General features: G+C 41.3%; 1 protein-coding gene across 1 annotated transcript; it reads right to left on the bottom strand.

The window, feature by feature from the left end:
- Positions 1-34163: 34163 nt before the first annotated feature.
- On the bottom strand, positions 34164-37423 carry LOC134209166 (uncharacterized). The gene is made up of 2 exons (XM_062685150.1): positions 37181-37423; positions 34164-34838 (listed from the first exon to the last, which is right to left on the bottom strand). The coding sequence occupies exons 1-2, from the start codon at positions 37421-37423 to the stop codon at positions 34164-34166; spliced, it is 918 nt and encodes a 305-aa protein (XP_062541134.1).
- Positions 37424-72089: the final 34666 nt, after the last annotated feature.

Below are 72089 nucleotides of genomic sequence, written 5' to 3'. Positions count from 1 at the left end.
ATATTTTAATTTTGTTTGATTGTTTTTATTTAATTTTAATTTTTGCCATCAAATGATTAGGAGCTTATTTTCAGCATCACATAACGCAAGAGAGGGTAAAACTCTGCGTTGCATAGAACAGTTTAGGAGGTCCCAGATTTGGTACATTGTTGCACTGTCGTGTGGAGCATGGTTGTCCCGTGTCGTTTATGGCGATGCATTCCCGCATCTATGGCGATGTCGTTCCCGCATCTATGACGCCTTTGCTTGAACAAATCATTTTATGGAATGGCTGGACATGTTAATAATTCATTCTAGTTCTCAAATATGTTGGTAGATACTTCTGGAGGCTGTCCAGGCGGTGGAAGGAACATTGCCTATGAGTGGCAGTAGCATAGGTTATCAGTACTCGTAATATACTTAATTCGTTGGGCACACTTGGAACACAATTTCAACTCATGTTCGATCAAAAGTGTAAAATTTAATTTATTAATTTCAATTCAGTTTAATTATTTTAATCTTTTTACGTCAAATGGTTAGGTATTTGTTCCCCCACCCCTCCTGCTCCCTCCTTTTCTATTGTATGTTTCCAAACTTAAACCAACGTGATCATGCTAATCCCAAACTGCACGTACCTCTATCATATCAATCTACATAGCTGTTTCGACAATCATCAGAAAACGGATTTCAATCATTTCCCTTCTACCATAAGTATAAATCATCTGAAAAGCACAGAGAGCAGACATGGATGCTCGAACAAGACTTCGTTAAAAACGTGTGTAAAAATTTGAATCGCACCTCAGCGCTGCCAACGCAGGCTGCCCGACATAAAAACTCAATCTCACTAAGTGATGGCATTGGCATACACTACAAAAACAATGTAGTGCTGCCACCTTGGAGCGATTCGGAATGAACACTAGCGCTAAAAATAAAATGCAGCAAATTTTAACCATATTTATCAGCACACTAGCACAGCGCAACGGAGGCATAACGACATACTTCAAAATGACCAGTACAAACTTTTACACAAGCACACGAATGAAGATGAACGTCTGTTTTCTGTGTGAAAAGTTTCTAAGCTATAACAAACTCTATCGTTGCGATCCCGAACTGTCTGAACATCTATTATGTACATAAACACAACCGTTTCTATCTCTACAAACAATTCTCTAACAAATAGGTTCCATAGCAGTCGCTAGAGCCGGAAGCGGTCAACAAGCCGCTCCACATTCTCCTCCTCTATCTTCTATTCTCTCACAAGTTTACTACCCTGAAACTGAACTGTTTCGGATCCCAACATATTCTAAGGAAGTCAGTCCACATTAAGACCCTGAAAATCTCTATAATCATCGTCTTGAAAAATGACTTTCCATGATTTCGATTATCGATTCATTCATATTCTCTTAATCAATTCCACGGAAACGACCATATATCTGAGAATTCCTTGCGGATTTTCGACATATAGCCCGCATTGGACTAGTGCTAGTTCCTGAAGAAGGCATACACAATATTTAAAGCCTTCGTCTCAAATAATGAAAAGCATCAGTGGAATAAATGCATTTTCCACCAACCTCGGCATTCCGGAATCTCTCCGCTATCTTCAGACCGATATGAAATTTCATCTGAGGTAAAACCTAGAAAACATTTACCATCCAATGGTTTCATTTTTATCAAAGGTGAATTATTTTACGAAAAGTTATGCTGATTTGAATTTCGACAATTTTCTTCTTATCTCAACCTTTATATCTAACCCCTGTAAAATCTTATTTTCTTAAGTTTTCACCGATAGAATATTTTGATCGAATGATTTCTTGAATTGGGAAAACCCTGGGAAAACAGATCAAAGGTTCATCTTGGTTTCATGATATTGTCATTCCTGGTATGCGTGACCCGGTCATAAGATTCGCACATGCTTTTCAAAAAAACGATAAAACATCTGTCAAAAACAATTCAATGGCTGTCAAAAGAAATTTTGTTGTGTGAGCAGCGTTATTCGGAAAATAATCAACTTTCAATTTTAATTTGAGTTCAATTTGGAAATGAGGAGTAGCCTATGGTAGTTACAGATGTAGGGCATCGTCCAATACGAATTACGCTTTATAATCTTCGCTTCTCAATTCACAATAAACTTTTGCTTCCCTTTCTTGCTTTTCACTTCTTGCAAATCTTTTCTCATTTTTGGCGTCTCGCATCTCACTTCTTAATTCTCACATATCCCTACTTCTCACTACTTCTACTTCTCACTTCTTGTATCAGGTATCAGAACGTCGGCTCAGGAGGCACGTTCCCCTCAATTTGGGAGATTTGTGCCATCGCCTTCACTGGCCTTTCTCATCATTTATCTGACGGAAAAGGAAGTGAAAAGGGGAAAGGAAGAGGAAGTGAAGTTGGAAAGGAGAATGGAACCATTTATAGGAAAGCCAATTATGTAGACTCACACGCATTCAGCTAGGGACTAAAGAGAGGTGTCACAAAAACACAGAGGAAGTAACAATGGACGAACATCAAAGACGAAACACAGAGTGCGCTGTGAAAAACGCATAATGCGAATCCATATAAGTGGCAATTTGTTGAAAACTAAGTAAAACACATATTCATAACCCCATTCTTATTGAACCTCACGTTGAGATTGAACAAGAGTAGCCGAACCCGAACGTCAAGAACGAAACACAGAGTACACTGTGAAAAACGCATAATGCGAGTCCATATAGGTAACATACACAAAGTACATTGTAAAAAAAAACGCATAATGCGAATCCATAAAGGTGACAATTTGTTAAAAAAAAAACTAAGTAAAAAAAAATACATTTTCATAACACCACCCTTATTTGATCTCAAGTTGAGATTAATCAAGAGTAGCTGAAGCCAAACATCAAAGACGAAACACATAATACACTTTGAAAAACGCATAATACGAATCCATATAGGTGAAAGACACAAAGTACATTGTAAAAAAAATACATAATGCGAATCCATATAGGTGAAAGTTTGTTGAAAAACTAAGTAAAACACATATTCATAACCCCACCCTTATTCAACCTCAAGTTGAGATTGAACAAGAGTAGCCGAAGCCAAACGTCAAGGACGAGACACAGAGTACACTGTGAAAAAACGCATAATGCGAATCCATATAGGTGACAAACACAAAGTACATTGTAAAAAAAAAATGCATAATGCGAAACCATATAGGTGACAGTTTGTTGAAAACTAATTGAAACACATATTCATAACCCTACTTATATTTAACCTCACGATGAGGTTGAATAAGAGTAGCCGATTATCTCGGAGAGGTAAATAGTCAACTACGCCATAGCTCCGGTTAGCGCAGCGAGGGCTAAAATACTGTGAAGGGGGCCCTGGTGCTTCACAGGCTCCGTTTGCGGTTAGGTTCTTATTAGACCCCCTAACCATTCATTCGTAGGCACGGTAAGCATAAAGCCGCATCACACCGAAAATTAGGGGTCACCTGTATGGTGGACTTTTACCACTGGAACATGCAATCCGTAATGTTATTCTTAGCCAGATAACCAGCTGCCGACACCACACGGCTATCTAGGCTGTTCGTGGAGAGAAGTTGACATTGACTTTACGTCAACTCTCAATGTGGCCGAACAGCAGCTCACTACTTCTACTTCTCACTTCTTGTATCACTTCTCGTATCTCATTCTACACTTCTCGTTTCTCATTCTTCACTTCTCCCTTCTCACTTAACGATTTTTACTTATCAATTCACCAATTTCAATATTTGCTTAGTGTAGGTTGTTGAATCATTGTAATACCATCTCTGTTCTAACCTTTCATATTTCATTTTTGAAGTATGATATTCCACTTATTGTTTCTCATTTTTTATTTCTGACTTCTCATTTCTTGCTCATTCAGGGTTTCTTTATTTTCATATTTAACATCTACCTTCTTACATCATATTTCGCATTCCTTACTGCTCGTGTCTCGCTTCTTACTTTTCTAATCTTATTCTTACTTCTAGTAAGATTATTATTTTTATTTTTTTGAGAAAACGTTTTTATCTAGTGGGAACACCATAAGGAAACGAGTGTTTAAATTTTGTCAGATAAGAGAATCCACATTCTCATTTATTTTCAAAAAATTATAGGTGTTGATCATTTTTATTTCTAGAAATACTAAACTACACAAATATATATCTTCATTTTATAAGATTCAATTGATTCCAACATTCTTTTTTGTTTGGCCGGATAGAACCCGTTAGCTAGCTAGGCATGACACCCTCCATTATTGGGAATGTGTAACGTGAATAATTGCAGATACGAAAACGGAGTATGCGTACAAACAACCGAAACCAATTTGAAGATCGGCGTTTCGTTGGGCACACGCGCTTTTTTACATCATGCCTTCCGTCGTTCAAATAAGCATTCCAATCATAGGTAGGTAGGTACATCTTTGCCGCTAGCCATTAGTGTAAAAAGCAGAGAATTGTTTCCATTGCAGGGCCCATTCTGAAAGAGGCCTACATCCTCCAGATGGGGCCGGCCGACGAATCAAGGAACCAATGAAATTAGGCCTGACATCCCACAGTTTTTTTATTTCGTTTCAATGCTTTCTATGCCTATTATTGAATGATGTTGTTGGTGCGTGTCTCCATATAGGTAGAGATGTCGTAAAATCCCGATTAATCGATTAGTAACTAATCGATTACTCTCGATTCCTGTCGATTATTGAATCGATTGATCGTTGGATAATAATCGATTCAAAATTAATCGATTATTACAACGATGAATCGATTAATCGAAGTAATCAATTAATTTGCGACATCCTTATGATGTCGTAAAATCCTGATTAATCGATTAGTAACAAATCGATTACTCTCGATCTCTCTCGATTATTGAATCGATTAATCGTTAGGTAATAATCGATTCAAAATTAATCGATTATTACAACGATTAATCGATTATTCGAAGTAATCGATTAATTTATGACATCTCTACATATAGGTGATTGTTCAGAAAAGTGATGATGATTAAAGTTCACTGCGAAATCTCGCCATTAAAAACATTCCAAAAATACATTCGATCCAATAACGAACTCCAATAGTTCGAAAACATCTGCAAATGCACGAACCGGATCAAATAATTCAGTCAAACAAATGTAAAGTGTCATTCAACTTTTTAGTCAGACACTTCACACCGTGTGCATTGCTTGTCTAAATCTTCAACAGAATAATTTTCAATTCTCATTCCAGAGTAAAAGGTGCAAAGAACTCAACCAACCGAACGAAATTCAAACAATCACTTTTCCCTTCCCATCAACAGATCTAATTAATGAAAATGGATACATGCGGCTCGAACCTCGGCTAAAAGGGAAACGGAAGAAGAGAGTTCCCCATTGCCGCGACCGCCGCTGCCCATCCATGGTTCGAAATAGAACGCCCAAAACGCTCCAACTCTTCGGGCTGATAACTGTAAAGCAGTGAAATTCAGCCACTCCAGAAAGGCAGGCAAATGATAAACGAAGCTCGTCGAGTCGCGCGAGCGCGCGCGCGCTTTGGCTAAAGACAATTCCCCAAGAGTCACCAAACCAACCAACCAACTAACCAACGAACCAATAAAATTCATCAGCGTCATCGTCGTCGTCACAATTCAGCCGCAGCAGCGATAGCAATGGCACTGATTAAACGGTACATTTATACAATTTAGCGAGCTCCATTCCGTTCGTCGCTTCGTCGTCGTTGACGTCGCGCTGCTGCTGTCTTCCCGGTCGGGGAACTCCATCCAGATATACGAACCAACATCAACATATCGACACTGGCACTGGCACTACTAAGCAGGCAGTAAGCAACCATCATCGTCGCCGGACTGGGGTTCGTTGAACTTGTGGCTGATTTACCTCGTTTTATTTTCTTCCCCCTTCACCACCCAATCCCGGTGAGTTGGTCGCTTCCCGTGTGTTGGCATGTCTTTTTTTTTTTCAAAATATGTACGGCATCGTTTTGTCATATTTTTGCGGTCGGAGCCGGTTGGCGATTGGCTGGGAGGTAGAAAGATGTTCGTCACCTCCTCCTAATGAGGAGAAGGTGTGACGCGTGGTTTCGTCAAAGTTTATGACCCATCAGGCCTCCGTCCGATGGAAATTGATTTATTGTATTGGTTTGGGTTGATTTTCTGTGCCACATCAGATATGATGGAAATTGATTGATGGATATCTGAACATTGTGGCAATGGGCATGTTATCTTCAAGTGTGCCATAGAAAATACAGTGGAATAATTGAAATAAAACTAGAAAAAATGGGACAAACGTACTAAAAAGTACAGGTTCTCTAGATTTTGTAAAACAATATATGTTATGTGTGTATGACATGTTAATACAAAACTTTTAATTCCTCTTAATGACCAAAGCTCTATTAATTATTTCTCTTCTTGTTGAGGAATGTACTGTTAACGTTTTCAAACTAGTTGTACACGGAAAAATATGAATTAAAAACCCTGATTGATCCTCCTAGCGGTGTTTGTGCCTTTCTCGTAATTTAGATATACTAAAAAAGATTTAGTGAGAATTTCTTAGCGTGTTTTTTTGTATATAAATCGTATTTTGGCCATAACATTTGATCCCATAGTACGATCTGGCCAATCTCAATAGGAAGCAATGGGACAGGATTCCCCGTCGAATGCAACTTATTGCAAACAAATTGGATCAAGATAAGTGCCTAAAAGATGAGTGAGTTTTATTTTGCGCCCACACATACATATACGCACACACATACAGCCAGACATCATCTCAATTCGTCGAGCTGAGTCGATTGGTATATAACACTAAGGGTCTCAGGGCCTTCTATCACAAAATCGTCTTGGAAATGAATATATAGCCTTTTCGTTACGCCTTAGTGTACGAGAAAGGCATAAAATGCTTAAAACGGCTCTCTTTTAGACACTTAGAAAAAATATTCTTTATCTGAAAACAATGCAATGCTTAAGAACTACAATTGATTGGTCCAGAATTAGGTCTTTCTAAATTTTAAACATAGTGCATACACTAAATAACAGTCGCCCGGAAGAGCACGCAATTCTTTTTATAGACGAATTTAAGTAAAAATAAGAAGAAGACACACGACGGTGTTAACTTTGACAGATCTTACAGCGCAGCATAGGAGGATCATTTTAAAAATACTTATAATAAATTCTAGACAAAATGTAATTAAAATCTCGAGATTGAGGGTTTTGTTCGAGCAGCTTCTCGAGGTTGTTAATGACCAACGGATTGAGAATCTCTCAACGGATGAGGAACCGCAGCGATAATTCCGCAAGTACTTCCAGGCTCATCCTAAGAGTCAAATTAATACAACCTAACGCGATACGATGAAGAACATGTGATTAGCGAGGCGCAAGAAAAATTGGAGCAGAACGATATGCGGAGGTTCTATGAGTCTGTCAATGGCGTGTGGAGAAAAACAGCGCCATCTCTCCTCATGTGCAACGACCAACAAGGGAATTTGCTGACAGATAAAGCTGAAGTGGCTGCCGGGTGGAAGCAACACTTCGAGACTTTGTGGAATAGTGGAAGTGACGGTGCATCGGTGAGCAGAATAAATATTAGCGACGATGGACAAGCTGTGGAGTCGTCTACACTAGATGAGGATAAAAAAGCTCACTTGTCATAAGACGAGTTTGTACAATCCCATTTTATTCTATCACTTAATTGTACCTTGACAGATACGTATTTCGACCTCAACAGTAAGGTCGTCTTCAGTGTCTCGTACTTGACTCGACTTAGTCGAGTCAAGGTACAATTAAGTGGTAGAATTAAATGGGATTGTACAAACTCGTCTTATGACATGTGAAGACATTCCACTAAAAAGCTCAAAATAATTTTCTTAATTCAGTTCAATCAAAGGTAATTGCCTATTTCCGGGGATTAAACCACCCGACTTGAACGTTAATTTACAATGTTCTGAAAATTCATATGTGAACATGTACGTTACGTGGAATGTGTTGATTTGGAAAATGTATTGGAGGTAACCACTTTCCCTTCGATGGGACTCGAACCCATGACCCTACAGTACGCTAGACTGGTGCTTTATAATTTTCTTAATTAATTAAAAAAGCTGTTAAAGAGCTTAAAAACAATAAGGCTGCGGGGAAGGACCAGCTCCCGGCTGAACTTCTCAAACATGGCAGTGAGCAGCTTTATGAAGTTCTGCACCATGTTATGTCGAAAATATGGGAAGACGAGGAAATGCCTGCTAACTGGTTGGACGGCCTCATTTGCCCTCTCTTTAGGAAAGGGCACAGACTGGCGCGCCAATTACCGAGGAATAACCCTCCTTAATTCGTCGTACAACATTATGTCCCGTATTCTGTTCAACAGATTGAGACCGCTTGAAGAGTCCTTCGTCGGCGAATACCAAGCAGGTTTTCGTGAGGGCCGATCAACGACGGATCAAATGTTTACCCTGAGACCAATCCTTGATAAATTCCGGGAGTACAACTTGCAGACACATAATCTGTTTATTGATTTCAAGGCGGCGTACGATTCAGTGAAACGGAATGAATTATGGTAAATTAAGCTTGAACATGGTTTTCCGGCGAAACTGATATGGCTGATTCGTATAACGTTGGACGGATCGAAATAAAGTGTAAGGGTTGCGGATGAAATATCGACGTCATTTGTTCAATATAGCGCTCGAGCGATTAGGAGAGCTGGAGTGCAAAGAAGCGGTACCATTATTACAAAATCGCATATGCTTCTGAGATTTGCGGACGATATCGATATTATCGGAATTGATCGCCGTGCCGTGGAAGAGGCTTTTGTGCCTTTTATGAGGAAGACAGCGAGGATTGGACTCACGATCAATACCAGCAAAACGAAGTACATGGTCGCTGGCAATCAACGTGGGTTCATTAGTGGTGGTGGTAGCGAAATGGTGCTGGATGGTGAAAAGTTCGAAGTGGTAGAAGAATTTGTGTATCTTGGAACACTAGTGACGTGCGATAATGATGTTACCCGCGAGGTGAAAAGGCGTATTGCAGCTGCAAATAGGGTTTATTACGGACTTCGTAACCAGCTAAGTCCCGTAGTCTGCAAATGAAAACAAAACTCGCGCAGTATACTACTCTGATTCTTCCGGTGGCTTTATACGGCCATGAAACATGGACGTTAAAGGAGGCTGATCGGAGAGCTTTCGAAGTGTTTGAGCGTAAGGTGCTGCGGACAATACTCGGCGGTAAACAGGAGAACGGTATCTGGCGGCGTCGCATGAATCACGAATTGTACCAGGTGTATAAAGGGGTGGATATTATTAAGCTTATACAACACGGCAGACTAAGGTGGGCTGGTCACGTTGTTCGTATGCCGGAAGAACGTCAAGCGAAGATAATATTTAGTAAAGAACCCGGAAGAGGCCACAGGCTTCGTGGAAGGCCGCGTACACGATGTCTTTATGCAGTTTGGCCAAAATGAGATTTTTTTATGAGTTCAGTGCGTGTTGGCTCTTGTTTAGGACGGCAGAACGATCGCGCGATTTGCCGAAATTTTGTGTTTTGCATTGCGCGGTCGAAAGTTAATTAGTTCAGTGCGTGTTGGCTCTTGTTTCGGACGGCAGAACGATCGCGCGATTTGCCGAAATTTTGTGTTTTGTTTTGTTTTTCCTTAGGACGGTTCGTAAGTAAATTGATGAATATATTTTATTATTTTTACAGCATATACTGTTATTGACAAACGCTCTATATTGTCGAATAGAGCTCTCTATTATTCACCTTTCCCACTAACACAAATTTTCCTTCCCGAGACATCTATGAAGGTAGTACGGGTTCCCTGCATCTTCACTAGTAGATGTTGAACTAACATTCCTTCCCTTCCTTCCGTGATTGTAAGGACGTGGCCAGGTATACAACTGCTACTGTATAGGAAAAGGTACTAATCCCAAGTACCAATTTGCGACAATATACAGTAGATTGCTCAATTGAGCATTGTATAGCCACCCACGATTTGTACAATCACATATGCTATGCTATGCTAAAATGAGATTTTTATTTATTAATATATTATGATTCCTCTTCCAAAAATACGTATTCTGGCAAAAAATAAGAAAATTTTTTTTTTTTCAGGAGTGTATGATTTTTTTTTCGTTTGTTTGAGAAACTACATATGTCCACGCACTTTGAAGAGCAATGCGTACAGTTTTTGCACTGGAAGTGCCCCAGGGTGTTGAGTTTTGCCATAAACTATTGATTTGTATCGAAGAAATCGAAAGGTTCGTTGCCAATTTGTTCAAAAACAGTTTTTTGTTGTTTTATCCTTATTATTACCCCTTATTATATCCAGGGAGAGAGGTCCCAGGGTGCTCTAAGCATCACTTATTCACAGCATTCGTACTAACTTGGCATCCGTAATATGGTCTTGGTTGATCAGCTTGCTGCTACTCTGTGGCTTGCATCGAAATGTTTTTTTTTGTAACGTGTTTTTCAGGTTAACAACCTATGAAAGAACGTATAACTGTTCGATCAATATAATTTTCAATACAGATGCATAAAAATATTTGTCTTTTCGCATTATCGACGAGATCTGGTTGAAAAATAATTTCAATGACCTGAAAACTCCAAAAACCTTAAAAATTATTTATAAATGGAACAATCATCATTAGTATGGATATAGTTTTAGAATCAGACAATTTTAGGTACGGTATATCTTGGGGTTTGATCTGGATACTAATGTCAAAGACAACATTGTTCCAAAAAGTAAAAAAAAAATGATTGCATTGGTTAAAACGGGAGTTCGGGATAATTTTTAATGTTTTTTGGGGCTTGTCGCTATTAATTTGAAATTGTTCTAATTTTTTAAATCCATCCTTTTTTAAATCCATATCGGAACGGTCTATAGCTTTTTGTAGAGGTTTAACAGAGCCCACCGCCAAACCCCATCACGTCCTAGGCAGGCCCCCTAACTCGCAGAGGAAATGGGGTCGTAAAGCCCTAGGACATAGTCCCTGCTGCCCGCAGTTACGGTGTTGGAAAGAAGTCCGCACTGAGGGTGCCCGACTACCGGTGGATCTGGACAGGTTCTTCATTCTGAAAACTCATATGTGAATATGTACATTATGTGGAAGAAATTGATTTGAAAAATGTTTTGGAGGTAACCACTTTCCCTTCGATGGGACTCGAACCCACGACCCTCAATACTGCACTCACTGCACCGTGGATGATTTTTTCGTCCAACAAAATCCTCAAACGCCGGGGTCGGTCCAAAGGGGTCCGGTTGGGGTATAGCGTCTGGTCCTAAGGTGCATCGACTGTCTGGATCAGGCAACGATTTAAGGGTTGTAGCAGTGTGTGTGTGTGTGTGTTTTTTATATCTTTATTAAGGAGACTTTCAGCCCAAGGCTGGCTCGTCTCGTTAAGTGTGTGTTGTTTTTTTGCACGTTCGAGGCAACAGGGGGTGGGTGCTTGCGTATGTATTAAAACGTGGTTAATGTTTGGCATAAAGACCGCCACTCTTCTTGCTAACCGTACGCTGGGTTTTTGGGGTATTTCTGGGGCCTCTAGTGTCTTGTGAAGTGTTCGTAAGACTCCATTTCGGATTGTGGGAAGCTCTAGAGCCAACGCTGACGTTAGAGGTGGTAGTTCTGGCGATGTTTAGGTCTCTGTTAGATCTTAGGTTCCGGGGAATAGAAGACCGAATTGCAAATTTCTAACAGTTTTGGATCTACGTTTTCCTCTTTGTTGTGTATTACACGTCAAATTTTCAAAGTAAACCACTCAATGTACTTGTCGAAAAAGTTCAGGGTGAATTTTTGGGTAGAACCGGTTTCGAGAGCTTTATTATGAGCTTCAACTAGAATATGAATTAACAGGTAAGTACAAAGATTTGTTGAAGTATTTATCACTTACAATTCGGTGGACCACTATTCACTAGTTCACCCTAAGGTACTGTTCTGGTTTTCGCGCTGTGGATCTAGGGTAATTATGTAAGTATTTTGATATCATCACTTTTATATATATATTCTTCTTACTGTTTCTTTTCAGGATTCTCTTTACTTTCAGATGGATAGACGAACTCGAAATGCGGAATTCACGGACCCTATACTACATAGTAATTACGGAATTACAAGCAAGAATTCAATGGACACGAGTTTAACTAACCTCAATATTGTAGTGATACTTGAACACCGATGATTTGTCGAAACCTCACTTTATCGCTAAATATATAGCTCACTTCAGAGAAACAAACTAGAAATTATCTTATTATAATAACTGAAGATTATTTATTCTGCACTTTTGGAACGCACGATAATGATTCCTCACTCTATTACGACTGTCGCTAAGGTAATGTACGACCGGAAGTATTACATGACACATTGCCATGACATCTGGGTATGTTGACGCGACGCCTTGACAGCTATCAGGCAGCGCTTCAGGGATGTCGGTGGATAGGGTTGCCTGCTTGCCATCTATTGCGCCAACAGTACTTGATAACTACTCAATTATTGCCAGAGACAACAATGCTCACTACTTGCTGAATGTTTTGGAAAATGTTTCTGCGGATGTAGATTATCGTCGGAGGGCACGATATACTGCCGTAGCGAACTCTGAAACATCTAGGACTGATGCCCATTTGGATTTCAACACCCATTTCGACTATTTCTGTGAAAAGGCGGCTAATCGGATCAGTGCGCTAGCTAGGATCATGCCGGACAGCGTATGTCGTCTAATGGCCATCCGAGTTGCGAGTGCGTACATAACCATTTCGTAGGAAGCAGCTTTTGTTATCGCCTGGATGATCCTAATCTGCATAACACTAGCAGAGGATATCAAGTGTTACAAACGTAGAGGTAGAGGAGACTCCAGAGCACGTGGTAACGTGGTATTCAATTGTCCGAGGTTTGCACACAAGGTTTAACGTCTAATATACGAGAGCATTTATTATTTTGGTTCTTTTAATTAAGATGCGTGTTTAGTTCTGAACTAAATCATAAAAATGAATCGTCAAATCGCATTTTATTTCTTTGTTTTAGAAGCTTTTGGGAAGCGTTTTGGGAAGCTTCATCCTGCAGATGATAAGACGTGATCAATGAATGGCCTGCATTTCTTTTAATCATAAACTTGATATCCCACAATTACACGACAAAAATTAATTTTCATGTACGCGTTTGCAACATGCATTTAAACGTAACATTTAATTCAACTTGCTGCGCCATCTAATAGAATTCATTTGAATTAAGATTTTTATGTATATTTCAATTTTGAAATTCTATTTTACAGGATTTGATAACCGTACTCGTTGAAATAACAAAACAAAAATGCTCAAAACCCCTTAACAGCATAGTTCACCTTCACAGCTTTTAGATTTACATCGATGATATTTTGCTATATTTAAAGTTTGAAAACATTTTTTTTTTTCGAGCCGGCCCCATAGCATAATTTCCCAATCAGACTAGTCAAAACCATTCACACTCAACATTTCGCAAAAGAATTCTATTCCGAAGCAAGGTTCAATGACCATGACGTGGAGGTCGCACCACTCGTGGGCTACTGGCCTTCGCCTTGGTGGAATCCAATTCGGATCGAAATTAATTAATCACCCCTGCTGCCGACAAAACAGAAGAAAATCGCCGAAAGTGAACTCTTCTAGGACCCACCGGAGCGCATCGAAAGGAGGTGGGTAGCAATTTTCAAAAAATCGAAAAAATAAATCCCGCCAAACAATCGCATCAGCAGCAGCGCAACTCGCCTCCAACATCGCATCGATCGGTGAGTTGCGGTGGAACCGAAATCAAGTTCGTGGCTTAGTTGAAGTTTCTTGTTCCACTTTGGCTACCGCGCTTCGCGCTTCGAAGAGAGGCCGTGGCGCGGAGGATGCTTCCATCGTTGCTCCAGGGCTAGACCATTTCGCGGCATTCGCGCTCATCGTTCAGCGTGGTAAGAGTCTAGCCTTCCGCATTGCTGCTGCTTACGTCTCGAATGTGGATCATCGCTGGTCAACGGGAGTCATTGAACTCTTCCCGTTTCGGGTGTTTTTTGTGTTTTTCTTTGCCGTCGTTTCTGGTCCGGAGTTTTGCAATTTCGGATTTGGAACCATTAGACTTTGAGGTATGGGTCCGAGATTTTAATGGTCGTTTTGTTTTTTATTCTGTTTGTCGATTTTGTTGAGATGACGGAACATTTATTAATTGCCTATCCAGTGGAAGTCATTGGTCATCCCGGAAGCATCTTTCGTGGTTTGTTGACTTTTACATGGGAATCGGCCGGTCTCATGATGATTTTACTAGCAGTGACCACGCAGCAGAGCGATGATGACGAGTTCATCGACACCTATCTGTTTCAGGCCCAGCAGAATGTAACGCGCAATCATTTCGAAAGTATGACGTGTGGAAGGTTTTCTCTCACAACTCGCAGACCGTCCTCCAAGTCCATATGCACTAAGTCGACCAGTGGAGCAGTGCAACAATGAGGGAGAGGAAAATCTCGCCGCTCTGTCGTCTCGCTTCCCATCGTCCGTTTTCGGCGTAGTTGCACATTGGTTTTTATTTTGTACACATAGCAGCATTATAATTCAAAAGGGGTTCCTAACTATTGCAGTGGGTATTGAGATAATCAAATAATCATGAGCTTGTAATATTTTGTTTTTAAGCTTTCTATAGAATTGAAGTGAGAAAATTGTACGGATCTCATTAGCCGGTTTACTCAATCCTGTAATAAATTATGCATCGGATATGTTCTTATCGAGAACAACACTGCGACCAGTATTTGGATCAAATGTAATATTTATCAGTGTTAGTGGTAGTTGCAGTAGTTCAAACAGTTCTTACGAGGATGAAACTTCCAAAAATCAAGGCCTGAATGCAATGAAGTGGTGAGGTATTGAGATATGTACGTACATCTTCTTCTTCTCATTGGCATTACATCCCCACACTGGGACAGAGCCGCCTCGCAGCTTAGTGTTCATTAAGCACTTAGATGTTATTAACTGCAAGGTTTGTAAGCCAGGTTACCATTTTTGCATTCGTATATCATGAGGCTAGCACGATGATACTTTTAAGCCCAGGGAAGTCGAGACAATTTCCAATCCGAAAATTGCCTAGACCGGCACCGGGAATCGAACCCAGCCACCATCAGCATGTTCTTGCTTTGTAGCCGCGCGTCTTACCGCACGGCTAAGGAGGGCAGTATAGTAGTCCATACATATTTGAATCATAGGAAAAAATCGATTGTTTTGTGATATATGGAGGTATCAATAGTTGTTACTTTTGAATAAAAAGCCTTCTATAAAAAGTTCGGTTTTGGAGCAGTTCTATAGCCTTTCCGTATACTTAGTATACGAGAAAGACAAAAAAGATGAAAAACTCACAATTTCATTGGTCTGGCATTTTGTTATTTGGCAATATTCGGTAATGTGCAGTGTAATCTGACTGATAGCCAAGCGGGAGCCACATGCTCTTCCAACACCTTATGCCATTTGATGGTTCACTGCATGTGGCTATCGACACATTGCCCGATTGCTTTGATTGCTAATAATGTGACTGTCAGGTATGGTTCGCATTGAGCCTACTTCGATGGTTTCAAAGTAATTTAGTATTTGTTTTGTATAGTAAATGGCAAGTGCTATTTCGCTGCCACACAGGTAATATTTCAGCACATAGCTGCTAGATATACATCCATATTTTGTAATCCCGAAATAAAATCTTGCGCAAATTTGCGCCATTTGAAAATCGGTACCGAGCTGACAATATGTAGTCCCTAACCCCGAATCCCAAGGTGTCAGGCGACCCGTGCTGAGGGGATGAATGGCCTGGGGGTGGAAACAATTAGCCAGGTAGTTAACGGAGCCTGTAATGCTGGGTAGACACTCTTCGTGTTGCATTACGGAGTAAGATCTACCACACTGTGCTCTAGTTCTTACTATGCTTGTTAATACTTATGAGGGATGGTCGGAAGGGTATGGAACGACTATAATTAGCCCAGGTTTTGCGCCTTTTGGATGGAGTCAATGGAGTAAATTGTAAAAACGTAACTCAATCTTAGGCTGGTTTTCGAAGCCGACGACATCAATCTCCAAGCTCCAGAGCGCTGATTAATTAGGAAAGAAGCGGATACGAATTTGGTGGATCTACTGAACCCTCTGACTGATTAGAGCTCTGTGTAAAGGTGAGATTCGGAAATGCCAAACGCAATGAAATCAGATCTCTATACAAAAACGAATTCGGAACTCATAAGAAGAAGCAAAAATATGTTTGAACTTCAGTACCGATGCATGGTCAAAATCAGTATTATACCACTTATTGTTGAGCCGAAACTGATTGAGGGGCGCGCCTTTGAAAGTTGGTATAAGCCATTTTTCGAAGGATATAAATAGCAGTACCTTAATCTAAAGAGGCCTTACATTAAGCTTGAAATATATATGAATAAAAAATGACTACTTCATTTCTTCTCAATAGAAATGGAGCAGAAAGACATGCACTAAACAAATGACACGGGTATACTACAAAAGTTCAATGAAATGGACGCAGTGGTTCATCTCGAACAAAACAAACATACTCTGTTGACGACACGTATATTGTTAGGCGATTCCCTGGGCCTGATGGCCATCCGGCTTAATGACCCAGTATCCTAACGTTCATTACTTAAGCCTACCCTGCGGTCATATCATCCTTTCGGCCTAACGACATTTTCGGTAGTATGACTTTTTCGGCCAAACGACTTTCGGCCACATGGATTTCGGCTTCCAGCTTAGTGGCCTTCGACCAAATGGCCCTCCTCCCGCCACTGAAAATTTCCAATACGGAAAAAAAACCTTCTTCTTCACAACATGATGGTCCTGGAAAAGGACCGATGAAGTGCGCCATTACAACCACTATCAGTATGTGAGAAAATTTCGCATTAGTACTATTCCCACCGACGACGAGATTTCTGCAGCAACCACCGCCGACGGCCATCATTGTTGGGTGAATTTCGAAATCTTGATGATGTTGCTGACGACGGCCGCACGATTATTTACAGAAAACCGAATTTGCAGCAACCGGCAATCAACCAAGAGAACATCATTGATGTTGTCTGGGACCGCTGTCTGCGAAATCTCTAACAAAATGGCTCGTGCGCACGCGAAAGCTGCCTTGTATCTAATGAAGTATGTTCATTAGCTCCACCCCTTCGTTATTGGTAATGAGTGCAGATTCGGTTGGTTGCTGTTAGTAACTGTAAATGATAAGAAAATTATTTTGAGCTTTTTAGTGGAATGTTTTCACCTGTCATAAGACGAGTTTATACAATCCCATTGAATTCCACCACTTAATTGTATCTTGACAGATACGTATTTCGACCTCAACAGTAAGGCCGTCTTCAGTGTCTCGTACTTGACTCGACTTGAAGAAAATCAAGGGAACAAATGCAACATTAGACTTCGAAATCTACAGGAAGCCCACCAACACCATGAGAGTCATCCCATACACATCAAATCATTCGTATCAGCACAAAATGGCAGCTTTTCATCACAGGATCCACAGGATGCAGACGATTCCCTTGAGCGAAGAAGGAAAAACGAAGGAGCTACAACACATCTTGGAAACAGCGAGGATCAATGGATACAAGGAAAGAACAATACAAGCAATCATCAACAAGAAGCAAAAGAAACCTACGGAAAAACAGACTGACAACACTAACACCGATCGATGAACCGCTGAAGAGGGTATCGGTCCCCTATGATCGACACATCACCCACCAGCTACGCCATCGACTGAGGAAATTCAGCATCGATTTAGTATTCTCCAGCAGAAGCAATCAACTGAAGACACTGTTGGGCTCCACAAAGGATAGAGTAGAAATGTTAAATAAGGCCAGGGTTTATCAAATTAATTGTTCACAGGGTGATAAAGTATATGTAGGTCAAACAAAAAGATCGTTAGATGTAGAACATATTGCAGAAGTAAGTAAGGCTAAGAGGGAAACTGATAAGGGATTAAATTATGAGTTTAGGTCTAAGGTAGCTGAACATGTATATCAGGAAAATCATTCAATTACATCACACATTAAAATTTGAGGAAATGTCTCTTCTCCGTGGAAACTTGATGTTGTTGAGAGCTTGGAAATCTATCGACAGCTACAAACGTGGTTGTTGAATAATGATCAAGGAAATGGTAGCTCCTGGCTCTTCAAGTTTATACCCTAAGCATTAAGCGCATCAAGCGAGTAGAAATAAGAACCGTAGTAAGATAAGTACCTAGATAAATTATTATACCTACGCATAGTATAAATAGTATAGGCTGCGATAATTTTCTTCAAGTTGAGCCAAGTACGAGACACTGAAGACAGCCTTATTGTTGACGTCGAAATACGTATCTGTCAAGATACAATTAAGTGGTGGAATTCAATGGGATTATATAAACTCGTCTTATGACAGGTGAACTGTAAATGCTCAAAAAGGTCTCAAGAAGCTTAAATCGATTCTTCTCAGAACTCCCATTTGAAACCGAAAATAGTTGGTTTTATACGAAATTTCCTTGAAGTGAAAAAAAAATTAGATGGCTATGATTAGTGATCCCAACGGCGACAATGATGGCAATCGGCGAAGATGGCTGTATTCATAATTTTTTATTATTATTAATTTATTTAGCCATTTAACAGTAGGAAGTGAAACATTCTCTTCAGATTCTGAGAATCGCTTGGCTGCTGTCAGTGGTTGTGAAGGTGCATCAAGACGCGTATATCGCTTTCTTCCAAGACCCCAATTTCGAACGAAAGATAGTTGATTTGATGCGAATTTTCTTCAAATTGAAAGTGGCGATTATGGCGTCGGTAGCGGTCCCATCAGCATCAGAGCTGTACGTCGACGGTGATAGCTGCAAAAAAAATGCCGCGCTAGCGGCTGTAGCCATTCAACAGTATATGGGGAAATCTTTTCCCAAGTTCAAGCATCAAATTCAAATACGGCAAATCAAACCCTCTTTTTCGTACAGTAATGTAATGGTCCTGACATGGGACCGATTTTAAGAATTGTGCACCTTTGCCAATACAGCATGCAAGCAAAAATTCAACTGATTTCACTTGAGTGCTGTTCCTACTGACGATGAGTTTTCTACAGCAACCACCGCTGAGGGCCGCCGTTGTTGAATGAATTTTAAATTTCACTTTGTTGAACATTCCCGGTAAAACTAATTCTTTTCTGTGTATAATGGTGGTCATGACAAAGGACCGATTCATCACTCGACCGCCATCCGATGATTACGGATGTCGGCTGGCTCCGTGAAATCTTGACCGTAAATGACACGGTCAAGGGGGGGGGGGGTCGTTTAGGGTCCTCTTCCCCTACCTTACATCAATCTGAATTCCGTGTTTGGGATGAATGGACGCGATTGTTTGGTTCTGAAATTTGTATTGGGCGTGAGAGAATTTCAATAGTTTAACGTTGATTATCTATTGTTTTAATACAATTTGCAAATTTGTGGAGGGTTTGCGAATTGGTTGATGTATAAATCTTAAAAATCCATCTTTTGAAATCTTATATGATTTTGTGACGGTCTCCAATTTTGAAATTTGCATTTTGCACTCTGTATCCGATCCTTCCCGCTAGACGTAGTCTACGTATTAAAAAAAATAGTTATATCTGAGCCGGATATTATCCAGAATGGAATCGGAAATTATAGCATCCCTAATTCCCTTCTTTTGCACCCACTCTCTTTCAATCAAACCCTGAACTTGTGACAGCACAAAGGACCGGTCCTGTTCCTATTACGTTTTTATTTTAATGAATGCTGAAGATCCTATCGATTTTTAATTCTTGAATCCGCAAGTTCTTTCCTCTGTATTTTCCTTAAGACACAATGCTTTATAAGCTTTTCGGCAATAATTTGTTGATATAAGGTACACTGGGGGAAGTGGAAAAAGGGGGTAAGTGTAAAAATTGACTCGGAAAATTGGAATTGTACATGCTTTACAGTTTTTACCACACCATAACATTGTGCAACAATATACTTTGATGCCCACACTTATACTATATTAAAATTTGTGTAATACATACACTAACACGGTTAACTCTTGAACTGTCATTTTAGGTTTCGCGAAAAGTTAATTTTTGCATTCATAAAATCAACTCTTATAATTGAATGATTTTACACTTATCCCTGGTATCAAACACTGCGGGGAAAGTGGAAAATGTTCTGATCACGCAATTTTTTACATGCCTCCAGGGTTTATTTTAGTGGCTGTGAATCTTAATATGTTCCTTCTTTGTTATCATTGTGATTTCAGTGGTGATTGGACTAATGTACATAAGAAAAAGCCTGATTAATTCACCTACCGGTATTACTGCCTTTCAAATTTTTTACATATGAAAAAAATGTATGAGAAAGAAAAAATAGCACCGGTAGGTGAATAAATTTCATAATTCGCATTCATTTATATTTATAGCATGTTATGCCGTTGAATGCAATCTTTTGTCCGACCAAATAGGTTAAGGACAAGTGCTTAAAAATAGGAGATAATTTTGTACATGTTTTTCGCACACACATACATACAAACACGCACACACACAGACATCACATAAATTCGTTAAATTAAGTTGATCAGTTTATAACCCTGTAAGCCCCATTTTTCCTATAAAAAGTTCATCTTTGGGGCGAACCTATAGATTTTACGTACACTTAATGTTCGAGTAAGCAAAACCAGCCCTCACTAGTTATTACCAGAATTTCTTGGGAAACTATTCAATTAAACTAATGAAATTATTCGGCAAAAAGATACTCAGAGCAATAACCGTTTTGATTTTGTTATATAACTACTCATCACAATTGAAGGTCAAAGGTAACATGGGTTTTCCACTTACCCCATCCCACTGGGTTAAGTGGAAAAACAACTCTAATTTTCAAATCTTTTCCATCAATTTCAAGCAACCATAATGGTATGAATTACCGCACAGTTGGTGCAAAATTGACTGTTTTGAAAGTCCATTTTGATTCAATGCATTTATATCATTTAAACTGGTTTTACACTAATTCAAACATGCACTATCGATTTTTCCTTTTCCACTTCCCCCAGTGTACCTTACAGTATTTAATCCGTCTCTAATCCATAATTCAACATCATTTTATGATAAGAAAATTATTTTGAGCTTTTTAGTGGAATGTTTTCACCTGTCATAAGACGAGTTTATACAATCCCATTGAATTCCACCACTTAATTGTATCTTGACAGATACGTATTTCGACCTCAAAAGTAAGGCCGTCTTCAGTGTCTCGTACTTGACTCGAGTCAGTCAAGTACGAGACACTGAAGACTGGCCTACTTTTGAGTCATGCTAATCAATAATAATGTAGACCACGGATTATAAACTCGTCTTATGACAGGTGATCATTTTATGTATGTTATGGAAAAATAGTAAACTTTTCTAATAATTAACATAAACACGTAGCTCAATATAATTATGTTATCAATTGGGGTAAATTCGACACGTGCCTTCGAATCACGATTATATTTGGGGGAAATCACACGGGAGTAATATTCAGTCATCGAGAGTAATTTGCAGGTCGGATAGCAAAAGTGCTCAAAGAAGAACAGTAACTTTAAGTTTCTTTGCTCTTAGGTATATTCAATCCGTTCTCTAGTGTTGTTCTTTCGTGATCAATTTTCTACATCTCGATAACCTCCCTATCTTGATATCTCTCTATCTCGATATATTCTGGTCATATTTGGTTCAGGATTACCTCTCCCTATATCGGAATATATGGTGAAAAGTAGAAAGACAAAAGGTCGATAAGACTCGAAAGGAGGCTTCCGAGCCTCTTGGAAGGAGGCTTCCGAGCCTCTTGGAAGAAGGCTTCCGAGCCTCTTGAAAGGAGGCTTCCGAGCCTCTTGAAAGGAGGCTTCTGAGCCTCTTGAAAGGAGGCTTCGAGCCTCTTGAAAGGAGGCTTCCGAGGCCTCTTGAAAGGAGGCTTCCGGGCCTCTTGAAGGAGGCTTCCAGGCCTCTTGAAAGGAGGCTTCCAGGCCTCTTGAAAGGAGGCTGAGGCCTCTTGCAAGGAGGCTTCCAGGCCTCTTGCAAGGAGGCTTGGGCCTCTTGCAAAGGAGGCTTCCTCTTGAAAGGAGGTTTCCAGGCCTCTTGAAAGGCTTCTGGAGCCTCTTGAAGGAGGCTTCTGAGGCCTCTTGAAGGAGGCTTGAGCCTCTTGAAAGGAGGCTTCCAGGCCTCTTGAAAGGAGGCTTGAGGCCTCTTGAAAGGAGGCTTCTGAGGCCTCTTGAAAGGAGGCTTCCAGGCCTCTTGAAGGAGGCTTCCAGGCCTCTTGAAAGGAGGCTTCCGAGGCCTCTTGAAAGGAGGCCTGAGCAGGCCTCTTGAAAGGAGGCTCCCAGGCCTCTTGAAGGAGGCTCCCGAGGCCTCTTGAAAGGAGGCTCCAGGCCTCTTGAAAGGAGGCTCCCGAGCCTCTTGAAAGGCTCCAGGCCTCTTGAAAGGAGGCTCCCAGGCCCTCTTGAAAGGAGGCTCCAGGCCTCTTGAAAGGAGGCCTGGGCCTCTTAAAGGAGGCCTGGGCCTCTTGAAGGAGGCCTGAGGCCTCTTGAAAGGAGGCTTCCGGGCCTCTTGAAAGGAGGCTTCCAGGCCTCTTGAAAGGAGGCTTCCGAGGCCTCTTGAAGGAGGCTTCTGAGCCTCTTGAAGGAGGCTTCCGGGCCTCTTGAAAGGAGGCCTGAGCCTCTTGAAAGGAGGCTTGGAGGCCTTCTTGAAAGGAGGCTTCCGAGCCTCTTGAAGGAGGCTGAGGCCTCTTGAAGGAGGCTGGGCCTCTTGAAGGAGGCTTCCAGGCCTCTTGAAGGAGGCTGAGGCCTCTGAAGGAGGCTTCTGAGGCCTCTTGAAGGAGGCTTCCGAGCCTCTTGAAGGGAGGCTTCGAGGCCTCTTGAAAGGAGGCTTCCAGGCCTTCTGAAGGGAGACTTCCGGGCCTCTGGAAGGAGACTTCCGAGCCTCTTGAAAGGAGACTTCCGAGCCTCTTGAAAGGAGACTTCCGAGCCTCTTGAAAGGAGACTTCCGAGCCTCTTGAAAGGAAGCTTACGAGGAAAAAATACGAACCTCTTGAAGACAGGTTTTCCTCCTAAAAAGGGATTCAAAGCCTCTTGAAAGGAGTTTTCCGAGGCTTTTGAAAGGAGGCATCAGAGCATCTTAAGAGGAAGCTTTTGAGCACTTTGAAGGGACGCTACTCAGCATCTTGAAAGAAAGCTTCCAACCCTCTTGAAAGAATTTTTCGGAACCTCATGAAAAGAGGCTACACAGCCTCTTGAAAAAAAGGCCTTTTGAAAGGCTTCTTGTAACGAAGCTGCTAAGCTCTCTCAACTGGAAGCATTCGAACCTTTAGATTCTTGATTTGAATTCGGAAGCATATATTTAATATTTTGTCGCGATCAGGTGAACGTTTGTCCTTATGATTTGTTGTCCCACAGCCCTTCAACACTGCTCTGCTTGGGATAGACAGGATTCAAAAGTCTTTGATCAAATGATCGCCATGCACATTACGTATGTTACGTTATCATGGCTTGTTATGATTCGGAACAGTTTTTGCCGCTCTTTTATCGTTGTTCGTTATCTATTGAGAGCGATTTCTGCAAACCCTGCTACAAGGTGATATGATATGTTAACCCAAAATTCTCTTTGTTTGAACAAAGGAATAATTCTAGGATGAAATTTTATCCGCTGAATAAATATGAATATTCAAAACTCAAATCGACATGAAATACTATTCGGTGAAATACAAATAAAAATAAATATGAAAACGGAAAGAACAAATTTTGATTAAAAGCTCAGATTAATCCACCTAGCGACGATGGTGCTTTTCTCGTGCATCATAGAATGTATTGAAAAAAAAAATGGATTTTGGAAAATCACTTTAGGGGCTTAGATCGAATTTTTTCTATAATTTTTCATGTTTTTGTATTAATTAACTAGTGTTTTTGTACTATTAACTAGGGCCAATTTCCAATAGCAAACAATGGGACCACATTCCTATTTTTTGTAGTACAGTGAACACGATATTGAGTTAGTTAGTTAGTTAGTTAGTTAGTTAGTTAGTTAGGGAGGTATCGAGATAGAGTACACATGTATATTTAGCCGAATGCCGTTTGCCCCAATAGTTTAAATTTGTTTCCTTATGTTCAAAATGAGTACAAAGTGTTTAGAAGTGAATACTGAGAAACGGAAGTGAGTATTGAGAAGTGAGATGTGATAGTTGCAAAATAAGAAGTAGGATGTGAGTAAAAAGTTAAACAGAAGTAAGTGGCGAACAGTAAGAGATGATAATTGGGTATTGAGAAGTGATTGGATTGAAGAGGTATTAGACAGAAAGAAAAAAGATGACGCACGAAGGAAGAAGAAAAAAGAAGGGATGAGAAACAATCTCGTTTCCTACTTCTTCCTCGGTTCTCACTTCTCATTTCTCACAACTCCCTTCTCACTTCTTATTTCCAATTGTTTACTTATTACTCATCTCTTCTCACCTCCCTCATCTCACTATTCACTTCACACTTTTCAGTTCTCACTCTCTCAAGAGAAGATCTTTGTTTTGTTGACATTTTCGTAGCAAAGACCTATTTTCCATTTAGTACCCATTTCAATGTATCTTCCATTTCTCGATCTCTTTTTATCTAGATGGTCCGTTCAATAGCGAGATGTGAAGAAGCGACTGTTTTTTTTATAATTTTAATAATTTGCATTTTTGTTATAACTGCGCCTATGAATTTTATTTTAAACTGCTGTATAACAACCTTTTAAAATACTTTAAATTTGAATGTAAATCAATATTTACATTAGTAAGTAAATTGGTTACTAATATTCATATATTTTATATATGTTTCACACATACCGTTAAAGAAACTAAAAAAATATGACAAACGGTGATTGTTTTAAAAATATACAAATCTGTTCAACCATCGATTATCAGTGACCCCTAAACATGAATTTCAATAATGAATATTTAAAAAAAAAATGTCGTTAAACATTTTTAATCATCATTTGAAATTGTCTTGATATTCGATTCCATCCTGACTTAACATTTCGATCTCACCCATACCCCAGCCGATTCGGCTTGAAAATGGACTGTTCTCGTTTTCATCAGAAACCAAAATCTATCAAGAATTATTGTCGTGAGACTTCATGGACTGTTGCATAAAGGGCCAAAGTATGATTCTAAAAAAAATCTAGACCGGAAAATGGCTTCATAATAATCATTAATTAGAAAAGGCTTAGATCCCAAAATGTTGGTAAAACCGAAGGGAGTCTGTGTATAAACATTTGCCTTGAACGTCTGCATTCTAATGTCGAATTTATTCAATGTAGCATCAAGGAATTGTTATACGATTGTGTTTTCAAATAAAACAAACAACACGTTGAACACCCCTGATAAATGCCTCCGGTATGCATTGGTCTACAATAGAAGCCACTCTACTTTGGTAACTTCCGTGGTTTGTGTGTTTTATGCTCGCCGTGGACACCGCCACTGTGGACCCCGCGCCGAGTGCATAGGCATTAGATCCGATTTGACGATCACGATCATACCCAGCTGTGGTCACGGCTGATGGCTCGACGGTGCGGTAAAGTACCTACCTATTTAACGTCCACCACAAATGATGCCTATATGAGAGGAGAAGCTCTCCATCCAAGTCGCTTCAATAGGTGGCCTGTCCACTAGACAGTCGCGCGCATATGCAATCTCGACAGCAAGACGGTTGTGTGGACTAAGGAGAAAGAAATCCTCCTCATACCTCGTGTAGATATGTGCCGGCTGGCAATTGCAATGAAGCAATGAAACGGCAGTCATCGTCTTCTATTGTAATGCCCTATTTACCGTTGTTTTCCATTCCAAAGGGCGGCAGTGGTGGCGGCGTGGTGACGGCATGAGCTTTCAATGTTTGATGGCACCCTTTTTCCAGGCATTTGAAGGTGTTTCTATGTGTTTTTTTGTTACATTTATGTTGCTGATGCACAGAAGGTTCAACTGAGTGTAGTTAGCATATTTGAGATCTTGAATCCAGATTATCTAAAAGTTAAATATGTATATAGTTAATTTTGGTACCCTTGATTTTCTGCTCAATTACCAAGGTGATATAAAATTATTCAGAGCTTCATATTGGCAATTCTTCACGTGTCTTATGACGAGTTAATACCACCGTGTTTAATTTCTCCACTTGATGTAACTTTACAGATACGTACTTCAACCTCAACAAGCCGTCTTTCAGTCGTGTATTTGACTCGACTTGAAATCGTTCTACATTCTTATGTACTTATGTTCTTTTTTTAAGAAATGTACTCGTCTTCATTAAACTTCTGCTGCTCAAACTATTTTATTACTAGGGGGCAGCACTCGGTGCTCCTTTACTGAATTATAATATTTTTTCATTAGATGTGTTTCATATTTCCCGTTGCGTTACAAACTTCTTCGTGGTCGTGGTTCGCTCAAAATTACACCATGTCAAACAACCCGCATCACAAGCATGACTTAATTTTGCTAACCAGTTTTCCACTGGACAAATAAGGCAAATCTCTTACGACACCTCGTCCACTAGCTGTACCTTGGCAGTACCACATCCACCAACTCGTCAGGCTCAAACCGGTTCACCGACAGATATGGAAAACAGAAAAAATCGCACCACCAGAAGTGCCGGAGAAAGATTATGGTAATACTCGCATAGTTCCCTCAATCCGCTTGAGTAATAGTCGTCGGGTTTTACTTGAAATGGAGACGCAAGGTTCCTCAGTGAGCGAGAGACCCCCTTTGCTGCACGATCGTATCCGAGCTCGAGAGAAAGGTTTCACGAAGAGAAATGGCCACGACGACGGCGACGCGATGCGACGAAGCCGAGAGATTCAACCACTAGGTAACTGGTTCAATGGCCTGGAGTAACCTCGAATGGGGCCGCTGCCGCCGCACCGTCCATCTCGTTGGGGGCGACGACGACGGCGACGGTGGAGAGCAGCGCGATCACTGCAAAAACATACATACGAATGCGGTGAATGGCGATGCACAGCACACGTAGGAGCCCAGCCGGTTGTTTGAGGTGAAGAGCAGAGCCCCCAGCCACGAAATCAGGCTAAAGAGCTTCGAAACGGGCGTAATAGGTTATGCTGCTGGTGAGTAATGATTACGATTTGTATTACATTAGAGACGGATACCGAGCAAAGGTCAAAGAGTATGGCGAATGAGTTGGTGTTCGATTTGAAGACAGAAGTTATTTGTAGGTCAAAGAAGCATACGGAGATGAAAACCAATTTCACATTAGTTAGTTGATTATCAATCTAATTGTTAGCAACGCAAGATGATTAGAACATATTTGGATATCACATAAATCAAATATAAAATGACTGATTCATAAAATCAATTCCGATCGTTTTCCCACTAATTAGTAGTTTACGACCACCTTAAAGAAACGTAAACAAGTTGGTTGCGTTTCTGGCTGTGTCTGCGTAAAACTAGGTGAGAAGAAAGTGTAGGCCAAGCTGCTTTCGGACCAACAACGCAACAACAACAGTTCGTGGAAGAAACCACTCCGGCGATTCGCGAACGATCGAATTTCCACAACGCTCTCGCAGTCAGTTAGTCAGTCAGTCAGTCAGAGCCGATGGCTTCGATCCAACACCATAGAATTGGTAATTTTTGGGCTAGGAGGAAAAGTTTTACAACAAACTCGGTTACAGGGAAAATAAATAAAATTAAACGAGCAATGAACTCGCGCGATTAGACTGCGCTCTCGGTTGGAGAGGGGATCAGGTTGTAACACGGGAGAGATAAAGACGCTGCTACCGAACAAAGCAACAATCTTACAGCTGATGCACCGCGATTTCCGCGAATTGTTTGAGAGGAGCTTCCCCCGGCAGTGGCTGCGATGAGTGATTATCAGCAACACGGATGGCGAATGATTTAGTGTTGATGGATCACTGTCACTACTACAGCAGTGAGTGGGGCACGAGACATCCGACTTCGCTGCAGTGATATGGCTGAGTTGGAAGCACGATTAGACGATTCACTACGATTACCGCTGCTTGACTCCGAAATGAAAGAGGAGCAGAAGCACAGTTCGAAAAGAAAGAGGAGAAATTGTGTCACTTCTTGGGGGCCGCCGAGTGGTTGTAGACATCGAGTTCGTTGAACCCCGTGTTGTTGAGAAGTATGTAATGATGGGAAAATAACACATGCATTTCAATGTTGTTGGCACCTTGCGACTCGTTGCTTCATATTCGCGACTTACAGTATGTAAACATATTACACATATGTAAACACATGTACATAAAATAATTAATTATGAGAGATTCTATATTTCGATCAAAAACATTCTAATAATTAATTAGTAAAATCCTCATGTCTTCTAGAACTACAAATCGTTGGTGCCGATTTGATTTCATAAGGGCGAAACTGCGTTTGTGAACAAAAGCTTCTCACGTCACTGGTGGGTTAATTTGAGCCCACCCACGCAATCCAACACCACTTATGGAAGCAGCGAATCCTCTTCTTTCAATAAATGGCGCTAGGTTGCGTGGGTGGGCAGAAATTAGCCCACTAGCGACGTGAGAAGATCTTGGTCACAAAAGCAGTTTTGCCCTTTCGAAAGGTTGATCCCGAAATATTTATCGTCTAGGTTGCCTACGTTGCGGATCATTTTCCAGATAAATTATCGAAACCAATGCTGAACAGAACGCAGCTTAACGCGTATAAGTTGATACGGATTTACGTTCAAAAGCTCAGCTTAGCTTTAACTCAGCGGTTCTCAACCTGGGGTACATGTACCCCTAAGGGTACCTTGGCTGACCCCAGGGGGTACCTCGGACAAAAATGTGTAATGGCGGATGTATTACAATTCCAATCCAATTCAATTATTGATGAAGTTTTGATAATTCTATTTTTTTTATTTCAAAGCTTTGTATCGTACATAATATACACTACGATCTGTAAATCAAAGTCTATTGAATCCTGCCCAACATAACCTGCACAGTGAACGAAGGGCTCTGAAACAAGCATTAAAAAAATCTTCAAATACAATCTACTTGATCGAAACAATATTTTGAATAATATATTAAGAAAATTGGAACACCTCCTTCAAGAGGCTCAGGAAGCCTCTTTCAAAAGCTCAAGCCTCCTTCCAGAGGCTGGAAGCCTCCTTCCAGAGGCTCGAGCCTCCTTTCAACAGGCTCAAAAGCCTCCTTTCAAGAGGCTCGGAAGCCTCCTTCCAAGGGGCTCAGGAAGCCTCCTTCCAAGAGGCTCTGGAAGCCTCCTTCCAAGAGGCTCAGGAAGCCTCCTTCAAGAGGCTCAGAAGCCTCCCTTCCAAGAGCTCAGGCCTCCTTCCAAGAGGCTCGGAAGCCTCCTTCAAGAGGCTCAAGCCTCCTTCCAAGAGGCTCGGAAGCCTCCTTCCAAGAGGCCTGGAAGCCTCCTTCCAAGAGAGCTCAGGAAGCCTCCTTCCAAGAGGCTCAGAAGCCTCCTCCAAGAGGCTCGGAAGCCTCCTTCAAGAGGCTCAAGCCTCCTTCCAAGAGGCCTCGGAAAGCCTCCTTCCAAGAGCTCAGGAAGCCTCCTCAGGCCTCCTTCCAAGAGGCTCAGGAAGCCTCCTCCAAGAGGCCTCAGGAAGCCTCCCTTCCAAGAGGCTCAGAAGCCTCCTTCCAAGAGGCTCTGGAAGCCTCCTTCCAAGAGCTCAAGCCTCCTTCCAAGAGGCTCGGAAGCCTCCTTCAGAGGGAAGCCTCCTTCCAAGAGGCTCAGGAAGCCTCCTTCCAAGAGGCTCAGAAGCCTCCTTCCAGAGAGAGGCTCAGAAGCCTCCTTCCAAGAGGCCTCAGAGCCTCCTTCCAGAGGCTCAGAAGCCTCCTTCAAGAGGCTCAGAGCGCCTCCCTCCAAGAGGGCTCAGGCCTCCTTCCAAGAGGCTCAAAGGCCCTCCTTCCAAGAGGCTCAGAGCCTCCTTCCAAGAAGCTCAGCCTCCTTCCACAAGAGGCTCAGAAGCCTCCTTCCAAGAGGCCTCAGAGCCTCCTTCCAAGAGGCTCAGGCCTCCTTCCAAGAGGCTCAGGAAGCCTCCTTCAAGAGGCCTCAGGAAGCCTCCTTCAAGAGGCTCGGAAGCCTCCTTCCAAGAGGCCCGGAAGCCTCCTTCCAGAGGCTCAAGCCCGGAAGCCCTCCTTCCAAGAGGCTCAGAAGCCTCCTTCAAGAGGCCTGGAAGCCTCCTTCCAAGAGGCCTGGAAGCCTCCTTCCAAGAGAAGCCTCCTTCAAGAGGCTCGGAAGCCTCCTTCAAGAGGCTCCAGCCTTCCAAGAGGGCTCAGCTCCTCAAGAGGCCTGGAAGCCTCCTTCCAAGAGGCCTGGAAGCCTCCTTCCAAGAGGCTCAGGCCTCCTTCCAAGAGGCTCAGGAAGCCTCCTTCCAAGAGGCTCAGAGCCTCCTTCCAAGAGGCTCAGAGCCTCCTTCCAAGAGAGCTCAGAGCCTCCTTCCAAGAGGCTCAGAGCCTCCTTCAAGAGGCTCAGCCTCCTTCCAAAGAGGGGCTCAAGCCTCCTTCCAAGAGGCCTCAGAAGCTCCTTCCAAGAGGCTCGGAAGCCTCCTTTCCAAGAGGCTCAGGCCTCCTTCCAAGAGGCTCGAGCCTCCTTCCAGAGGCTCAGAGCCTCCTTCAAGAGGCTCAGGAAGCCTCCTTCAAGAGAGGCCTGGAAGCCTCCTTCAAGAGGGCTCGAAGCCTCCCTTCAAGAGGCTCGGAAGCCTCCTTTCAAGAGGCTCCGGAAGCCTCCCTTTCAAGAGGCTCAGGAAGCCTCCTCCAAGAGGCCTGGAAGCCTCCTTCCAAGAGGCTCAGAAGCCTCCTTTCAAGAGGCCCGGAAGCCTCCTTTCAAGAGGCTCAGGAAGCCTCCTTTCAAGAGGCTCCAGCCTCCCTTTCAAGAGGCCTCGAAGCCTCCTTCAAGAGGCTCGGAAGCCTCCTTTCAAGAGGCTCTGGAAGCCTCCTTTCAAGAGGCTCAAGCCTCCCTTCAAGAGGCTCAGAAGCCTCCTTTCAAGAGGCCTCAGAAGCCCCTCCTTTCAAGAGAGCTCAAGCCTCCTTTCAAGCTCCAGAGCCTCCCCTTTCAAGAGGCTCGAGAGCCTCCTTTCAAGAGGCCTGGAAGCCTCCTTTCAAGAGGCCTGAAGCCTCCTTCAAGAGGCTCGAAGCCTCCTTTCAAGAGGCTGGAAGCCCCTCCTTTCAAGAGGCTCGGAAGCCTCCTTTCAAGAGGCTCCAGGAAGCCTCCTTTCAAGAGGGCCTCAGAAGCCTCCTTTCAAGAGGCTCAGAAGCCTCCTTCAAGAGGCCTGAAGCCTCCTTTCAAGAGGCTCAAGCCTCCTTTCAAGAGGCCTCAGAGCCTCCTTTCAAGAGGCTCAAAGCCTCCTTTCAAGAGGCCTCAGAAGCCTCCTTCAAGAGGCTCAGGCCTCCTTTCAAGAGGCCTCAGGAAGCCTCCTCAAGAGGCCTGGAAGCCTCCTTTCAAGAGGCCTCAGAAGCCTCCTTTCAAGAGGCCTCAGGAAGCCTCCTTTCAAGAGGCTCAGAGCCTCCTTTCAAGAGGCTCAGAAGCCTCCTTTCAGAGGCTCAGGAAGCCTCCTTTCAAGAGAGCTCAGAGCCTCCTTCAAGAGAGCTCAAGCCTCCTTTCAAGAGGCCTGCCCTTCAAGAGGCTCGAGCCTCAGGAAGCCTCCTTTCAAAGAGGCTCAGAAGCCTCCTTTCAAGAGGCTCAGAAGCCTCCTTTCAAGAGGCCTCAGGGCCTCCCTTTCAAGAGGCTCAGGCCTCGAAGCCTCCCCTTTCAAGAGGCTCAGGTGCCTCCTTTCAAGAGGCTCAAGCCTCCTTTCAAGAGGCTCAGCCTCCTTTCAAGAGGCCCGGAAGCCTCCTTTCAAGAGGCCTGAAGCCTCCTTTCAAGAGGCTCCAGCCTCCTTTCAAGAGGCTCGGAAGCCTCCTTCAAGAGGCCTCAGGCCCTTCAAGAGGCTCAGAGCCTCCTTTCAAGAGGGCCTGGAAGCCTCCTTCAAGAGGCTCCTGGAAGCCTCCTTCAAGAGGCCTCAAGCCTCCTTTCAAGAGGCCTCGGAAGCCTCCTTTCAAGAGGCCTCGGAAGCCTCCTTTCAAGAGCTCAAACCTCACTTCGAAGCTCAAGCCTCCTTTCAAGAAAGCTCTGAGCCTCCTTTCAAAAGCTCAGAAGCCTCCTTTCAAGACTCAGAAGCCTCCTTTCAAGAGAGCTCGGAAGCCTCCTTTCAAGAGGCTCAGAGCCTCCTTTCAAGAGGCTCAGAGCCTCCTTTCAAGAGAGCTGGAAGCCTCCTTTCAAGCTGGAAGCCTCCTTTCAAGCTCAAGAAGCCTCCCTTTCAAGAGAGCTCAGAAGCCTCCTTTCAAGAGGCTCAGGAAGCCTCCTTTCCAAGAAGAGCTCAGAGCCTCCTTTCAAGAGGCTCAGGAAGCCTCCTTTCAAGAGGCCTCAAACCTCCTTTCAAGAAAGCTCAGAAGCCTCCCTTTCAAGAGGCTCAGAAGCCTCCTTTCAAGAGAGCTCAAGCCTCCTTTCCAAGAGGCTCAGAAGCCTCCTCCTTTCAAGAGCTCAGAGCCTCCTTTCAAGAAGGCTCGGAAGCCTCCTTTCAGAAGAGGCCCGGAAGCCTCCTTTCCAAGAGGCTCCTCTCTCTTTCAAGGCTCAGAGCCTCCCTTTCAAGGCTCAAGCCTCCTTTCAAGAGGCCTCCCCTTTCAAGAGGCTCCAGAAGCCTCCTTTCAAAGAGGCTCAGAAGCACTCCTTTCAAGAGGCTCCAGAAGCCTCCTTTCCAAGAGCTCAAGCCTCTGCACAAGAGGCTCAGAAAGCCTCCTTTCCAAAGAAGCCTCAGAGCCTCCTTTCAAGAGGCTCAGAGCCCCTCCTTTCAAGAGGCTCAGAAGCCTCCTTTCAAGAGCTCAGGCCTCCTGCTCAGAGCCTCTCTTTCAAGAGACTCAGGCCTCTCCTTTCAAGAAAGCTCAGGAAGCCTCCCTTTCAAGAGGCTCAGAGCCTCCTTTCAAGAGCTCGAAGCCTCCTTTCAGAGGCTCAGAAGCCTCCTTTCAAGAGAGCTCAGAGCCTCCTTTCAAAGCTCCAGAAGCCTCCTTTCAAGAGGCTCGGAAGCCTCCTTTCAAGAGGCTCAGAAGCCTCCTTTCAAGAGGCTCAGGAAGCCTCCTTTCAAGAGCTCAAAGCCTGCTTTCAAGAGAGCTCAGGAAGCCTCACTTTCAAGAGAGCTCAGGAAAGCTCCCTTTCAAGTGGCTCAAGGCCTCCTTTCTAAGCTCAGAGCCTCCTTTCAAGCTCAAGCCTCCTTTCAAGAGAGCTCAGGCCTCCTTTCAAAGAGGCTCAGAAGCCTCCTTCAAAGAAGGCTCAGAGCCTCCTTTCAAGAGCTCAGGCCTCCTTTCAAGAGGCTCAGAAGCCTCCTTTCAAGAAGGCTCAGAAGCCTCCTTTCAAGAGGCTCAGAAGCCTCCTTTCCAAAGAGCTCCAGAGCCTCCTTTCAAGAGGAGCTCAGAGCCTCCCTTTCAAGAGAGGCTCAGAAGCCTCCTTTCAAGAGCTCAGGAAGCCTCCTTTCAAGAGGCTCAGAAGCCTCCTTTCAAGAGCTCCAGAGCCTCCTTTCAAGAGCTCCAGAGCCTCCTTTCAGAAGAGCTCAGAGCCTCCTTTCAAGAGGCTCAGAGCCTCCTTTCCAAGGCAAGGCTCAGGCCTCCCTTTCCAAGAGGCTCAAGCCTCCTTTCCAAGAGCTCAGGCCTCCCCTTTCAAGAGGCTCAGAAAGCCTCCTTTCCAAAAAGAGGCTCAGAAGCCTCCTTTCAAGAGACTCAGGAAGCCTCCTTTCAAGAGGCTCAGAAGCCTCCTTTCCAAGAGGCTCAGAGCCTTCTTTCAGAGGCTCGAGGCCTCCCTTTCAGAGGCTTGAAGCCTTCAAGGAGAGCACAGGCTTATCCTTTCCAAAGAAAGGCTCAGAAGCCTTCTTTCAAGAGGCTCAGGAAGCCTTCTTCCAAGAGGCTCAGAAGCCTCCTTTCAAGAGGCTCAGGAAGCCTTCCTTCAAGAGCTCAGAGCCTCCTTTCCAACAGGCTCAGAGCCTTCTTTCAAGAGGCTCAGAGCCTCCTTTCAAGGCTTGAAGCCTCCTTTCAAGAGCTTGGAAGCCTCCTTTGAAGAAGGCTGGCAGAGCCTCCTTTCAAGAGGTTCAAGGAAGCCTCCTTCCAAAAGAATACTCGAGGCAGTTTATCCTTCCAAGAGCCTTAGCTAAAACTAAGCTAAAGCTAAACTAAGCTAAACAAAGGCTAAGCTAAAGCTAAGCTAAAGCTAGCTAAAAGCTAAGCTAAACTAAACTAATAAGCTAAAGCTAAGCTAAAAGCTGGAGTGGGGCTGAGGCTGGGATAAGCTGAGTGGGCTGAGGCTGAGGCTGGGAGTGAATTTCAGGCAGTGGGCTGGGGTGAGGCTGGGGCTGGAACAGGGAGTGAGAACAGGGCAGACAGGCTGGGAGCTGGTGGAACAGGAACAGGCTGGAACAGGTGGTGGGGGCTGGAGTGGGGAACGGGCTGGGGCTGAACTGGGGGCTGGGGGCAGGTGGTGGGATGGAACCTGGGCCTGGAGTGCAGGAACAGGAACTGAGGGTGGAGAACAGATTTTGGGTGAGGTGAACAGGAACAGACAGGAGCGTGTGGAACAGGAACAGGAACAGGGGCTGAACAGGGTGGGGCAGGAGCTGAGGTGGGAGCTGGGCAGACAGAACAGGTGGGAACAGGAACAGTGAGACAGGGAGCAGTGGGGCTGGTGGGGAACAGAGGAACAGGGCCTGGGGAGTGGGGCTGGAACAGGCTGGAGTGGGGAACAGACAGGAACAGGGAACAAGTGGTGGGCTGGGGCTGGGGTGGGGAACAGGTGGGTTGGGGAACAGACTGGGAACAGTGGTGGGAACAGGTGGCTGGGGCTGGAACAGGGCTGGGGCAGGCTGGTGGGTGGGGAACAGGGCAGGCTGGGGTGAACAGGGCTGGTGGGGAGCTGGGGCACAGTGGGGCTGGTGGGGTGAACAGGCTGGGGCTGGGGAACAGGTGGAACAAGGGCTAAGCTAAAACTGAGCTAAAGCTAAGCTAAAAGCTAAGCTAAAGCTAAGCTAAAAGCTAAGCTAAAAGCTAAGCTAAAAGCTAAGCTAAAGCTAAGCCGTAAAGCTAAACTAAAGCTATAAGCTAAAGCTAAAGCTAAAAGCTAAGCTAAGCTAGCTAAAGCTAAGCTAAGCTAAAGCCTAAAGCTAAGCTAAAGCTAAGCTAAAGCTAAGCTAAAGCTAAGCTAAAGCTAAGCTAAAGCTAAGCTAAAGCTAAGCTAAAGCTAAGCTAAAGCTAAGCGCACCCCTTAGCACAATATTTTATAATTTCCAGAAACTAGCAGAGATACCTAAGAGATTGGTGGAAAAACTGAGAAAATCGGTTGAAGGATCATTGAGCTATGGGTATTTGGAAATTTAGTTTCAACGATTTTCTGCACGAATGTATCCGCGTAAGTTTTTTTTATTGTTTGTTAAAGAGACTTGCAGCCCTAGGCTGGCTCACCTCTGAGGATCCGCGTAAAGTGAATGTATCCTAGTGTTAAGACCTTTAGCGTCAATGAAACAATGAGTTAACCGAGAAATTAATGAATTCCGACTACGTACAAACAAACCTGAGTGTAATGCATTGGTTTATCGAAAACTAAAAACTGCTTGGTTCTGATGCCTATATGCCTATATCTCGATAACCATATGGATTAGAGTACTGCCATTATGGGGTTTTATTATTCCAAATCATTAGCTTATAGTAGAATTTTATCTAGTGGAAAATTTCGATTTAATTCTCCGATAGACGCTTCAGTAATGAGCATTTTTTAGGTAAATAATCAAATATTGGGTCCTTTCACAATTTTTTTTTTGTGGATTTTTGCCTATATTCTGTAGATACGCATAATACCAAAAAATAATTCATGAAAAAAATTGGGAAAGGACCCAATATTTGATATTTCACCTAAAAAATACTCATTTTTCAAAAATCGATCTGGCGCGACTTCTAAACGATTTTTTAGAAAGTCGGTTTGTTCAACAAAAATTATCCAGACAGGTAGGGGAACTGCTCCTGGACTTCATCTCATGGCTCCGATATTCATCTCATAAAAAATAAAGCAATGTAAAGGTATTTGATCTGTGTCTTATTTTTGTAATTTGAGCAGTGAGCACGCATGTTTACAAAAAGAAGCGACGAATTTGGTGCCGTATTTCTTTGTTTCGCGATGAGATGAATATATGTTCAGTGAGATGGAGATTAGAACAGTTCCCCTCCATGACTTTTCGAACATCGATTTTTTTTGGGACACCATATTCAGTAAGTTCTTCAGTATAATTATGTTATAATTAAGATATTTGGCGGAACATAAGAAGCCACTCCAGAAAAAACCTTCAATGAATTCTTCGAGGATATTGAGGATTGCTTTTCAACAATGCTGACATTATATATATGTATATTTTTTTTATCAAAGGCAACGTGTGAAACTTTGTCCACTATAAACTATCTATGAGTTATCTTTGTTGAAATGACTTCATACACCGTGCGCAAAAAAAAAACGTCGAATCGAAATGGACTTCCACCTCATCGTGATCGAACCGGCTCTCCGTGGATGGCGTTCATCTCTAGCATTCCGCATTATTATACAACCGAGCAACCACCATCATCCGGCTAAACCTTGCCATGGCAATGGAGCAATTTTTCAAGTTCGCGGCCAATCGGCGAAGGTCTCTCTTTCTCTCTCATATGTCCATGTTATGCGAATTCCTCTCTTCTGGTTGTTACAAAACCCTCAAAGCTTCAACACACCGAAAGCATGAAAAAACTTTGGATACCAATCGTCAACCGTAATTTTGAGGGGAACTTCCCCTCATTCGTAATACCATCATTCAATGGGGCGCCGGGCCGTGAGTTCCCCCATCAGAACTCTTTCGTAACCGCGAGCAGCGGAGACGATAATGCGCAACTGAAACAGGTTTTCGCGCAATTGCTGCGCGCGCGCGGTTACAGAAAAGCTCGGATTGCGCACACTCACGTAATACCTGTCATGATCGCGTTCCACGGTGCGGTCGTTCGTTCCATCACTCCCAATACGGACGCTCTTGGACTTGGACTTGAATGCATGTAAATATGTGTGTGTGGGTTTGAGCGAACTCCCCTTTGGCAACCGGCCAGCAACAATCGCAGTGGCCCCTCAGCTGATTGATGAGCTTTCTGGTTTGGCGCTTGGATTGGATACGAATCGCGGTTCCACCGAGGAAGTATGAGTGTGATGTGAAGCTTCTTGAGTGCTTTGTGGGCCCGTGTGCTGGAGCGAGTAGTACCTACCTACCTGCAAGTGGTGTTGCGAATCTACACGGCGGCAAAAGTTCTTTCCTTTTCGCTCGTCCGTCCGATTCGGGCCCGGTCGGTGAATGTATGTTAGGCCAATGACCGCTGCGCATCGAACTTGTTTTCTTCGTGGGGTTTGTTTTTTGCATTCTTTCTGTGGGGTTTTCTGCGCGAGGAAGCTCTTCGGTAGATCTTGGTGTTTAAGTTTTATCTCGCTGTCGTAAATATTTAATTTTTTCTTCATCGTGGCCCGGAATGAGGTGAGAATTACAGAAGCTTTTCTCATTGTGTTTCGCGAATGAAGAGATAATTTTATAAATCCGTAGCGAACTTTCAATATTTAATAAGGTAATATTAGTGTGTAATCATTACATAATTTTATATTGCTGCTTAATATCTTAACATGACTTTGTATTTTTGGTTACGTCCTAGTGAGGATATGAACCAAATTTGTAAGCAATGATAGTTGCTCGACTTGTTTGTTGAATTTCATGATCTAGGATGAATAAACAAATTCAACAGCTCAAAAACAATGACTTGCATTATGCGGATTTTCAGCATTTGTAGTTGTGGAATAGAATAATTGCTTGAAATGTTGAACTATCCTGTCACGCAATAATTCATATGGTGTGCGTAACAAATCGCCGATTATTATTTATAATAAATAATCGAAAATGCTGCAACATGTCATAGGATACTGGTCTGGGGATTTCATTTCAAAGGTACAGACCTTTATGGAGCTGACAGATTATCTCAGGAAAATGATTCTCAAAGTTGGCGTTTTAGTTATAGTAAAAGGAGTTCACTCATCTCAAGTCTTTGAAACAAATGCAGTGCAATAGCGTGTGGTCAGTTTTTTTGGTCCTCGGTGAGTCATGAGTCGCAGCGAAAAGACAATCAAATATTCTTAACCTCTGCATTTATTGTTCGTTAAAAAAAACTCCGGGCGAAATTAAAGCATAATAGATTTGCTTCGTTTAACCCTTTATAAGGCAGTTGCAACTATATTGCCACCAACAAATTATATGTTTTTCTATTTATTAACAAGAGCTCTACTTATTATTTCACATGTAGTGACTTTATTTGCTTCCTAGTAACACCCCAGATGAATTTGAGCCATAAAAAATTTAAATGTCAATTTGAGAACAGTTTTTTTACGAACAGATCGTAAGTTTCGAGTGGAAGAAGGATTTTCAGTTATAATTCGTTAAAAAAACGACAAAGATATATTTTTTCCCGTTGGTATCAAATATTTTGAATCTCCTGTGTTAGATTATTACGTGATTAACATGAAAAAAGCTTTGCCTTTCTGTATATTTGGTTTTTGGATTTTTGACGAAATTGTGTTTTTTTCCCAAGGGTCCCCCCTTGGGAGAAAAAAAGCGATAATTTTTTTTTCACTTATAATGTGTTTTCTGACTGGGACTCTTCACCAAAAAAATGTAACGTACCTTGATTTGACTGGTTCTACGTAAAACTAAATTTTTAAAAATCTTTTTATATTTTTGTTGTTGCCTGTTTTCCCGCTTGCCGGGCAGTGGCAACTATATTGCCACCAATTTTTCAATGTTTCTGAACTGTTTAATGTATAACAAACATATATTTGAGTTTAATACCATGTCAACATTGTGTCCTATTGTTGTTTTTGTTAATTTATTGTTTAGATTCGTCTGCCTTATAAAAGGTTAAGGTGGGACAACCTCGCAGTTGTGCTATGTTATTGTGACCATGGGCGAAAGATTGTGGCGCCATGGCCAGGAATCCAAGATACATTTGGAGCCGATGGGAGTTTGTTGTTGATTCTTAAGAATTCGTGCATGCAACTTGACAGAACAGTCGTAGTTCGGCGATTAGTTGCGGGTATGTGGCGCTGAGCGTTTTCCTTCTTTCTCAAGTGAATATCCTTCTATTCCCGAGAATTTTGTTTCCTCAAAAGCTTTTATTTCACATTAATGTATTTAAACAATAAATATGATATTTTAACTTAATGACTACCAGATAAATACCATACTTGATCCGCACTATAATAAAAAGCTGAATGAAGATTAAAAGCAAATTGAAATAACGACAACCAACTAATAATTTTTCAAGTAGAAACATATGTAATCGACATTCCTGTTTCTATCGATCTATGGTTTAGACTAAACCAATATAGTAGACAGGCAAAACTCGATTTCCGGATAAAAAGCGCCAGATAAGAAACCAGAAAAGGATGTAGCCACTACTATATGGCGCAAACAGCCTTTGGAAGCTCAATGAGAAGTTAAACCCCTAACATAAGGTAGCAACATATAGCAAATAAAAAATAAGAGCATCCAAAGAAATACTAGCATACTTGGAAACGATAAAATAATGGAATTAACCCATAAGTGTAGTCACAAGGAGTTTATGCACCAATGCACAAATGCACCATGCGGCTCCATAGATTCCCTGCCTAGTAGGTGTTTAACATTCATATAGTTGATTGCATATTATTCGGCAACTCGGCCGTACGAAAATCATTTTTCTGTTAAATATCTTGGCTGTGCATATGCACAGCACATGTTTCTGAAATGGACAAATTGATATGAAATTTGCGAAAAAAAATCCACGTGTCTTGGAGGGACTCGAACCCTCAACCTCCTACTCTCTAGATAGGCGTGATGACCCCTACACAACAAGACCACTTAAAGGTACCAATCTCCACCGTGGTTTGTTTGCTGCTTCACGTTTCAGACGGGTGTACAGTAGAGTGATTCAAATTTTGACTTTTTTGCTCCCCCATGCCTAAACGATTGCATTTGCCTTTTTATTAACCCACCTAAATTTTAAACTAAATTGGAAGTAAATTGTGTGAGCATGCGCGATTTGAAGTTTGTATGAAAATTGCTATGAAAACAGTAACTTTTATGGAAAACCGTTCCTCAACGCTTCCCTTTAAGCTCTAAAAACATATGAGTACATCGGCAACATAAGAAATTTTACAAGGAATCAGGCCGTCTTTGTTGCGAAACGATTTTATGATCGCAAGAAAAATTATTAGGGAAATACTGAATCGTGGGAAATTCAATTTAACACGTAAAAGAATAACATCAATATCAATAATGAGCATTTTTGTTTTCTTCACAACTTTGCTTCCAAACGAGAAATCGCTTCGCAACAACAACCTCCTTTCAGCTTGAGAAGTATTCTGTGTAGGCAATGTGTTGATCATATTTAAATAGTTCATGGGCCACCTCACGGAACGGTCTTCCACATAAGGGTCAATTTTCACACTAATTTCCATACAAACTTCAAATGACGTGTGCAGAGTCAAATTACATCCAAAATTGCTAAAAATTTAGGAGGATTATTAAAATGGCAAATGCAATCGTTTAAGCATCGGGGGGGCAAAAAAGTCAAAATTTGAATCACTCTAGTGTACAGTTCTACCACCTTTGCAAATGTTCGGCCGACAATATCCATGTCATCCGCGAAACAAATAAATTGACTGGATCTGTTGGAAATCGTACCCCGGCTGTTACACCCGGCTCTCCGCATGACACCTTCTACGCAATGTTGAACAACAGGCACGAAAGTCCATCATCTTCTCTTAGTGCTCAGCGCGATTCGAACGAAGTGGAGTGTTCGCCCGAAATCTTCACACAGTTTTGCACACCATCCACCGTTGCTTTGATCAGTCTGGTAAGCTTCCCAGGGAAGCTGTTCTCGTCCTTAATTTTCCATAGCTCTACGCGGTCTATACTGTCGTATGCCTTCTTGAAATCAACGAACAGATGGTGCGTTGGAACCTGGTATTCACAGCATTTTTGAAGGATTTGCCGTACAGTAAAGATCTGGTCCGTTGTCGAGCGGACGTCAACGAAGCCGGCTTGATAACTTCCCACGAACTCATTCACTAATGGTGTCAGACGACGGAAGATGATCTGGGATATCACTTTGTAGGCGGCATCAAGGATGGTGATCGCTCGAAAGTTACTCAAACTCCAGCTTGTCGCCTTTCTTGTAGATGGGTCATATAACCCCTTCCTTCCACTCCTCAGGTAGCTGTTCAGTTTCCCATCTGCTTTATCGGTCTTTAGCTGTATTTCTCAGAATAGTGAAACGATTTTAAATTTTTTTATTTAGCAAATCTCGCCAAATAACTTTCAACGCGGGATCGCGAGTTCTTTGGTATTGCCTTCGCCTCACATTTTTCAGCCGGATCAGTAGCTGAAGATCGTCGTCAATTATAATGGAGTTGAATTTAATTTCACATTTAAGCATTGCAATGCCTCTGGCTTCGACAATTAAATTTGGCAAAGATACGATAGCATTATCAATATCACTTTTGGTATCGAAAGGAATTCCAACATCAACATTCCTATCGATATACGTTTTATATAAATCCCAATCAGCACTATGATAATTGAAAGTAGAGCTGATTGGATTATAAATGGCTTCTTGTGAGATTTCAAACGTCACAGGAAGGTGATCAGAGTCAAAGTCAGCATGAGTTATCAATTTGCCACACAGTGGACTTGAATCCGTTAAAACTAAATCAATTGTAGAAGGATTTCGACTGGAAGAAAAACAAGTTGGATATTGAATAGTATAATATCCCGCAGAACAATCTTCAAATAAAATTTCACCATTGGAATTGCTTTGAGCATTATTTCATGAACGGTGTTTCCAGTCACCAATTATGAAAAAATAGATTTGTTGCGAGTTAGAATTTGAAGATCAGCTCTCAACAAATTCGTTGGCTGTCCATTGCACTGAGAAGGCAAGTAGGCAGTAATAAAAGAGAATTGTCCAAAATTTGTTTCAACAAAACCTCCCAAGGTTTCGAAAACATTGGTTTCAAACGAAGAATATAATTTATGTTGTAGCCGCGCATCTTACCGCTAGTAAGGCCTCCAGTTTAAACCAGAGTGTAAAATAATCGAAAATTTTTGGTGAAGTCCACCTTTCTTCACTTGTCAACTTACTTTCAGACACATTCATAGTCGGCTCTGGACTGTCAATATTCGGTTGAATATTAGTCATTGAATATTTCTGCACATTTTACAAATTGGTGAATTATCTGAAATCTGAACACGTTTCAAATGAGTAAAGCAATTTCTTGCATAGAACTGAATCCGATTTCCGTCCGCAAGGTACTTTCAACGGTAAACATCAACATAAACAATGCTTATTATTAATTTTTCTGCACATAGTAAGCACACTCAGCGACAGTCGAATGAATTGGTGAGGTAGTCGTCTGACTATGTCATTCTATGTTTAAAGTATTCGTGCGATAAATGTCAAAATTCGAACCGAAGTTGCTTCATGAGTATGAATATTTGAAGCTCTGTAACACTTATTTACGTTTTCACTTAATGGGTGAAAAACCTTCCTTTTGCTCTTTGAGTGAAGTTGTTGTAACATGCAGTTCGTAAGAAATTTTCTTCCCCTTTAAACTACAGGGAATATTGGTTTCACAGACAAATAAATAAGGCGAAGAAAAAGATCTTTAAATTTTGTCTGTGAAATTCGTTTTCCCTCGAGTTTTAGGAAGACAATTTCTTGAGAAATAATTCTGTCCTTGATCAATGATGACCAAGAAAAAGACCGATTTAAATTATAGGTGATTAAATGCTTATTGCTGAGCGTGGAGATCCCTGTAACGCTGGGTAGACACCTTTGCGTGGTGTGTTACGGTGTAAGATCTACCATGGTCACATGGTCAGCTACAGGCAAATCCTGACCCAACGAATACATTCCCCAATATCCAACTCCGTGGTACTTACGAGGGTGTAGCTAAGTCGGGAACCTCTCTTTAAGTAAATGCCAAATCAACACCCAGCAAATTATCACTAGTTTAACTAACATCAGTGTGATTATTCAAATCAGTTGAACTGTGTTGAATTATGTCTGTACTGTTTCTTATCGCAACTTCTGCTCAGGGTTTGTTCACACAATTTTGGAGAAGTTATACAGCTACACCAAAAACTTCATTACCTGATTTGTTAAACCTTTAATAAGCATTTTACTTCGTCTTAATTCAGCTACATGTTAATTTTTCGAAAATAATAACGCATTGAGTGTGCCATCATCAAGATCTCCATTGAACGTATGTAGAAGAAAATGCAGTTTTCATATAATCATTTTAAAATTTTCCTAAATCGGAGCTCGAACTGCTGACATTTGATCATGCGCACCATCCTTGATTTGTAAGTTTTGGCTTACTCAATGCATCACATAAATAATCGTATTGCTGGATATGAATCATTATTGGACTCTTATTCAACAATTCATCTGTCACACTACAGTTTGGTAATAACTTTACAAGATTTTCATTTCAACCATTGTTCAGCCAGTCATAAACATCGAACACTGGGAAAAAATATATGAAAATAATGTAAAAACGATAAAATAAAATCCGTCCCCAATGATTTTCATGGAATTTATAAAAATTTTATGAATTTATTTTCGACCTTTTTCGGAATCTCTGAATAACGATCGGTTGCAAAATGATTGTGCCATCAATACCACACATGCAGCGAGTAAATAAGTACACATATCGTAATTTATTTACAAATAGAAAAGCAACTGTAACAAACATGCAATGTGGTCGAGGGAGAGGCAGGGAAACAATCTTGTCATAAGATGTGTTCGGACCTTCCCATTTGATTGGGAAGGTACAAACTCATCTTATGACAAGTGAAGACATTCCACTAAAAAGCTCAAAATAACTTTCTTAAAGAATTTGTTTGTTTCCGCACAACTTCAAAACAACTGCATGAATTTTCTTCATTGCTCCAGCAATTTTGTTCGTTATAATCTCCAACAGCTTTATAGATCAGGAATTAATTATGTATCACGAAATAATTATGAATTGCCCCACGAATATAAAAAGCCTGAGTGTCCTTGACAATAAATCCAACAATGTCTTGAAAATAAATCGTTATTTTCCTATCCAAATATCATCAATTCAAGCCATCGCGATTTTCTTTCAAACGGAAAAAGCATAACCTATAATGTTTTCTTCCACTGTGCGATAGATTCGATAAAGGTGAAATCCAATGGTTAAGAAGGACAAAGGTTAAGAAGAATGTCTAATGCTTGCTTATTAATCTACTATTCAAACTCAATTCGACCATCCTTTTAGAGCATCACATCATAGTCGAACAGAGAATTTTGAAAATCATTAGTTCAGCACATTAATAAACTTCCAGCAATGTGCTGAAATGTGATAAAACTAAAACGTTAGTTCGACCTCAAATAAAGGTGGTAAACAAATAAATAGGCCAAGTCGAATATTAGTTGGATCAAATGCTGAAATGAAATCTGTCTAATTATTTTATTCAGCTATGAAGTTCACAAATAAACAATTATTCAACTTAGATGCCTATTTGTAGCTTGTCGTTGTTTGTTGGGCTCCCAAGTTACGGTGAATATGGTTATGGCCAGGAGTAGTAATCCTCATGCTTTTGTGATTTTTATCCTGGATTGAAACCAAGGACCCCAGCAACCTTGATTTCTGATAGCAAACTGAATAAGAATTTCTAAAGAAAAACATGAGTATCACTAGTGTCCAATCTACGGACTACACCGTAACTATAATAGGCTCATTGCTGAGCGTGGAGACGTGACCTTTCTCTTCCTTCTTCCTTCTTCATCCTTCTGCTGTTTCTTATTCTTTCTTCCTTCGTTTTTGTTCTTTCTTTCTTCTTCCTTCTTCAATCTTAATTCTTCATTCTTCATTTTTCATTATTTTCATTCTTCTTTCTTTCTTCTCCCTTCTTCCCTCTTCCTTCTTCTTTCTTCTTTCTTCCTTCTTCCTTCTGCTTTCTTCCTTCTTCCTTCTTATTATTTATTTTTTCTTCCTTCTTCTTTCTGTCTTCTTCCTTCTTTCTTCTCCCTTCTTCCTTCATCCTTCTTCCTTCTTTTTTCTCCTTTCTTCCTTCCTCCTTCTTCCTTCTTCATTCTTCCTCCTTCTTTCTCCCTTCTTCCTTCTTCCTTTTTCTTTCTTCCTTCTTCATTCTTCCTTCTTCTTTCTTCCATATTGCTTCTTCCTTCTTTCTTCTTCCTTTTTCCTTTTTCCTTCTTTCTTCTTTCTTCCTACTTCCTCCTTCTTTTTTATTTCTTCCTTCTTTTTTCTTTCTTTTCCCTTCTTTTTTCTTCCTTCTTTCTTCTTCCTTCTTCCTTCTTCCTTTTTCTTTCTTCCTTCTTCATTCTTCCTTCTTCTTCCTTCTTTCTTCTTCCTTCTTTCTTCTTCCTTTTTCCTTTTTCCTTCTTTCTTCTTTCTTCCTACTTCCTTCTTCTTTTTAATTTCTTCCTTCTTTTTTCTTCCTTTTTCCTTCTTGCTTCTCACTACTCACTTCTCACTTCGTAAGCAAACGTATTTCACAAACCTATTTGAAAAAAAGGCATTCGGTCTAGGCTCATTTGACAGAAGACTCATTTGACCTACAGAATATATTTATATAAACATATCAACAATGACGTAAAGTGATTTCGGTGCTAAGTGCTAAATGAATTCTTTCCTGACCGTTATGCTCCAAGACCTTATTTTGTTAAGGTTCTAATTATTCAGCTCAGTTTATCTGCTCGACGCACCAAGTTATAGAAACTGTAATCTTGAACCTTCGGTTGCCCTCTGTTCCGACGATGGTATTGCGAATCTTTTCAAAATTTTCCATTTTGCGGATTCCACAAAATTCTTCCGCAGCTGTCAACGTTCTACCGCAAGCCTGAAAATCTTCAATACACTGAAACAAAAACCTGGCATTAGGCGTTATCATCGTAGAATGCCTTGCCAAACAGAAGAGATAAGGTATGAAATGAAAGCTGCGGTAGGATAGAATACGGCGTTGGCAGGGTGCTACAGTTGTTGGCACCCTAAAAAATATTTGCATTTTCCAGCAAGCATACACTATTTATGAACATAATTTTGATCCAATCACACAATTTCAAGTCTAGATTTTCATTTGAATAAGTCGTTTGTTTAAAAGTAGCAATATTTGAAGAATTAATCACCTAAACATATGTGCACCTGCGAAATCCTTGCCATTATTGCATCGCCCAAGAGAGCAGCACACGAATAGAAAACTTTTACTTATTTTTCTGGATCGCCTGTTTCTCCTCTATATTGTATATGACACGACAAGTTTTGTATGTAAACCACTTTTGTCACTTTATCACCACAAAATTTAGGCAATATCTGCTCTATATTTCACTAAATATTATCCGGACTGAAGAATAATTTTGATTTCCTTTGGCAGCAGCTCACTCCGGTATAGAGCGTAAAGGCTGGAGCACAATGGATACGTTGCGTTTGCGTTTGAGTTTGCGTATTGCAATCCGTTTGATACGTTTTGTACTAAAATACAAAACGTACGCAAAACGGATAAGCAACCCACAATGCATACGGTTTTTGACAGTTAATCAGTTAACATTTATTTGTCGCTGTTGGGTTCCGGATAAGTTATTACGGAATGGATATATGTATCACTGGCGTTCGAGATTTTGAGCTTATATTTATTTAGACAAGTTATTAAAGTATTCAGAAAATTTGAAGGAGAACCACAACTGAATTTTTGGACATTGGAAGATGGAGATTAATTAAAAATCGTGATTGATTCAGGTGTTTCCTAGGCAAGTTTCCCCACAAGTCAATACAGGAATTTTTTGAGAAATTCCTCCGAGAGCTTCTTTAGGAATTCCTTCATAAAATCCTCCTAGACTTCCTCCGAAAGTACCTCAAGATGTTTTTCTGAAGCTTTCTCCAGAAATTCCTTCGGCAGTTTCTCCACGAGATTGTCCACTAAATTCTCCAGAAATTCCTCCGAGAGTTTATCCAGAAGTTTCTCCGTAAATTGTTCTAGAAGTTCCTCCAAGAATAACTCTGGAAGTGCCTCCAGGAATTCCTCTAGAAATGCCTACAAAATATCCTCCGGAAGTTTCTGCAGGATATCCATCAGAAATTTCCACATGAATTATAAATGGTTTATCTAAAATTTTCTTCGGAAATTCCTTCAAGAATACATCGGGAAGTTTCACCAAGAATTCTTCTGGAAGTTCCTTAAGGAATTTTCCAAAAATTACTCAAAAAATTTCGTTTAGAAGTTTTTATAGGAAGTCCTCTAGAAATTTCTACAGGAATTCCTTCGGAAGTTATTACAAAATAACATTCGGAAAATCCTACGAAAAATCCACTAGACATTCCTCAGGATGTTCTTCCAGAAACTCCAAAATTTCCTCCAAGAATGCTCCGAAAGATCCTCCAAGGATTGCTCTGAAAGTTCATCCAGGAATTGCTCCGGAAGTTCCTCTAGGAATTGCTTCGGAAGCTCTTCCAGGAATTCTTCCTGGAGTTCCTCCAGAATTTCCTCCGGAAGTTCCTTTAAGAATTCCTCCCGAAGCTCCCCCAGGCATTCCTTCGGAAGTTTCTCCAGCAGTTCCCCCCAGCAGCAGAAATTTTCGTAAGTTCCTCCGGAAATTCCTCCAGAAATTCATCCGGAAGTTCTTCCAAGAATTCCTCCAGAAATTTATGAAAAATTACAAAAAATCATTCCAAAAATCCTCCGAAAATTCCTCTAAAAAATCCTCCGGGAGACCATCCAGGAATTCCCCTGGAACTGCCTCCAATCATTCCCCCAGAAATTTTTCAAATATTTCCTCCGGAAGTTGCTCCAGCAGTCACCAGCCACCCCCCACCCCACGAAGTTTCTCCTGGAATTCCCCCCGAAATGCCATAAATAATAACTTCGGAAGTTTTTATAAAGAATCCTACAGAAATTTTTAAAAGTTCCTCCAGGATTCCTCCTGAAATTCCTCCAGAAATTCCTTCGGAAGTTCTTCCAGGAATTCCCCTATAAATTCCTCAAAAATTACATCCGAAGCTTCTACAGGGAATCCTCCAGAAATTTGTTCAGGAATTCTTTCGGAAATTTCTACAAAAAATCATACGGAAAATGCTCTGGAAATTCCTCTAGGAAATCATCCGGAAGTTCCTTCAGGAATTTCTCCGGAAGTTCCTCCAGGAATTTCTCCGGAAGTTCCTTCAGGAATTCCTCCGAAAGTTCCTCCACAAAATCCTCCGGAAGTTCCTCCAGAATTTCTTCCGAAATTTCCTTCAGAAATTCCTCCGGAAGTTTATTCGGGACATCCTCCGCAAGTTCTTTCAGGAATTTCTTCCGGAAGTTCTATCAATAATTCTTCCTGAAGTTCCATGAGGAATTCCTCCGAAAGTTCCTCAGGAAGATCCTCCAAGAATTCCTCTGAAAGTTCCTCCGGGAATTTCTCCGGAAGTTCTTTTTGGAATTTATACGGACTTTCCTTCAGGAATTTCTCTGGAAGTTTTTCCAGGAATTCCCCGGGAAGTTCCTTCAGGAATTCCCGGGAATGTTCCTTCAGGAATTGTTCCGGAAGCTCCTGCAGGAAATCCTCCGAAAATTTCTGCTGGAACTCAGGAAGATCCTCCAAGAATTCCTCCGGTACTTCCTTCAGGAATTTATGCGAAAGTTCCTTCAGGATTTCTTCCAGAAGTTCCTTCAGGAATTCCTCCGAAAGTTACTCCAGGAATTCCTCAGAAATAACCTACATGAATTCCTCCGCAAATTAATCCAATTTATTAAAAAATACAAAAAATCATTCGGAAAATCCTCCGAAAATCCCTCAAAAAAATCCTCCGGGAGACCCTCCACGAATTCCCCTGGAACTGCCTCCAAGAATTCCCCCAGAAAATCTTCAAATATTTCCTCTGGAAGTTGCTCCAGCAGTCACCCCACGAAGTTTCTCCAGGAATTCCCCCCGAAATGCCACAAACAAAAACTTCGGAAGTTTTTATAAAGAATCCTAAAGAAATTTTCAAAAGATCCTCCAAGATTCCTCCGGAAATTCCCCCAGAAATTCCTCCGGAAGTTCTTCCAGAAATTCCTCTATAAATTCCTCAAAAATTTCTTCCGAAGTTTCTACAGGGAATCCTCCAGATTTTTACAGGAATTCTTGCGGGAATTTCTACAAAAAAATCATTCGGAAAATGCTCTGAAAATTCCTCTAGGAAATCATCCGGAAGTTCCTCCAGGAATTCCTCCGGAAGTTCCTCCAGGAATTCCTCCGGAAGTTCCTCCAGGAATTCCTCCGGAAGTTCCTCCAGGAATTCCTCCGGAAGTTCCTCCAAGAATTCCTCCGGAAGTTCCTCCAGGAATTCCTCCGGAAGTTCCTCCAGGAATTCCTCCGGAAGTTCCTCCAGGAATTCCTCCGGAAGTTCCTCCAGGAATTCTTCCGGAAGTTCCTCCAGGAATTCCTCCGGAAGTTCCTCCAGGAATTCCTCCGTAAGTTCCTCCAGGAATTCCTCCGGAAGTTCCGCCAGGAATTCCTCCGGAAGTTCCCCCAGGAATTCCTGCGGATGTTCCTCCGGAAGTTCTTCCACGAATTCTTCCGGAAGTTCCTCCAGGAATTTCTGCGGAAGTTCCTCCGAAAGTTCTTCCACGAAATCAGGAGGAACAGGAATTCCTCCGGAAGTTCTTTCGGAAGTTTCTCCAGGAATTCCTCTGGAAGTTCCTCCAGGATTTCCTTCGGAAGTTTGTCCAGGAATTTCCCCGGAAGTTCGTCCAGGAATTCCTGAAAAAACTTGCGGAGGATGTCCCGAAGAAACTTCCGTAGGAATTTCTGAAGGAAATTTCGAAAGAAATTCTGGGGGAACTTCAGGAGGAATTCCTGGAGGACCTTCTGGGGGAATTCCTGGAGGAACTTCCGGAGGAATTCCTAGAGGAACTTCCGGAGGAATTCCTGGAGGAACTTCCGGAGGAATTCCTGGAGGAACTTCCGGAGGAATTCCTGGAGATCTTCCAAAGGATTTTTTGTAGAAACTTCCGAAAGAATTTCTGTCGAATTTTTCGGAGGATCCGCTATAGAAAAAAACCCTAAGGAAATTTCTAAGGAACTTTTAGAGGAATTCCAGGAGGAACTTCCGGAGGAATTCATGGACGATCTTCCAGGGGAAACCATGGAGGGATCTTTAGGGGGAGCTCCTGGGGGAACTTACGGAGGAATTTTCTGGAAGCACTTCCGGAAGAAATCCTGGAGGAATAATTCTTTGGAGGACCTTTTGAAAGAATTTTCGGAGGAACTTCCGTAGAAATTCTTGGAAGCACTTCCGGAGGAATTCCTGGAGGCACTTTTAATTCCTTACGATTCATCTTTCAAATTTCTTGCTATTTCCAATGGAAATTTGAAAAAATGTCTTGTGAAACTTCCTTGGATTTTCCGATAAAATATCTTTCAATTTTCTATGGACATTCGTTAAAATTTCCAATCGAAATTTCTTACGATTTCTCATGGAAATTCCTTACGATTTCCCATGCAAACCCCTTACAGTTTCCCATGAGAAACTCTAACAGTTTCTCATAGTAATTCTTTGCAATTTCTTTTGGAAATTTTTTACAATTTCCTATTGACGTTCTTAACAATTTTCCATCAAATTTCCTAACAGTTTCTTATTGAATTTTCTTACAATTACGTTCACAATTTGCCATTGAAATTTCTTTGAATAGCCCTATGAAACTGTTAACAATTTACTGTTGTCTGAAACTTGATTATGCATATGCACAACATGTGATAGATTTAGTTCGGAAAAGGTATTTAAGGGTAACCGTAGCAGTTTGCCGATTGAAATCCCTCAAATGTTCTTATAGAATTTCCTCTAGAAATTTCAATAGAAATTCCATACAATTTTCCATTCTCCCATTCTCATGGAAGTTCCTCTCTGTTCATGGTTTTCCATGAACATTCCTCAATTTTTTTCATGAAAAATCCCATAACAGTTTCTCATGGAAATTCCTAATTCCAATTTCCCATAGAAATCCCATTTAATTTTAGAAATTCCTTTCTATTTTCAATAGAGATTCCTTCTAATTTGCTATTGGTATTTTTTAAATAGTTTCTATGGAAATTTCATACATTTTCCTATGGAAATTCCTAACAATTTTCGATGGAAATCCCTATTAAATGCTAATGGAAATTTCTTACAAATGCCCGACGAAATTCCTTCCATTTCCCGTTCAAATTCCTCGCAATTTCGTATGGAAGTTCCTTACAATTTCCCCTGAAAAGTCATCATCATCATTTTCTCGTGATTTGTTTATTTATTTGACGCAAGCCTGTCCGCAAAGTTTGAGATTGTTCAAATGGTGCGGAGAGGTTTGCGGTTTACTTTGCGTTTAGTACAGTCCGCAAACTCATTCCGGATGTATTGTGCGTTGCTACGTTTGACTGCATGTATTCAAACTAGCTGTCAAATTTCCGGATTGCCTTCCGGATTCATTGTGCGCCGGCCTTAAGAATGTTTTTGTGAGTATATCAAATACACGCTTAAAAGATATCACGCACAATTATATGTGATTTGGTTTTAGCGAAACTACGAATAAGATACCCGGCGATGGCATTTGTTTTAAAATTGTGTTAAATACAAATGCTTCTATTCAGATTTTTACGCACACCATGAATTGTATCAAGAGTGATTGCGTAGTAGCGTTATACTTATGTGACCGACAGGGTACCCGTGTTGTTCTTTTTGCATCTTTAAGCGGGAATATATCAATGTCAATTTTTATAGCTGAAAGTTGAAACTCAGTGGCATCAGAGAACTCGACGAAATTAAGCATCTCTGAGAAAATTACGTGCCAAAGGGTGAGTTTTCCAAATTTTTATTACTACGTGGGTGGCTGACTTTGATATTTGGAAACGGAAACTCATATACTTTTTCTCCACTATCAAGGTTCATGGCATTTGTCCATGTGGTTATACATAAAAACCCTTGTATTAAGCCCTTAGAGTCTACAAGCGTAACCAAAAGACTATCAACCAGTTTCAAATATACAACATGCTCTTTGCGCGCCTTGGAATTTATATGATATACATGATATGTTCTGGGAATCCCTGGATGGAAGCCGTGGGGATATCCCTGGAGTGAAGCCTTTGTCATCCAAAAAATCCCTGGAATAAGGTTGTAAGGTCTATCTGCGTCACCAAACGTCTATCATCCAATTTAAAATACGATGCATGCTCTTTGTGCTGTGCTGCTCTTTCCGGGTCATCCTAGAAGCCTCTGGAGTTAGGCCTTAAAGGTCTACACGCGTAATCAATTGTCTATTGACTAGTTTCAAAAGTGGTACATGCACTTTATGATCCTTAGAATATTATGTGATCACCACATATGTTCTGCGCTATCCAATAACTCTGGAATAAAGCCTCAGTCATACAAGAAATCCCTGGATTACATTCTATGCAAAGCATCTCAAAGAGCATGTATCACTTTTGAAATTAGTCGATGCATATTTGGTTACACTTGTAGACCTTAAGACCTTAAGACCTTAAGATATTTCTTGGGTTACACAGAACATCTGTTAGGATCACATTCTATTCTAAGATCCTCAAGCAATTCTCTGTGAAATCATGATTTTTTTTCAAGATTTCAATTTTGTATTTTTTGATTTCTCTGAAATTTTGCATATACATTCTTTGTGATTAAAAAACATAATTTGCATCATTGGTTTGCCATTTTGACTCTGGCCTAACTTTTGACTAGGGCCTAAGCAAAACTACCTTTAACACTTTCAAAAAGAATTAACTCGGTTATTCTTCTGCCAGCAAGGTATTTGTCTCACATCATGCCGTAGATCTTCAAAAAGTGTACAGATAATATTTAGTAACAGTCGTCGACATAGTAGCTGTAGTCAAGTTCTTCACGGTAAAATCCAAACGTTTCAATCTAGAGTTGGCTGGTTTTTTGATAATCCGTTTTTTTTTCACCTCCTCCAAAAGCATAAAAATTTTATCTGTCAAACCATCACACAATTTCAAATCTACAGAACATATTAAAACATATCAATCATGTACGACGTAAATTGATATCGGTGCAAAAATGAATTCTTCCCAAAGCCTTATTTTGTACGCAAAAGTTCCCCTAATTCAGCTCAGTTAATCTGCTCGACACACCAAGTTATTGAAACAGTAATCTTTAGCCTTCGTTTGCCCTCAGTTCCGAGTATGGTAATTAATATTACTTTTCCTTGTTCCGAAGTTTAACTCATTCTGATTCTTCGTTTGTCATTTTAATTGTCGCGCACATTGTCATAAAATGAGTTTAATTTCGCCGTTTTCCACTGTTTGCCAAATAATGACTCGCGCAGTCCCGTTATAATGCACAAGCAATAAGCATGCATAACTTCCATTATCATCACTCATCACCCTAATTACCGATTCCAGTTCCACCTCAATAATAGCTCCGACCGAATCATGCTCCTTGCGTAACTTTCTTCGGCATCCTCCAGGAAGGCATCATAATACCTTGCATGCCATAACAACAACCCGCACTCCACTCGTGCCAGATGTCGTACGATCGAACCAGCGAGCGCATGCAGCAGCATCCTCTAAACGCTGTTTCCAAGCTAAAACCCGTTTGATCCTGCGACCTTTCACTGCCTGTTCGATCAGCTCCCGTTAAAAGGCATTTCTTCGACCCTTTCTCCGCACTGGGAACCGCAAATTAAGATCGAAATTGGTCCTACCCACCACGGTCATTATCAACCCCATAATCATCCTCTTTATTCACTCCCAATCTTTCATCGGTTGCAAATTTTTATCAATTCGGGTTTTTTCTTAGCTGCCAAACTTTGTGACGCCTCGTTCATTTTCAAATTTTTCTCGCTTTTAACGCTCTCTCGTGGACTCCATCACAAAGGTTCGATTTTCTCCATCTCCTGTTTCGGTTCGCGTGTTCTAGAAGTGCTCCAATGGAGCTTTGGGGAGAATGGTTCAGTATGTATCGCACATTCTAAAAAAACTTGAAAGGATCACTGAAAGGAAAAAGAAATACCAATCAATGTTATTCGTTTGATATGAGGCGGAATTTCTGATTTGCAGATACATTATTAAAGACAATATGTAATAATTTAAATCGTTTGGTTGAAAACATTGTAATTCCTACATGGTTCAATTCAACCAGAGGAAAGACCTAGCTGCCAGAGGCAATTGAAATGTATTAATAATAACTAAAAATGTAACATAGCAAGTAAGGATGATAGTGTTAAGAAAACACGGAACCCCTAAGAGAAGAATGCATGTATTAGATAATTAGCAAATAAAATTAGGTAAAAAAATCGTTTGGAGTACAATTATTGTGAAAAACTTCGGAAACCTCCAAGAATAGCGCCGCAATACGATAAAAATAAAAATCAGTCCACTGAATTCCACGTGTGAGCATTAAGCACCAGTTTCCCATTCCCCCGCAAGGCGAGTGCCACAGATGGGGTGGAAAAAAGCTCGCGGAACTTCATTCGCTTGCGCATCAAAAAGCTCTCCGTTCGCGTATACAGAAAAAAAGAGATTCTTGCGTTTTGCTCTTCGTGCTTCTTTCGCATCATCGTGAGTTCGCAGTCACCACCCGGTCATTGAACTTGGGGCCCGGTTTTGTTTCCTCTTTTTCCCCGATGACGTTACGGAATCGGGGCGGTTGTTGGTGCGAAAGGTGGCGCTCTCCTCTGAATTAATTTGAAACCACCCGCCCCGGAGAGTGGATGCTGGGCCACGGATGGCGCAAGCGTGAAGTCGTGCTGCGGGAGGGGGGAGCTCACTTTTGGGGAGAATTACGATCGCGTTCGTCGCTCCTGCGTTGTTCGGGGAGTGAGTCGCTCGCTGCTGATCGACGCCATCAGCTCATGTTTTTATTCGGTTTATGAGGATGTGTATCGTGAAAGGAAGCGCGGAGGATTCAATTAAACGTACATTTAAATTTATGATGATGAAAGAGAGCGAAACGGCCGATGCGACCTGCCGTCAGAGGATATTTATGCGGATTGGACCGAGGATGGGTGCGGATGGAAGGGTTTAATTGTTAAGGTCAATAAAGTTCAGTGACTGCGAACGAGGATGATGGTGACATGCAACAGGTGAATCGAAGTGAATATTGGAGAACAATTTGATTTGCATGTGATGATGATTTGTTGAAATAAAAATCTTTAGTAATGTTGAAATGTTGATTTCAGAAGCAATCTGCAAATTAAGTGATTGTCCAATGTAATTAAAGCACATTATTTTTTATTCAGCACTAATTTTGCTTATGCCCTTTGATTCAATCCACGGTCACCAAATTGTCTTACAATTGCTGTGCCTGTGTAGATTTTTTTCGTCATAAAATTAAAGTTCTGCATCTTTGTGTCCAAGAAAAATAGTCAAAGACTATGAGGGACGTGTTGGCGGCTCACGACCAAGTTTTGAAAGTAACTAATGTTAGGGTGTAATCTTGGTCCGCCCATCCCTTTTAATTGTCTAACCGTTTTTTTTTTATTTATCTGCCGTTAATCGCTCTAGTTGTTGTCTCCTATTTTTAAAAATGTTTGTGGCATTTAAAAACCCAGAAAAAAAATTCTTAGCCTGGGGATAAAGTAAGACGGTATAATATACCCCCCCATTCCTTCAATAACTTTTGACTTTTCGACGCAATATATGCTATTTGGTAGTCCAAAAAGTCGCAAATGCGTTGCCTGTGAGTAGCCATAAACATATTATAGAGAACACGTAATACACCTTTTTTGTAAAGTCGTGAAAAATGGATTAAAACAAACGCCCCACCTTAAACAAAGAAGTTTCAAAGCCCTTTATTAGTATTTTGTTTATCCCATAATAAAAAGGTTACAAACTCTTGGTGCTGGGAATTTGGTCTCATCAATTTCCGCTAAGCTGCGGAGGACGACGGAGGTCCTTCGTAGCTTAGTTGGGAGATCACATGACTAGCATACTGGTTTCGAGGGATCAAACCCCACCGAAGGGAGTGGCTACTAGGGTGTCCCAAAAAACACTATGTTCAAAAACTCATGGTGCTCAAACCTTATATGAAACATAATCGCATCTGAAGCAGTGGCTCCCAACCTTTTCGGGATAGCGACCCCTTTCATGATCAGCCAAGTGGCCCACGGCCCCCTGGATATGTCATGCTGAAATCATTAGCATTAGCATTAGCATTTAGCAGTTCGCACAAATTCGTAGGTGGTACAAGCCAAGACTATTGTATGAAAGTAGCATCACTTTCATCCGTTACCACAGATATTGATTTGGGAATAATCACTAACTCTTAGATGAAAGCAATGCACTCTCCAATAGTCGAGATCTGTCCTGGCCACGTCCTTGCGAATGCTTAGGAAGAATTAGGATGATTTGTTGGACACCTAGGGTAAATCACTATTTGGGCCTATGGACCCGGTTCCCGGCTCACTGCACAGAAAACTAATGATTTATACTGTTTGAAAGCCGTAGGTTCATGATTGATAATTTTTAAAAAGTCTCCCATTTATTTTTCACAATACTCAATATTTTTCAACCACTTGTTTTACTCCTAATTGATCCAATTGTAGAAAATAAAAATGTAGATTTCAAAATTTCGCTCACCGATGCCACACCACTGAGCCGGAGTGATTCTTTCCACTTTTACAAAACGGTATTATCGAATAAACACCTACCTGAAAATCGTCACAGTGCTCGATACAACAATTGCTTGAAGCTGTTAATCACCACACCATAATTCTAAACACACGCGCTTCAATTCTTCCTAATTTTTCGTTTCACTAGAACTTATTTAAACACATGAGAATACATTTTAAAATGTATTCTCAAACCGAACCAGGGATGCCAGATGATATTTTCAAATGTCTTCACAGTCGTTTAAAAATGTCTTCAAATGTCTTCAATATTCAAATTATGATTATAAGCGAGAAATTTCAAAATCCAATAGATTTGTGAATTCAATCATGTCCTTGTTCTATTAATGTGGAATAATGTTTATTTTTTTAACATTCAAATTGTTAGAATTCAAGAGAATCTTCTATATAATAAAAATGAGTTGAGATTTCTTTCCTGACAATTTAACTCGCGAACGGGGTGACCGATTTGCAAGATTTTCACCCTAATCGATTCGTTTTGGGATCCGCAAGGTTTGTAAATCAAAAGGTTGATGAATTTGACGGGGAAATGTAAAAAAATCATTAGAATACAATTTTGGGTCAGCTGTTGAGGAAAACAAAACAAACGCACGGAAATTGATCTAGAGTGCGGTGCTGCAAATAGTTCATTGTGACATTTGCAACACCCGGGCAAAGCTGGGTTTCTTTCGCTAGTATTCTATAAAATTTTCACGAGATAGTACCTATATAACAATTTCTTTCAAATTTACTTTTAAAGAATACCCTGTAGGAATTCAAAATTTACCGTGAAATACTTGAAAAAAATCCAGAGAATTTTTTGAAGGATCTTCCGGATAAATTTCTGGAGCAGCTTCCGGATAAATCCTTGATGGAGCTTCTTATTACTTATACTAGTTTTTTCTGGATGTAGCCTCTAATTACTTCTAAGACTCCTGACGAAATTTCCCGAGGAATACCTGTTAGAACATCCAAAGGATTTACTGAAGGAACTTCCGGAGAAATTTCTTAAGGAACTTTCGGAGAAATTGCAGGAGGATTTTCAGGAGGAATTCTTGGAGAAACTTAAGAAGGAATTCCTGTAGAAACTTCAGGATGAATTCCGAAGGGTTTTTCTGGTGAAATTCCTGAAGGATTTTCTTGATAAATTTCTGAAGGATATTCCTGAGGAATTACTGAAGGAATTTCCGGTGGAATTCCTGAAGAAATTTCTAAAGAAACTTCCGGAGAAATTCTTGGCAGTAGTTCTGGATGAATTCTTAGAGATATTGCTGCAGAAATTTTCGAGAAAAATCCTGGAGGAAGCCAGAGAAATTCCAGAGTATACTTGCGGAAGCATTCCTGGAGAATCTTTCGGCAGCATTCTTGGAGAATCTTTTAGAGGATTTCCTGGAGAAACTTCTAAAGGAATTTATGAGGGAGCTTCCACGGGAATTCCTGGGGGAACTTTCGGAAGAATTTCTGGAAGAACTTCCGGTAGAATTCCTGAAAGAATTGCAGGAGGAGTTCGCGAAGGAGCTACCGGAGGAGTTCTGGAGGATCATCCGAAGGAATTCTTGGATGTTCCTTCGCTGGAATTCTTGGACGATCTTACGGAGAAGCTTCTTGAGGAAAATCCAAAGGAATTCCTGGAGGATTTTTCGGATAAATCCCTGAAACTTCTGGAAAATTTTACGGAGGAAATTTAGGAGGAATTTCAGAAAGAATACCAAAACGATTTTTTGGAGAAATTCATAGAGGAATTCTCGGAGAAAATACTGGAAGAATGTCCAAAGATATTTCTTGAAGAATTACCACAGGAATTCAAGGAAGAATTTAACGAAAGCATGTGACAAGTTTCCTCTGGATTTCTTTTAAGATCATGTTTCTGCAATAATTTGCCATGGAAGTTCTGAGAAATATCCATTTAACACCAAAACAATTTAAATTTTCTATGGAAATTAATTGAAACAAATTTCTTGTGGAAATTAAAAGGGATTTTTGTGGGAGCTCAGTAGAACTTGTGGAAATAATGAAGAATTTCCCGTTTAACATTTGGAATCATAATTAATTGAGACCCCAATCAGTTCGGACGTGCCTTGTCTGCAATTGCAGCACCTCGAACAATTGTCGTTCAGTATCAATTATCGACCGCGCGAAAGTGATTAGTCTGCAATAAACCGAGCAAAAAATAATAAAAGTAAAATCATAGTGCGGTGAACCAGTGGTGAACATGAGTACACAGAGCGGAGGGGACCCCGACCCCCCTCCTGTGACCCTGTCGGCAAATGGAATTCAAACACGGTATGTAAGGGTAAACAAAGTGAATGGTAGACTGGAGGATCACAATATCTTTCTGGTCACTAAGTCCATCGAGGCATACGGAAGCATTGAAGGTGTGTGGAGTAACCGGAGTGATGGTTCGCTAACGGTGGCCCTAAAGGAAAAATACGCAAATAGGATTCTCGAACAAATGAAAACGCTCGGGGACAGCACCCCGGTAACAGTGAAATTGGATACAAGACTGAACACGTCAAGTGCAGTGATCGTCTGTAACCAACTGACTAATCTCGAAGAAAAGGAAATTCTGTCTGAACTGGAAAACCAAAATGTGATCAAAGTGAAACACATTTCCCGTTCAAATGGAGACAAACAACGCACCAACACCGGAGTTGTCATACTCACTTTCTCTACCACCACCCCGCCTGACAGAGTGGTGATAGGATGGCGAGTATGCCGCACCGAAAAGTATTATCCAAGGCCGACCCAATGTTTCCGCTGTTACGCGTTTAATCACATCAGCAAATACTGCAAAATGAAACACGATGCCGAGTCTGCTCAAAAGTAGCACACAAAGACGACGATGAATGCAGCAAGGAACTTATGTGCATAAACTGCAAAGAAAAACACGCTCCTACTGACAAAAATGCCCTGTTTACCTAACAGAACAATCAATTGTGAAAATAAAAATTGACCAAAATGTGTCCTATCAGGCAGCTCGTCGAATGGTGGAATCTAGAACGAACAAGGATAGCTACGCTAACAAAACAAGTGACCTAGACAAAGCTATCGCAAACGAGCGTACAAAGTGGGAAAAAGAAATGGAATCGAAGCTCAAATACATTTCAGAAAAGATGGAACAGCTCGCCAAAAAAGAAAACGAAATGAAAAAATGGTACATAAACATAAAAGCAAAAGAAGCGGAATTCAAAGAGTATGTCGAGAAAAAAGAGGCTGAACTTAACCACATGGAAACGCATTGCAACTATCTCATGAACGAAATGCAGAAAAGGGATGAGCAAATCTCAACCCTTAAACAGCACATCGAAAGACTGGAACAAAAAATTATACACATCAAAGAAAAACACGGCAAAAAGGCAAAACTGGAAAAAAAGCACGAGTCATCCCCAGAACGCGAACCCGACGGAACTCCGAAAAGGAAAAAAACATAACAAAAAAACAGGACAGCAACGAACACCACAAGAATCAGAATCTGATCAAATGGACGACGACAACCAATAGTCAAAACACAAAACAAAACAACAACAAAACATATGATGACTACGCTCATCCAATGGAATTGTAACGGTATACGTAGCAAACTTGCTGAATTGCAATTAATAATTAAAGAATACGACCCCTTCATTATAGCACTACAAGAAACAAGAACTAAACCAGGCGTGAATATCAAAATCAAAGGATACAACACCATCTTTACGCACCGCCCATCAGGACAAGGCGGCACTGCCATTATGATCAAAAACGGCATAAATTATACACCAAATACTCTAAACACCAACATGGAAATAGTTGCGGTTAACGTTAACATGCCCTATAAAATGACAGTTGTGTCACTATATATTCCTCCAAATTCAACACTAGACCCCGAAGAATTTGACCAAGTTATCACATCTTTACCAAAACCACTGATAATCTCCGGAGATTTTAATGCCCACCACCACCTATGGGATCCAGATAGACAAAATGCTAGAGGAAAAGAAATAGCCAAACTGATAGAAAAACATGGCCTTATCATCCTAAATGATGGACAAACAACTTTTATCCATTCTGCAAAACGAAACGAAAGGATCAGTAAATCTGCAATAGACGTAACAATATGCAGTCCCGAACTAGCTGCAAAACTAGACTGGCAAATAATAGAGGATCAACACAGCAGCGACCATTTCCCAATCAAAATAGGAACACTAGCAAACAACACTAAAAAAAAAACAAACTCCCAAATGGAAAATTGACAAAGCCGACTGGGCCAAATACGAGGCAGAAATTGAAAATCTAATAACACCAGACCGAGAATACACAATTGAGGAGATAACAGCTGCTATCAAGGAGGTCGCCTATAAAGCAATTCCTCGAACATCAAACTTCATTAGTACCAAAGCGGTTCCATGGTGGAACGAACAAATCAAAACAGCTATCCGCGAAAGAAGAAAAGCCTTAAGGAAACTGAAGAAAACCTCAACCGACAACCCAAACTACGACTCCATCCAAGAGAATTTCCGGAAAAAAGATACGAAGCAAGAACAATTATCGATGAAGAGAAACAAAAATCATGGCAAGAATACGTCTCCGGAATAAACGAAAATACAAACCCAAAAGAAGTATGGAAAAGAATAAGAAGTATAAGAGGGAATAAATCATCCGACCCCATATGGACGATATCCATAAATGATCGAAACATTTCTGACCCTCAAGAAGTGGTCGAACACATAGCAAACCATTTCGCCAAAGAATCATCTGACGAATCCTACCACCCAAAATTTCTGACAATCAAAAAGAAAAAGAACAAAACCAGTAACTTATCCTGGAGCCAGAAATGCAGCTTACAACGAGCTTTTCACAATAACTGAACTAATCTATCAAATGGATACTCTGAAAGGATCTTCCCTGGCCCCGACGAAATTCACAACGAAATGCTTAAAAGATTACCTTTCTACATCAAAAAGAAATTACTCCAAGCTTACAATCACATCTGGACGTCAGGAACGTATCCACAAAATTGGCGAGAATCGTTCCTCATCCCGATTCCGAAACCAGGAAAACAAACCAATGAACCTAAAACCTGCGCCCAATCTACCTAACGAGCTGCGTGATGAAATTATTCGAACGAATGATTAATCGCCGCCTAATGAACTTTAGAAAACAAAAACTTCCTTGGAACTGAACAACACGCCTTCCGCAAAGGAAGGCAAACGTTGGACCCACTTACTGAGGTAGAAGAATTATGCAACAAAGCCATTACAGACCACAAACACGTAGAACTCCTATTTCTGGATATAGAAAAAGCATATGACAAAACATGGAGGTACCTCATCAAAGAAAATCTAGCAAAGGCAGGCATTGGAGGCCATATGGCAAAATTTTGTGAAAATTTCCTAAGAGAACGACAATTTAAAACTATACACCAAGGACACATTTCGAACCCCAAAATCCAGCAAAACGGAGTACCACAAGGATCGGTGCTTGCAGTTACCTTCTTTCTGATCGCTATCAACAGCATAAAAGAATGGTTACCCAAACACACAACAATCAAAATATATGCCGACGACATAACCATCGCAGCCACATCCCAATCCGCCAGATGGACCAGGCACCGCATACAAAAGATATTAGACCAAATTGAAGATTGGAGCAACAAGACAGGATTCACTATCTCAACACAAAAATCGTCAATCATGCACATTGAAACCGGAAAAACTCCAAAAGCAACCATCGGCCAAACTATGCCAAACCCCAATATCCACAACGAAAATCGCAAAAGTACTAGGAGTATGGATCGACTACAAACTTAACTACAAACACCACATCCAAAAAAAACGCGAAGAGTGCAACAAAATCATATCACTGATGAGATGCATCAGTAGTACAAAGTTTGGAGCAGACAGAAAATCACTACTACGTATACTTAACTCCATGCTGGTCCCAAAACTGTTATATGCTGCACCAATCATCAGCAAAGCAAACAACAACGACTTAAATCGACTAAATCCAATATACCATCAAGGAATCCGCATAGCCACAGGCGCATTCCACTCCAGCCCAATCGAAAGTCTCCTGTCAGAAAGCGGCCAACTTCCACTACACCTCAGAATAACAGAAAATCTGATCTCATACGCAGCTAAACAAACCAGTCGACAAATAATCCCTAAAGATTGCTCCCTAGCACTACGAGCAATTCTAAAAGCTGAAGAAATAGATATTCCCCCAGCAACTATCGAATCAAAAATCCCAACATACTATCGCCCTACACAAATCCATGGAATAAACTTTGAAATCACTGAGGAAGCCACTACAGCAGAGAAAAAAAAACGATTTCAAGAAATAAAAGCTACAAAATACAATCTACACAAACACATATACACAGACGGATCGAAAACCCAAGAAGGAAGCGGATGCGGTATTTCCTCGGAAGACATCGAAATCAGTATCAACCTTCCCCAACATTTGTCCATATTCAGTGCCGAGGCTTACGCGATCAATAAAGCCATCGACCTCCACGAAACAAATCTTTCGGTAATCTTCACAGACTCAAAAAGCGCGCTAATGGCAATCAAACACCAAAACTCAAATCATCCCTGGATACAAGACATTAAACAGAAGCTGATAAACAAACCGGGACGCATCGAACTCTGCTGGGTCCCTGCACATATAAACATAACGGGAAACGAAAAAGCCGATCAACTGGCAAAAAAGGAACAACCGCACCCAGAACAAGTAATATCAACACCCCATATGACGATTACAAAAAGCTCATCAAACTACACGCTAGACTGAACTGGGAAAACAGTTGGCACAACTACACCGGACATCTGAGAGAAATTAAGCATAGCACTGTCGAATGGCAAACTTCAAACATGTTCAAAAGAAAAGAGAGTCTCATAATAACACGACTTAGAATAGGGCACACTAGAGCCACTCATGGGCACTTTGCTCTGAAAGAAACAGAGTCAACCTGCAGTACCTGTGGAATCCCAACAAGTGTCAAGCATATACTCCTAGACTGCCCCAAATTCGACAATATCAGAAAATAAACAAATATCGCATCATCAGTTTACATCGCCTTGGGCAATGACATCGACGAACTCAAAAAAAACAATCAATTTCGTCGAAAAAGCAAACTTGACAAACGAAATATGACCAATCAAAACACACAAAAAAAAACCACGATCAGCAACAAACGTCGAACCAACCAAACAAACAAAGATATAAAACCGATCAATTTCACCCCAACCCATCAGTACCAAGCAACGCAGCAGAACAAAACTTCCTGATAGACCCAGCAACAGAAGTGCAGCTCGAACAAAATTCCAAACATGGGAGGCTCAAGCACGAAGGAGGAAAACACCGCACACACCCACGGAAACCAACTAGTAACTGTGATCCAAACACAGGACGTCCACTCAGCAGAACACAAGGAACACCAATCATTACTGCTCATCGTGATCGTGCTACAGATTATCATCATACTTATAATGGTGATCAAGATGATCTACAAAATGATGCGGAAACGATGGATGGAAAAAGGAATAAAGGCTGTCCGATCCATCGCCACACTAGATGTGTAAAGTGCCCAAAAGTGATTTCAATGTATAATGAAATGTAATTTCTTAGGTTAAGGCGTGAGTCAAATGACTATAGGTTAAGATTCACGTTAATAAATGAACAACAACAACAACAACAACATTTGGAGGATTTCCTTTATTTCTTCTTCACGGAAATTATAATAAATTCAATTCAGTTCAGTTCAGTTCGTGTAATAATTTAAACTGAACTGTAAAATTCAATTTTCTTAAATTTAGAGAAGAAATTCCTCATCGGAAATTCTACTTATTTTATACGAAAAATTCTTTTAAATTTTCACTGAAAATTCTTTTAAAAATCCACGGGAAATTCAAAGAGTTTCCCGACGAATATTTAGAGAAATGTGAAATGATGGAATGGACATGCCGAAAAGATCAGATGAATTCAGAAGGAATTTAGAAAAAAAATCTGGTACTAGCTCAACGGTTGAATAGATAAAATCTAGTCATAGAAGAATTCAGTCTATGTTTGCCGCAAATTATTGCGTTCCGATGTAATGATCGAAATACTTTTTTACAGACACGTCAAAAATGCCGCCACCGCCAAGGAAAATTCAAACGAATACTGCCAACCAGCGCACAGCTTAAAGCTCGGCACAAATTTAAGTACGAATGAGGTCTAAAATGTGTTGAAACCGGCTTTTGTGAAAATAAAAATACATTATGTTTGAGATTCTAAGCCCGAGACAAAGACTATTATAACTTTTGTAATATTTATAGTTTACATATAGAGGTGGCTGAATTTATAAGTAAGTAACAAAATTGTATTTTCTATTCGCTGGTTATTGATTCTCTTCAAGTATCTTCAAATAAGTAGATAAGTCTTCAAATATTTTGAAAAGTCTTCAAAATGTCTTCACGAAATAAATGTCTGCACAGAGATTCAAATGTCTTCAAATTGAAGACATGTCTTCAAATCTGGCATCTCTGAACCGAACAAAAAATCACCTCGGCCCAAGAACTTCTTGCCGCACCGTGCTGCCAAAACGCCAGGAGTGTGAAAATGATCCTTCATTGTTAATAGGAAAACTTTAATACGTTGACGCTATCAAGTTATTTATAATTCTCTCGATTTCAAAAGGTGAAAAAATACTGTTTTTAAGTATTTGGAAGAAATTTGGATGAGTAAATATATCTTTTTAACCGAATAAAATGATTATGGATAATACCATCTGGCATCTTGTTGTCGTGGAACGTGCATATTTTTGTTTACGTCGAATTTTCTACCGTCCTGAGAGAGAAAGAGGGTAATAAGTTTAGAGATTGAGCGAAATTTTGCTTAGGTTGGGAACTGGTTTGGAAGTGGGCCGGAAATTAAATCGCTATGACTGAAATGAGTGCTGCACCTCGTTAATTAAAATCAAATAAAAGCTTTTTTGAACGATATTTAGCACGGATAGCTATTTTTTAATCAGAAGTGAACCTCAACGCAGTATTATACAGCCCACAAAATTCAGGAAAAGTTGCTTCTTGTCATAAATATCAATTAAATAATGCAGTCGTATGCAAGTTAGGCCGGGAATGGGGTGAGAAATCCTACTTAAGAAAGATGCAGAGAACTCTACGATCTCTCATAGGTGCCACGGGAGGTTTTGGAATTGTGGGGAAGGTTATAACAGTAGGAATCGTTCTGGTATAACGTAAAACACAGAAAGAACTAAGATAGAAATACAAAGTAGGAAAGGGACGAGCCTGGAATTGAACCCACGACCTCCTGTTTATAAGGCAGAAGCGGTAGCCACTAGACCAGGATATGTCATGCTGAAATCAAGAACAAAAATATATTTACATGTCATTTTATTTCAATATTTTTATCATTCGAATATGACATTCTCAGTTGTAATCGTGCGCTCACCACCGTCGGATGTATCGGATCCATCAGTGACACTGGATAGTGCTAAAGCTCCAACGCAGATAGATTTATATTTCTATACCTACGTATTGTTCAATTCTCTTTTCATACGGCCCATTGCCTGTGTTCCTTTCGCTGCTCGTTGAAATTAATTGCAATATGAGTGGACGGACAATTTGCAACACCGTCAAGTTGAAATTCCCGTCTGGATCACCACGGCCATCGTGGGTCGAAATTGCCAGATTTCTCAAGCAGAATTTAACAACTTAGCAGAAATGGAGACTGCTTGTAAAATGGGATCAGACCGAAGCTTAAACATTAAGTTCAAGTCTGAAATGCCAATGCGGGATGCATTGCAACAGAATGCTGATGCTGTTAATTTCCAGTATTCAAGTGGCAGAGTTGTGGAGCAACGTATGATGGATGCAGGAATCAAAGTCCACTGTTTGATGTTCCTCCGGAGGTTGATGATTCAGATTTAGCTACAGTGTTCGGGTCGTTCGGAAATATTCATCGTCTAATTCGAGAAAAATTTCCAGCGGAACTTGGTTTAGACCATTTAAATACTGGCGTACGAGAAGTATATATGGAGATTGAAAACGAGATTCCTCCAGCGTTGAAAATTTCGAATTGGGAAGCAAAGGTATACTACGATGGATTAAAATAAAAATGCTTTTTATGCCAATTGGAGGGACACAGAAGGAATTATTGTCCACAGAAGCAACGGAAAATTCATGCTACAACATATGCTGGTGTGGTTAAGTCGAGAACAGCAGTGCTGCCGCAGGAAATACACATCGAGGAAGACGTAATTGAAATAGCAGAGGAAGAAAATTTGCAATATGAAACGGACACGGAGCTAGCAGCACAAGTAGAACAGGACAAAATGGTAGCAAAAATTCCAGTTACAGTAGAAGATGCAGAAGAGCAACGTTTGAAGGAGATTGACGAAGCTGCAGAACAGCTAGGGTTGGAGGACTTCAGGGAAAATATTTCAAAACATTCGGATATGATCGACGCACTGCCAAAAAAGGACAAAGCAAGCCAAAGACGGGCGCAGTTCGCAACATCAAGCTCTATGGAGCTACGGCCGAAGAAAACAGCCCGTAAAAGCTCTAAATAATGTTTTATAACTATAATTAGTTTCTAAGATTTCGGCTCTGTAATGCCTAATGGCGCCTCGAGCCTAAAAAATAAATAAAACTAAAAAAAAAATATGACATTCTTCAGCAGTAATTTATTCAGTGTGATTCTTGTACTTGCATTCTTTATACCAGACATACGAGTTTGCGTGTCTAATAGAGCCGATCTCAAATTGTAATTAAAGCTTCCATCTGTTTCTCGCCAAATATCCATTCTGGATTTCTTTGAGACGGTAAACAAAAACAGACTTCGAACTAAGGAAGAATCTTCTTGGAACAGCTCGGGAAAATATAAATCAAACTGTTGCTTCAATGAGTCAAGATGAGCCTTAATTTCCAATTTGAGATTTGGATCTGAATTAGTTAACGCTTTCTCAATTCAAATGGACAGTTCATCAATCATAGTAATATTTCCGACACTTACTTTGTGCTGCCAGTTTTTAACGTTTGCTTGTAAATGGTCTCTGAATTGAATCAGATTGTTTTTTTTGCTAAAGTTTAGACGTTTCTGCCATTCTTCTTCATTGAGATTGACAAATAAAAATGTCTATCCAGGCTTTCCAAGAAAATTGATTTCATCCCTCAATTCAAAAACGTATAAAACGTAAAAGAATATTGCCCTTCGATAACCAACAAAACGGCAGTGTAGAAAAAAGAACCTCGTGATCTGCATTTATTTATTTGCTTAGTTTTTTGTACAAACATGTGTTGCGAGTTTCAGATTTGATTCACAATTATGATAAAAGTTTTCTTGTAAATGTTACAGAAATGTTTTACAAACAAGGACATATCGGTCAATCATGCATTGAATATGAACACCTTTGGCATGATATATTTATTTATTACCAGACTATGACTATTGCCATGACTGCCCTTCGCCAACCAAGCAGTTTGCGGAAGGTCCTGATCAATCCACCATGCCCGCTGTGCACCTCGCCTTCTTGTTTCCGTTAGATCGTTGTCGAGAACCAATTTCACCGGATTACTGTCCGACATTCTGGCTAAATGCTCGGTCCGCCGCAGTCTTCCGATTTTCGCGGTGTGAACGATGGATGGTTCTCCCAACAGCTGATGCAACTCGTGGTTCATTCGCCTCCTCCACGTACCGTCCGCCATCTGCACCCCACCATAGATGGTACGCAACACTTTCCTTTCAAAAACTCCCAGTGCGCGTTGGTCCTCCACGAGCATCGTCAAAGTCTCGTGTCCGTAGAGAACTACCGATCTTATAAACGTTTTGTTGATAGTCAGTTTGGTACGGCGGCGGACTCTATTCGATCGGAGCGTTTTGTGGAGTCCAAAGTACGTACGATTTCCTGCCATGATGCGTCCCCGAATTTCTCTGCTGGTACCGTTATTGGGGGTCACCAGTTAGCCCAAGTACACGAATTCTTCAACCTCCTCGATTTCGTCACCACCAATACTCGTGGCGAGCGGCCTACGTCGTCCTCTCTCGAGCCTCTTCCTATCGTGTACTTCATCTTACACGTGCTGATGACTAGTCCAATCCGTTTAGCTTCGCTTTTCAGTATGATGTAGGCTTCCTCCATCCTCTCAAAGTTACGTGCCATGATATCAATGTCGTCGGCGAAACCAAATAACTGGACGGACTTCGTGAAAATCGTACCACTTGTGTCTTTCCCTGCCCTTCGTAGGGTAAAGTGACCAATAGTGGACCCCCAACCAATAGTGGACCCTCCAGTCATTTTTGCATTATTACTGCACAATGTCAACATTTTGCTATGAAATTCTACCGGGAAAACCTACCTTACAGTTCTATGATTTGATTACATGCATTGGAAATGCTATGGAAAGTAAAATTAGATGATTTTTTACAATTTAAAAAAAAATAAACACGATAGTGTCCATTATAGGAATATTTTGGGGGGTCCATAATAGGGAAGAAGAACGTCCCGAAACGAAACATGAAAATCAAATGAAGTGTCGACTATAGGGAAGCAATTTCCTATTATGGACCCCCAGGGGGTCTACTATAGGGCGAATTCAGTTAGACTTTAAAATGTTAATTTCAACGAATAACGTCTCGTATTTGGGTGTTTTATGTATGTATCGTGAAGAGGGGATGCATAGCTTGTTGTTGGATATCAAGCAGAGTTAATATTTTGAAAATTTCTAAGCCGTATGACAGGAAGAGCAAAATTCCGCTTCTAGGGGGTCCACTATTGGGCATTTTACCCTATTACTCCCTCCAAAGCGATGTTGAATAGCAGACACAAAAGACCATCACCTTGCCGTAACCCTCTACGCGTTTCGAAGGGACTCGAGCCCCTGAAACTCGAACTACGCACATCACCCGATCAATCGCCGTCTTGATCAACCGTATCAGTTTATCCGGAAGTCCGTTTTCGTGCATTAGCTGCCATAGCTGGTCCCAATAGATTGTTTCATATGTGGCTTAGAAGGCGATAAATAGATGATGTGTCAGCGGCGTTGTATTCGCGGCAATACCTGACGTATGGCGAACACGTAAAGTGTTCACTCATAAATCCCGCCTGGTACTGCCCCACGAACTCTCTTGCAATTGATGTTAGTCGGCAGCATAAAATTTGGAAGAGTACCTTGTAGGCGGCGTTCAGCAATGTGATTGCGCGGCAGTTGCTACAATCCAGCTTATCGCCCTTTTGTAGATGGGGCACGACACCTTCCATCCATTGCTGCGGAGAACCTCATCCTCCCAAACCTTGGTAATCACCCAGTGCAGCGCTCTAGCCAGTGCCTCACCATCGTGTTTAAACAGCTCTCCTGGTAGTTGGTCAACTCCAGGGGCTTTGTTGTTTTTCAGCCGATCTCCTCCTGGATTTCCTGGAGATTCGGAGCCGGAAGTCGCATGTCCTGGACGGTTATTAGCGCGGTACAGTTCCTCCGTCTCTTCACTGTTCCCATCTTCCTGCTGGCGCTTTTTCCTCCGAAAAATCGAGTTTTAGCTGTTCCGCCCCGTTTGTATCGTCCCTCGTTCGCCCTGGTGCGGTGTTGCAGCAATCTCGTCCATGCTGCATTCTTCTCCTCAACTGCTAACTAACTGCTCACATTCGCCGTCATACCAGTTGTTTCTCTGATCCGGAACCACCGTGCCTAGTACAGCGGTTGCGGTGCTTCCAATGGTCATCTTCAAGAGACGCTGGCTGTGCCTAGCTGCTCTTCCGTTAGGAGTGCCACTTCCAGCTGCTGCGCGTAGTCTTGGGCTAGTCTACCGTCTTGTAGTCGGCCAATGTTTAGCCACGGCGGACGACTCTGACGTGTGTTGTACACCGTCTATAGTTTTAAGCGCAGGCATACTGGAACGAGGTAGTGGTCGGATTCAATATTCGCACTGTAGTTAGTGCGTACGTTCTTGATGTCGGAGAAGAATTTAAAGTAGATTAGAACGTAGTGGATTTGGTTTTCCGTTACTTGATTGATTTCCATGTGGCCTTGTGGATATTCTTGTGGGGGAAGACAGTGCTTCGCACTACCATTCCGCGGGAGCCTGCAAAGTTTATGCATCGTTGGCCGTTGTCGTTCGATACGGTATGCAGACTATCCGGCCCGATGACCGGTCTATACATTTCCTCCCTTCCTACCTGAGCGTTCATGTCACCGATGGCGATTTTGACGCAGTGATGGGAAATGTACATCAAAACACTCTGATCATGCGAATATTTACATTTTATCCAGTCAAGTTTCATGCACCAAACAAGCCGAAACAGTTTCCCAAAAAAATGTACGCGACATCTTGACTTTTTTTTGCTGATGAGGCAAACTGTTTGTTTGATGCTAGTTAGAGTCGTGCCGGCGTGCGGTCAGCATTTACATGAGATTTTTTGTTTCGGCTCGTGCGCAGCGCAAAGATTACAGTATCGAGTTTAATTACATGTGGTGCAAAGCCTAGAAGGTGTGCTATCCCTAGGTACTTATTTATTCGTTCTTACCTCTAAAATGAGCAAGGAGTGAAAAAATGAATATTTCCCACCAAAAAAGGTTTTTTTTCATTCATGTGTTTACTTGGTATGCACTCTGTGTTCTTAACCGCTACTGTGCCGTGATCTACTGTGGTACTCTGCTGTACAGAATCCACACAGAATCTATTTTTAGATATCCATTATTCGTTATTGTTGTCGTTACCTGTTCATCTTGTCGTGAGTCCATTGTGTCCGTTTGCCCATGTCGTGTATCCAATCTAGACCAACATTTGAAAAAGACGTAACAGCCAAAATGTATTCCTTCTGATTCTTCGTCTACATATACAGCTATATGTGTGGACAAAGAATCAGAAGTAATAAATTTGGGCTGTTACGCCCTTTTCAAATGTTGGCCTAGCAATGATCGTTGCATTGTTCGGTTGCCATTAAGCCATGTCCATTGGAGGAATGCTTCCGAGAAGAACAAGTTGTTAGTCTTCATCAGGCAGCCATGACGGTAAGGCGCGTACCCCAAAACGCCACCGTATGGGCTGCGGATCTGGCGACTGACGAGGATTTGGTGGAGGGGCTGGGAATCAAACCCATGACCATTCGCTTATAAGGCGAACGTGTAGCCAACTACTCTACGAGACCTTCCTCTAAAAACGGTTATACGTTGTGAAAAAATTGTAAGAAAACATTAATTGTGGGTAGAGAAAAAAAGAAAAAAAAACATGAGCTGACTGTCGTCTGCTTGACGTGGCTGCTGCTGCGGCTGCAGTTTTGTTTTTTTATTGCATGGAAGAATGAGTGTTAAAAAGGAATGTCAACCATTCCCGTCCCTGTTTTGACGTCCCGCAGTGGGCATCCATCGTATGTCTGCTCCAGCTGTGCATAGAAAGCTTCTTCCTCGTTGTTGGGTCTCCCTTCGTGTGGGCTGCGCACGTTGATGATGCTATAGTTGAAGAAACGGCCTTTTATTTTCAGCTTGCACATCCTTGCGTTGATTGAATGCCACC

Source organism: Armigeres subalbatus, chromosome 2, assembly GCF_024139115.2.
Source record: "Armigeres subalbatus isolate Guangzhou_Male chromosome 2, GZ_Asu_2, whole genome shotgun sequence".
NCBI lineage: Eukaryota > Metazoa > Arthropoda > Insecta > Diptera > Culicidae > Armigeres > Armigeres subalbatus.
This window is presented reverse-complemented; position numbering and strand designations above follow the sequence as displayed.

Coding starts and splice junctions, on each gene's coding strand:
- LOC134209166 (XM_062685150.1), bottom strand. CDS start 37,423: ATGAAGAAAAAATTAAATATTTACGACAGCGAGATAAAACTTAAACAC. Junction 34,839..37,180: donor ATTCGCAACACCACTTGCAG/GTAGGTAGGTAC, acceptor TCACCCCACCAG/CCCCACTGTGCCCCAGCTCC.